At 37.0% G+C, this 72,089-nt stretch overlaps 1 protein-coding gene and 2 long non-coding RNA genes across 3 annotated transcripts; 1 reads left to right on the forward strand and 2 right to left on the reverse strand.

The window, feature by feature from the left end:
- Positions 1–9,785: 9,785 nt before the first annotated feature.
- Positions 9,786–44,141, reverse strand: LOC140145081 (uncharacterized). Its single transcript, XM_072166864.1, has 7 exons — positions 43,898–44,141; positions 27,107–27,189; positions 23,621–23,792; positions 20,143–20,205; positions 18,405–18,608; positions 11,996–13,522; positions 9,786–10,250 (listed from the first exon to the last, which is right to left on the reverse strand). The coding sequence occupies exons 2-6, from the start codon at positions 27,115–27,117 to the stop codon at positions 13,097–13,099; spliced, it is 876 nt and encodes a 291-aa protein (XP_072022965.1). The 5' UTR covers positions 27,118–27,189; positions 43,898–44,141; the 3' UTR covers positions 9,786–10,250; positions 11,996–13,096.
- Positions 28,282–33,681, forward strand: LOC140145083 (uncharacterized). Its single transcript, XR_011857982.1, has 3 exons — positions 28,282–28,549; positions 32,237–32,305; positions 33,189–33,681. It is a non-coding gene; the product is annotated as an uncharacterized lncRNA (long non-coding RNA).
- Positions 36,814–41,370, reverse strand: LOC140145082 (uncharacterized). Its single transcript, XR_011857981.1, has 3 exons — positions 40,757–41,370; positions 39,398–39,576; positions 36,814–37,855 (listed from the first exon to the last, which is right to left on the reverse strand). It is a non-coding gene; the product is annotated as an uncharacterized lncRNA (long non-coding RNA).
- Positions 44,142–72,089: the final 27,948 nt, after the last annotated feature.

The raw sequence follows: 72,089 nt of genomic DNA on the forward strand, positions 1-72,089 counted from the left end.
CGTTTTGCAATTTGGGAGGGGGGTGGGGTTCAAAATGACCCCATAGGATTATAAAATCAAAATTTCGAATTGCTCAAATACCTCTTTCAAATATATCAAATTATTTACATAAATAAACATAAATAAATAAATAAATAAATAAATAAATAAATAAATAAATAAATAAATAAATAAATAAATAAATAAATAAATAAATAAATAAATAAATAAATAAATAAATAAATAAATAAACAAACAAACAAACGAAAAAAAATGAACAAATTTTAGCGTAGCATTAAAATCATAAATATAACCATTGCTGGCAGGAGGACTCGAACCAACGATATTGATATCAGCAGTCTGATGCTCTACCATTGAGCTATGACAGCATCTAGTGATGAGGGTCGAGTTTTAGCTTATACAGTGTTTGTCTGTGATAATGCCGCTTCGTGAAAGAAAGAAATATAAAATCTCAATTTTTAATTTAAATTTATTTCATAATTTTCTAACCTATATTTTCTTTAGAGCAGGGATAAATATTTCCCCTTTTATCCAATTTGACCGCTATATAAGAATATACTTCTTTTATTACTGATTTAATTCCGCGATTTGTTCCATTAAGCAATATCAAAGATTAATGTCACACATCTCACAACAGATATTTAGTTGGCTTAGTGGTCTTGCACAGTGCTGTTTAACCGGGAGGTACCGAGATCGATTCCCATATCTGCCTGAATTTTTTTTTTAAAGACTGGGAAATAATAACCTGACATTCGCCGCTGACATTCGTACTGCAGAAGCGGAGTTATAACTTGTTAAACTTTGCTCCTTCCGTAAAAGGGTACATTATTTTGGCACTACAATTTCACATTGCTGGTATTAAATATCAAATGGTCATAATTGGCGGTCACTTCAAATCACCCCCAACTGAACGAGGTTCAGGAATGTCCTCTCATTGTTAATTGTTGGTTAACCCACCACTTGAGAATAAAGGACTATGAATAGGTGCAACAAGATTACCTACGGGATTATCTCAAGGATATAATTCTGTTCTCCCTCCTTTTCTTACATCTTCTCTGATATGTGCTAGTGTCAATGGTTATTGTTAAAAGGCAATAAGGTGTGTAATTGCAATATTTCCTCTGAATAGGAAAGACTCTCTACATCGAGTTATGTATGCTGGTGGTTCGCAATACTGTTATTTAAGAGAAGGTATCTTCCAAATCCAAATCGAAATGTAAGCAGGCTATGTTACGACAATGACAAAGGTACCAAAATCTGAATTTGGATGAGTTTTACAATATAGTTCGGATGAGCAAATCACTGAATGGGCCTTTAATTTATTTGTTATTTGCTGGTTGTTGGTATGTATGTTTGTTTGATTGTTTTGACGAGGCTTCATTGATAACTGTGCGCTTTAGCTTAGCAAAAGATATGGCAAAACAGAGGCTCCGGAAGATTTTTAATATGGGGGATCAATATGAGGTTTGCTCCGAAACGCGAAACGCTGAAGGGGTGGGTGCGGGAAGGGGTAAGCACGGAAGCTCTTAAAATGCTATTAAACATGAGTAAGATTTGATCTTTCCCTAGAGAAGTCCTTTTGAGAGGGCTGAGCTTTCGGAACTCAGCTCTGAAGATGGCACTCGCTAGAGTTCCGAAAGCTCAGCCCTCTGAAAAGGACTTCTCTAGGGAAAGATCAAATCTTACTCATTATGAATTTTACCCTAAAATTATGAATTTTGCCTTATTAGTGGGGGGGGGGGGCTACTTGGGCCCCACCAAAATTATTGGGGGGGGGGGATTCCAGAGCCACTGTAAAAGTACATGTATGTGCAACATTTGTTCTTAGGATCAATTTATCAAGTGACATTATGTACTTGGCCCAAAAGGACAGTGTTTTACATAGCAAATAAGTAGGGATATTGTTAGTAGCATAATCCGCAAACGCGAGTCATACTGGATAGCTAAACTACACACCTTAAAACCCCACGGTATCAACGCGAAATCTTAAATATAGGCCTATTAATTTTGTTCTTCATAACGCGTCGGTACTCCAGTGCCCCACTTTTTTCAGATTCGGACTTTTTACGTAATTCCGCCCTCACTTTTGGTTTCGGCCGTTTACGCCCTCATTTCTTTTTCGCGCTGTTTTTGTCTTTGTTCTTGTTCCATATTGATCATTGTCTTTCCGTAACCAGCACACATACTTTGCATCTCCTCTCTCGGTAAGTTAAGGTTTTGCTTAGGTTTTTATAATATTCCCATACTCATTGTGGTTTTTTTATTGTTGGCTCTATACACCATAGCATCATAATTTTGCAATTTTTTCCTATCATCAATTTGTAATATAATCCCTTTTCTGTATAATCTTTGTACATGAACATTGTTTCTGGTCTGCTCAGGTTTTTGATTGTATAATATTTTCTTGTAATGTAGGGATTTATTGCCTGGCATTTATGTATCCTCTCTCTGTTTATTCATTTAACAGTTTGCCTATGCCTTGATGAAGCCCTGAGGGCGAAAGCTCGGAATAAAAGTTAATGTTACACAGCTACGTTGTCGTCTGTTCAAATTTCTTACGCCTATATAATATTTCACGAATGGATGAACCAAGTCGTAAAAAAGCCAAGACCAAATCTCTCACACTATATACAGTACTTTGCTTAGTACTCTACGGTCTGACTTTGTATCGGTATCACTCCTTGGAGACGATCCGACTTCGGGAAAACGGCACCGGTAACATGACTGGGCAAAACTCCGACACCTACATCAAGTTGGAGAGAGAGAAGATGAAACTTGCCAGATATGAATTACACCATGGACATGCACTCATAAGAAACTCATACAGTATTGTACATAACTATATAGCTAGGCAGAGTGGTGGCAAACTATGCACACAGTTCTGCGATCTGCAGTGTATCGCCGGGAGCTAATTTGTATAACTTGCGCGGTGTCCCTGCGGAATTCGACCTTCAGCAAACTGCAAACCAGTTCGGATTTACTTTATATACTAGTAGTAGGCCATACATACTGTAGTTACTGTCCGTTTTCCTATACACAATACTCAGTGCGCTCACCATTGACGCGTGACCTCTACAAATAGTGTATGTTAGAAGTATAGGCCATTGCCTAGTTGACGTCACTGTGTAAAAAATAACCTGCCAATATTTAAAGTATTCTCTGAAATTCTAGAAAATATAGTTTTGTAACATGTCCTAAATTTTTAGCTAATTTAGGTGTTTGGAAATATTGGTACTTTAGTGTTTTAGGAAGGATATGTAAACGACAGATAACACCAAAAAATATGAAGAAATTATTTCTAAACCGTATTAAGTCATTAAGCTTCTCATTTTCAAGAACGCTGGTTAACAATAAGCAGACTATTGTCTCATTTCGTAAACAAAAGCCCCCAGTATTGTTACCTTGCGTTCGCTTTATAATCGTTCACCCAACTGAAACTATAATACCAGCTCATTGCTCATTGCACAGGTAAAACAGACACAAGTGCAGTGTGTATTTAACCAGAGAAGATCTGATGTAACATAGTTGAGCTGTTTTCATTGAGTGTTATCTTGGTTTAATAGCTTTTAATGGGGTTTAAGTCCTTCAAAGGTCGTGGTGAATTCTACTGTAGACATGACTGCATCATGATTATTTTAAAGTCAACACCATTCAACAATATGATCACCGTGATAGTATGACAGTATCAGTACCGTGGGTGTCAGTGATCCTGGCCTGACACAGTAGACAAACAAACAAACAAACAAACACGCCACACACATGACACATGCATGCAAGGTAACATTGACTATGGTATTGATCCTGTACAACTGGTCGTGGTTTATTTACAATCGATTCATTTAAAATCCCCATAGTAAACATTAATTTTGGCAAGAGTTTTCTCTCTCTGGAACGAGGATGCATCCACTGGCTCCGCGTAATGAAAAGATCTAACATGATTGGTCAATTTAGCTCCGCGAAGCGAAAAGTAAGCTACGCGTACCAGCTCCACGTTGTGACGGTTACGGCCAGCCATATACTGATCATGCGAAAATCGTAAAAACATAGAATAGAAACAGTGTGGCAGGCTCTCAAAATCTCAAATTGTATGCTTAGCTTAAGTCGCTCGGCCTATTTCGAATAAAATCACCATGCGTAGCTATTGAAAAACGTGAGGATTCATCGTACTATCACGGCAATTTTAACACGAAGATATAGGGACGATGACGGTGTGTGGGGGGGGGGCAGGGGCCGGGAGAAAGAGAAACAGATGGGAGAGAGCATTGGAAATGAAAGAGAAGGGGAGGAGAGCTCGAGATGAAGATATCGAATGTAGGGGAGGAGGGGAGAGTCACTTAGGGAAGAGGTGGTTACATAGGAGGGGAGCCCCTCTTAAAGAGGTATGGGTTGTGCTTCCCGGGATAATAAACTAATTCATAATCAAATCATCTCCATGCATCGTTTATGTTTCAAACAAACAAACAAAGCCCACCCCATCCTTCAATATACGCGCATGTATATGATTTCTAGGCCTAGAACTCGTGAGTGTAATATGCCACAGCATCAACTGTCGTCCGCGGGATAGATTTCCGATATCAATCATGATAATAATTATGTTAGCACAATAGGCTATTGTATACTTCTAGTTATATACCCTATACTGTGTCCTCCCAGCATATTAGTGTTATGAGTGCAGACCAGATCTGCTCTACTTTTTAATCCCTTGATTTTTGGTTTCTGAACAAAAGAGAAACCAAAACTAAAGATTTGAAATGAGGGAATGAAGCATTAAAATACAAAACATGAACTTCGACTGAAGTTCGTTCAATTGTTGCGTTAACCTTGAAAATATGAAACAGACATAGTATTCCGACGAAATGTCTTTCCACAGTAACAATTGTTGAATTTTTAGTAAATAATACTAACTTGAAACCTATTTATTTACTTTAACATCATCTATAATACCTTTAATCAGTTTTAATCAACTTTTTAACATCAAAACATTGCTGGAAAATAACGAAACAAACTTTCTTATGATTTCATGAAAAACCTGTACAAAATCCCCATAGGAAAAGTGGCGGCGCTGTGCTTAATTAGCTAATTATGACGTCAGTCCTTGACGACCACCATAACAACAGATGATGCCCGGGGTATTTTTTAAAACATGTGATGCATAACAAATGATCAAGATTATGAATTGTGATAACAGAGGAATAAAGGTATCCCCGATTACAACGGATTGTTATGCGATTATGTTATTTGCCATGATCCAAAAGAGATAACTTCCATTCAGTTAATATCATGCAGCCTCACTACAGGGATTTCCTATCTAGCAGCGCATTTTTGTTCAAAGGGCAGGTCTATAGCAAAAACAACATCATATAATTGGCAAGCTAATATTATGAGGACAATGAGAAAATAAGACGTTTAAAATTGATATTCCCCAAAAACCAACTTAAGCGGTGAGTTCCTTCGAACGAGACAGATTTGGCCTAGAAAACCGGTGACGTCATGAAATGAGATGTGCCCGCTGTGAGAAAAGGGACTATAAACGCTCTCAATGGACAGAACGTATACTGTTGCTGTTCACAGAAAAAAAATCCAAATTAAGTATTACAAATTTCATGGTTTTTAAACATATGGATAAAATCAGCCGCTTCTTTTTTATATATTAGACAATTGTGATATTACAATTCATATGTATATCAATATCATGAGAAATATTAGGCCTAAAAATAAATACATAATTTGAGCTTAGAATTTCATCTGAGACTAGCATATAAACCGTGTTAAGTCCACAAACTCATGTATCTGATTTCCCTGTATATTGCAATGCTGTAGTTTCAGTTGGATGAAATATTACAAAGCAAACGAATAGTAACAATTACTGTGTGGGCTTTGTTCCCGAAAGAGAACAATAGCGTGCATATTGTTATGCAGCATTGTTATGGTATTAGTGATAGTACAACTCATTGTTGCTAATGTCAAACTTGTCAAAGTGATTGTGATTGTATGATGAGAGCACGATAAAGTGCCCGCTTCATTTACCTACGTCATCAGTCAAACGGGGGGAGAACACGTACGCTTCAAACGGGGAAGAACACGTACGAGGCTGAACTTTACCCACACAATTTCTCCTTTTTCAGGAGAAATAAGCACAAAAAAATTGCAACAAGTGTCAACTTGTAATGTAATAATTATTCTCTTCGAATAGAGATAAACTTGTTTTTGCTATAGACCTGCCCTTTAATTTCGACTTCAGTTTAAACATCATTCTTATAGTACCAAATAAAATCAATCAATCAATCAATCAATCGATGAGGCTCAAAATGCCAAAAGTTACCGATCACCAGAAGGGAATGATAGAAGCATATCATAGTGAAGGAAAATCTAACCGTGAAATAATGTAAGATTATTGAATATTGACGAGGGATCTGTTCGATAAAAAAAAAAAAAAAGGAGATTCATGGCTCAATGGACAATCGCCCGAAATCTGGACGGCCGAAAAAAACCACCAAGCTAATAATAACCAGGGCACTGAAAGGGACAACATTTTATGTTATACATCAATTTTAAAGAATTCCATTTTCCAAATATATCAAGTCACCTTCCTTTAAAAGGGATGTCTGTATATTTTTGAAAATCGGTCAAAATTGACTCATTGACCAAGAAAATCTGTAAGTTGTAATTGAAATTAACACGACCTAAACAATATATTTTGAACAAAACTAATTTATGTAAAGAAGTGTTCTGAACCGTGGAAATGTGACCTTTATAGATTTGCAGGCTAAGTTTGATACTTTTGGTTATGAATTGGGTCAGTGAGCATTTAATATAGTCCAGGGCCTTACGTAGCGAAATGGACATCTACAATGACAAAGGTACCAAAATATGAATTTTGATGATTTTTACGATAGTCTGGAATAGCAAATCATAACAAAAGCACAACGTTTATGTTATGACGAAATTTTCAGAGGGGGACTTATTTCTATCTTGTGATGTGTTTAGTAGTCATAGTAGTGTACACACAATATTTTCATTTTTCATTTTTTTTTTATATCAAACGAAAGCTAACACTTCCCCCTAAAAAGGTCAACAAATAACACAATTCAATGTTATAACAAGACGAATGTGGAAAATCTGTTGAAAACTATCTGCCCAAGCACATTTTTTTTACCAAAATGTAGGTTTTAAAAGTCAAAACCTCAACTGTTCCTTACAATATTTTTCAAATTTTATGTCATTAAATGAAAAAGCACACTTATATTGTCCATATACTAGAGTCACTAGAATGAGCAATGGTCAGTTCTCTTTATATTGCAAATCTTGTGCAACAAGTTACAATTTTCGCCTGTTTTGTCATACGGTATGTAAATTCAATGAACTATGACTTTTAAAAAAGAGTAAAACAGAGGCTCCGGAAGATTTTTAATAGGGTGGGGGCGGCAATATGAGGCCTGCACCGAAACTCAAAACGCTGTCACCCGAAGACCCGTATAATTGAACAGCAACGAGTCATTTATCACTTTTGTAGCCTCTCACCCAAAGGCCCCATTAAAAAATGTCATATTCTTACCCAATGCCCCACTAATGTAAATCCAAATGTAGATCCAAACGGTCCATCTGCCACCCAATAACCCCATATTTTGTACATATTTCTCACCGAATGCCAAAATTATACAATCACCCAATGACCCCATATTTTGGTCTCACCAAATCCCCAGCTTACTGTGAAAGTGCCAGTCCTACACCCTGATTATATCCATTCCATATTGAAGTGCCTCCCCGGGGACTACATCAGCCTCATGGATATGGGGCTGATCTGGCAGCTAGCACCCCCACCTCATCCCATACCCGAGGACCGCCAGGGTAGGAAGCGGGACAGCTCCGAGTACAACTGGAGTGACTCACTGGATAAGATGTACGCTATCATTCTCTCTCATTACACTGATGCACGCCTCATCATCCTCGTCAATGACAAGTATAACTTTCCCTTCAGCATCAAGGATGATGAGCATGATCGACGGGTAGCAAAACAACCACACATCCCATATGTTTTCCTCAAGCCCGGAGACACGTTTCCAGGTGCTGTTGAGTATGGTCAACTCAGGAAATAAGGTCAGACTGCAGAAGCTTGTGACGGAACAGATTAAACACAAGTCGGTCGGGTGCGGGGTGGCAATTACATACTGCGAGAGGGAGACTTCAATTAACCTGACCACTGCCGTGGCGAACATGATTTATGTCTTCAAGGGATTCCAGAGGTAGATACAATGCTGCTTTCTGCCTATGACAAGCTGTTATTGTACTAGACAGCGACACGGACATGTATGTCCAAGTGGCTTATGTCTCGTAACAGCTCCAAGGCGATCTGCTGATAAACACAAGCATGCGTTATGATAATCAACTGACATACTATGCTCGCATAAAGTAGAGGTTGTAGATATCGATGGTGGTCATCATCCTTAATGATGAAGGGCATGTCATTGTGGCGATGCAGGATGATAGCGTGGATCTTATGCAGGTAGTCACTCCACTCTGAGCCGCTACAATTCCTAGCCTCGTTGTCCTCGGGTAGGGGTGGCTAGCTGCCAGATCACCCCCATATGGAGGGGGGGGGGGCACTTCAATATGAAATGGATATAGGTGTACGGCTGGCACTTTCGCACCAAGGGGCATTCGGTGAGAGCAAAATGTAAAAAATATGGAATCTTTGGGTGAGAGCCGAAACTGCGCCACAGAAACCTCGAAAATCGAATTTCTAGTTCTAAATGGCTTCTAATTTCTTTGTTTTTTCAAAATATGTAACAAAATCAGTGATAAATGAAAGTTGCTGTTCAAATTAAACTTGTAAGGGGACGTGTTCATAAAAAATATGGGGTCTTTGGGTTACATCGACGCTGAAAAGGGGGGTCTTAACAGCCCTACATACGCGTAACCTCCAAAGTGAGAGTGCCCGGGCCCCATATCCACGAGGCTGACGTGGTCTTGTGGTTTCTTAACAACTGGGTTAAACACCTCTAACAACTTGCTCTTCACAGTCTTGCGCATTGACCCATATACATTGTATATTGAGAGGCATTCTTCAGTCACTCTACCCTCACCTGTCTAAAGAACAAATTCCTCGCCTCTTTGAGACACGTATTCTGAATCATCGTATTCATTCATTCATTCATTCATTCATTTACTCATTCATATTTTATTTTCATCAATCATCAACATCAATATACAAGTGATACTAACAGCTCAACAAAGTAATAAAATTAAATGTAAACAAGAGTCATTGGTATAAATAAATATCAATACATTTAGGCAATAACAATTAAATCAATATAATTAAATTAGAATAGCATTATTATGTATGATTGACCAAAATACACTTTAAGTACTTTGTAGTAGTTTATCACGGAAATACTACAATGCAATGGCAATTGATATTGAAGTACTTATACGATGATAAGCGCATAACAACGGATAATCTGGCTCACTACAAACACGCTCAGTGAATAATACATACTATCAAAATATAACATAGTAATACATAGACTATGCCATAGTCTTGTATCATATGTTGTTGCCAAAAGCTTGTTAAGGCATATATCACCACGAATAATCAGCCAAGCAACAAGAACAAAGGCAGCGATGAAACAATGTCATAACTGGGTGCAAATTGAACATTTCATGATTATATTATTGTATCGTGTAGAGTTTTCGTCTATGCCTAAAATATTTGTCTGAATTGCACATCGTATTCTAATGACCATTTTGTAAAGGATCTAGTTGGTAAAACGCATTAAGAAAAATATTCTCTGATACTTTATTATCGTTGTTTGTTGATGTGATGTAGCAGAAGATACAATATTTAATGTGTTAAGAATAAGAAGCACTATCTCGTATGCTCCATTTGGCTGGTCACAAGATGCTTCTAGAATGACCCCATAGGGTGATCGTCTTTCGTAAATAAATACATGTTGATTCAGACTAACTACTGTAGTTATTGTACCAAACACTACTGGAGGCTGTAGATGCCATTGCCTAGTGGTAGTAGACCTATTGGATGGCGAACAAATACATAATCTACCCTCGACGCCCTCATCACAACATTCATCATACACGCCATATATAGATGTCCGTTCGTAGTGGGCGAGTACCAGTGACGGACCATCTTGTGAATTTGAAGTTACTTGTACAGATACGAAGAAAATCTCGTCTTTTTCTGGAGTAGGTAACTTTCCTGGTAAATGCAGATTCATTTCTATTACCATAATATTCTGTAAAGAAAGCATTATATTTTATAGTAATTATTAGCTAAAATACGCTGCATTTATGCATTAAAAATAACTTTTTTGTAAAATATCGTCTGTCTATATGATAATAAGTGAAGAATGACTGACCACTTCCAGAAATAACATGAATAATTGTGTATTATTCATTTCTGCCCGGTGAGCATGTCGCAGTTGCTTTCAGATCGAGACGGGTCCCCGATAGGCGGGGTTTTGGTGATGTTTTTCTTAAGGCCAATGCTGAATGCAATACATTGTGGCAGAACATTATATTTTTCAAATTTTACAGATTATAGGTCAAATGATAATATATATGAGTCCTAAAACTGGATATCCATAGCGGAATTTGTGTCTACAGACTAAAACAAGTTTGGAAAACCCTATATTGTTTTGGATTACGGAGTCAACATGGACTCTTTGAAAGCTCGCAGGAACCTTTCCTGAAAAACGCAAAAGCTGCTTAAAATAATTAATCTCCCAGGATTTTAATATGAGGTGGCAAAGCCAAATTTTCGTCCCCATTTGTCATTTTTTGAGCCATTTTCAGTCATTTTAAGGATTGCCGTCCCCATTTTATCCAGGGTGGGGGTGGGAGAGGGAATTTGCCCCTTGTTTCCGCTCTGGCTACGCCCCTGTATTAAGCCCAAGTTATGACGAAACCTTCCACGTACTCGCAGCTTGAATAACCAACATTGATCATAATCAATTAAGAGGACTGTATTCAGCTCTAGCGGGCACCCTTGGAAATATACTTCTAATCCACGTTTCTAGATCAGAAACACATACGTAGAAAAAGATAACCTTTGTTAAAAAACTCAAAAAGTGTCCCTAGGGGTCAACAGGGGTCAAATGTCATACGACAGGTAAAACAATTGCTCAGATGTTGTCAAAACCACGGCAAAGTATTCCTCGAGTCATAACGATTCAGAAAAAGTATAGTTTGACCTATCTATGACATAAAATTCTTGAATTATAAGCAGAAAGGTCAACACGGGGGTGGGAGGGGGTGATCAGTTTTTTGGCCACACAGGGTCAAAAACTAAAAGAGCGCCGATTTCAATGAAAATGGTCTCAAATTGTTGGTCATCGCCAAAATCCAACAATAAAGGTAAACCCAAATTGTACTCTATAGGGCAGTTTTTTGACCATGACATATTTTATTATGTTTCCTAGGTGACGAAGCATTCTAGAAGGTGAGAACTATTCCTTATTTGAAACCATTTTCATTGAAATCTGAGCACTTTTAGTTTTTGACCCCTGTGGGGCCAAAAAACTGACCACCCCCAATTTTGACCTTTCAGCTTATAACTCAAGAACAGTAAGTCGCAGATAGGTTAAACTATACTTTTTTCTGATTCGTTATGACCAGATAAATACTTCAGCGTGATCATTGACAAAATCTGAGCAAATTTCAAACCGGTTGTATGAAATTTGGACACTTAAAAATATTTAACATAGCTTATCTTTTTCTACGCATGTTTTCTGATCTAGAAATTATTATTGATTAGAAGTTTCCGAGGATGCACGCTACGCCCTCCTTCCAACTAAACTATCTATCATACCATTCGACCTTTGAGATTTTTGGTAAACGTGCTTATACAGTCATACGCTACAGCATTAGTAATTGAAGTCCTACATGCCGAAAGGTTTCCCAATATTTTTTTTCTTTTTGTTTTCCTTAGATTGGTAATGTTTCTTTAAATGCACAGTAACTATGGTAACGGTTTACTTACATGGTTATAAGATTCCATCACGTTATCAATCCATTTCCCGACTAGTCGTTCACATGAACCAAATCCAGATCCACTTTCTTTGTTCACAGAAACAAATTGGTCTTGGAGGATGTTGTTGATCTCTCCCAAAGCAAAATCTGCCAGTACTTTCACTCTGGTGTCATTTGACATTATATGACTCGTGCGACCTTCTGATGAGCAGATACATTTGCTGCCTTCTAAACGTATTCCCAAACTACTGCAAGATCTCTTAGGATCAATTGGATGAAACAGGCCGTTGGGATGCGTGTCATATTGCTTGTCAATTTCAAAAATAGAATTATCATCATCAGGTGAAAAAGTGAACAGAGTTTGTCTCAAATCTACAATATCAATCAGTCTATCCTGGTTTAATCGCAAAGATTCCATTTTATCTTTTCCCAGTTTTTCTTCTAAGTTCTTTGAGGCATGAATGAAACAAACCGGATGACCCATTTCAACTTTGCCTTCAGCCGTCTCTAAAAACTTTCCGTATCTCAATCCATGATCTCCAAACATGAAAGTAAATGTATTGTTTTGGTTGTTAAGGAAGTTAATAAATTTGGCCAATCTTTCATCTAAAGTTTGAATTCTGAGTCCACTAAAATCGTGGCCTACGTTGAAATCCAAGTAGTTAAAAAACGGTCTTTTACATGTCGTTAATTGTTTCTGTAACGATTCGAGATAGGAGAGTATATAGTCAGCATGATATTTCCCGTTATAGCATATCGGTTTCCCTGCTACTTCGTTTTGAAAAGGAGTTAAAAGTCCGTTGCTTTTCAAAATCTCACAATTTGCTGTAGATAACGCTATTTGGTTAACACCTTTCAATTTCAACTTTTCAAGAAGGTTTTTCCAAGCCTTAGAAGTGTTTTTCTTCCTTGTTTATACCAAAAAATCTGCCCAGTCCTGATCTTCGAGATTCTTTCATCATCGATGTCCAACAAAGATCATCTATCCATGTCACGTAGTATCCGCCATTGTGGAACAAGTTAAATATTTTGCCGATACCTGTCTTAGCCTTGAGATTTCCCAATGTAAACATAATAGTATTATTTAAAGTTGCTCCCTTCATAGATTGCATCAGGTCATAATTAAACACGTGAGCAAGTTTTTTTTTTCCTTGGTATTTCTTAATGTTTTGACAGATTTTGGCAATGATCTAAAGAAATGACTATGCGATGTTGAATCTAGCCAGATGACGTTAATATTTATTGCATCATCACAAGTTGAACCGTCACATGTATTCTGGGTAAAGTACTGTGGTATAAGAAGCAACTGACTGCCATCTTTTTTGTCTTTTGTTTGTTTACACTTCAGATAGCAGAATCCATAGTTGCCGTTGCTCGCATTCTTGTTAAGAAGGTCAAAGACAGCATTTTCTAAGTCATTGATGTCGGGGTATATACTCCATGCCAGAGTTCCATCAAGTGGGTTAATTAAACCTAGCGATATGTCTGATGCACACATGTTATTGGTACAACTGACTCCATGGCTAGTGTTGTTATTCTGTATACAATCAAATAAAATTAACAAATGAAAATAAGACAATAAATAAATAAAATACAGATATGAAACATACAAAAAATAGTAACATGGTTTAAGAAGGGAAATTAAGCACTAATTCAATGATGGATCTCATTGAATGACATCACTGAATTGTTGAAATATCGAATTTATTTTCATTACATGGCATAGTAGAGGCATAAAAGAAGCCATTTGGGAGCGCATTGAGCAACATCACTCAACTAGAAAGGGGACTCCCGCGACTCCGCTCTAACTTATCTCATGCATGGGACAGGGCCAGTGGCGTAGTTTTAACATTGAGGTGGGGGTGGGGTGTTTAATTAAGCACCTTTTTGGCGACAGCATAAGTTCATTGGTACTTTGTCCGAAATATTTTGCCATATTGAAGCTGAACTGATGAAATGTGGTGCAAATGAGGAATAAATGAGCCAAAATTTGCTCTTTTCGGTCTACAATGGCCAAATATGAGGTTAATTTGGGCAGAAATCCACATAGAGGCGTCAACATTCCGATGAAATCTGGTTGTTCCAGACGCAACGTAGCAAAGATGTAAAAGTAAGTTCCAGTATCAGAATTAATTCCAAAATTCATTTGAAAACTACTGGCTGACTAAGAAGAGGGGTTAGAGTATGAAATGTGTCTCACAGCACATGAGAGAGAGGGGATAAAAACTACAATAAGTTGGTAATTATTGGACCGGTATATTGTGGGCATAAAATGATGTTGGCCAGGCATGTTGAGGTGATGTGGACAAAGAAATAATGATTTTGCAAGATCGACAAAATATGTCCGCATCCCATGATTACCCCTCCGCACCGCGCCATTCATGAGCACCAATGAAGATTGGCCATGGGGCCAGGGCCGGATTTGCTATTGGGCCCGATGGGCCCGGCACAGCTCCAAAATTGCCCTGTGGATGTTACTTTTTAGCCCCAAAACACCATGTTTTGGACCAAAATATGGTAAAATTGCAAAATTTTGCACGCATCGCGCGCACTGACTCTGTACATAGCAAAACTCACATTTATTTTGGGCTAAAATTGTCTGCAAATATAACATTTTTCTCGCGCTTCGCGCGCGAATGTCTCATATCAGAACAAAATATGCTCGTCTCCACCACTGTCGATCTTAATATAGTATGCCCTATTGGTCTATTTGTTAATCAAAACTTGGCTACTTGAGTACACTTATGTCTCCATCACGGTAAGGTTGGGGGACGCCGAATTTTTGCCTGGACAAGGGCTTCCAAAAGGCAAGTCCGGCACTGCATGGGGCAGGGTGGCAAGTCAGTCCCATGCTCAGTGGACAGAAATGTTCTGTTTTGGTCTATTTTAGATCCAATTTTGTCCCATTTAGTATTAAAATGCCAAATTTCCAAACGCCAAACTTCGCGCGCATTTATCTCAGTGAAGTCATTCTGTGAGTAGATCTGTGAGACGTCTCCTTGTATATTCCTTTTTTTTTCATCTCGAAATCATAAATATGAGTGCTAGGGCAGCTCCTCTGATGCCTGGAAAAAGCATAAAACTCGTAATAGCTGGATCAAAATACCGGGACTAAATTATCCAAAAGCTGTAAAAGGCTTACGCATCTTCCTTTGGCACGATTTTAGGAAACAATTGTCCTCAATCTTGTTCATTTAAGCATGAAAATTATATACAATTGTTTGCGCCCTTCGCGCGCATTTGTCCCGGTAATGTTCTTTTAGTAGCAGATCAGTAGCAGGTCAGTGGACTCGGTGAAGCGCTTTTCCTGGCAAAGGAATGTTGGGGACAGCTTGGAACAAACTTCCAGTTATGGGAGAGGGTGTCTTCAATCCGATGAGCCAGGGGTGGCAATGATGTTGCCATGCCCAGGTGTCAGCTAAAGGTAAAAGAGGCCATACCATCAAAAATTTGTTACTCGCCCCCCCTGAGAAAATGGTCTAGCGACGGCCCTGTGAAAGTGCCGTTAAAAAGCTGTTAGGTGGCAAAGCCTCGGGATATGACAATATCACGGCTGAGGAAGCAGGATAGAGCGCAGGAGTTAAAATCCTACATATACCGTGCACCAAAATATGGGACAGCAAAACTTTCCCAGATGAATGGGGATGGCTATTTTACCAATTTATAAGAAAAAAGATAAGCTTGGTTGCTTGAGTCCCAAGTAGGATTTAGACCAGGACGTTCAACTAAATAGACCAACTCTTCCCCCTCAGGCAAATAGTAGAGAACCATTTTGAAAAGAGGAAGGGTCTTTTCTGTTGCTACATCGATTTCGAAAAAGCCTTCGACTCAGTGTGGCAGGAAGGAGTTTGGAAGGCACTTGGATCTTTAGTTTCCAACATAAAATCATCTGTCTCCTGACATCCCTCTACAAGAAACCTGCAAGCACTGTAAGATAAATGTGGAACTATCAGAGTGGTTTACATCCTACTGGAGATGGCTATGGTGTACGCCCTGCACGGTACCAACATAAAACAAGTGGTGAATAACCTACGATTTGCAGATGGCATTGCACTCAATTCTAACAGGGAAGACCTCCAAACACTAGTTAAAACCTCATCCATCAAAACATATCAGCAAAATAAATAAAGAAGTCCAGGTCGTAGGCAAAGAGGACATCCACCTGAACATCACAATTGCCAATACTAAGCTTCTACTGTACAGGTGGAGGAGTTTACCTACCTGGGAGGAAAGATCACCGAAAATGGATCATGATCAGAAAATATTAAACCACGTATAGGCAAAGCCCTAGGAGCTGTGCAGAAACTACAGAGTATCTGCGGCGCTAAGGACATCCAAACCAACACCAAGATGCAAGATTAAGCTATACAATATCGTTGGTTTATCATATTACTCGACCATGTCTACGGAGCGGAAACCTGGATATCACGTTTGAGATGGTGATTTAGATAATGGGAGTAACACGCAGAGACAGAATCTAAAACACCACCATCCGCAAACCTCCGGGTGTTGAGTTTGCCATCTTGAACAGAATATACCGGAATAGGCTTCATTATTTTGGTCACATCCAGATAATGCCGCCCTCAGGCCTTCCCATGGCCTCATGACCTTCGATTGTCTCATCCAGGGGATCAGACCCAGAAGCAGGGAGGCAAATAAGGATAATTTACTGGGTGGGCAATTTAATTTATGTTGGCCCTCAAATCAGGGAAAATAATTTACTGGGTAGGCAGCTTGTAATTATTGGCATCCAGATATTTGGATTTTCGAAAGTGTGCGAAGAATTTGGCTTCGATGTAAAAGGTGGACTTAAATACCTTCCCTTAAATGCTGAATATGCTAAATAGACATTACATTGATGGTTCTTTTTGCTATTATCTCCTCAAGGGATTGGACCTTAATTTTGTGACTTTTCCCTAATTTGGAATTTTACATGAAGTGTTTTCTTTTTCTTAATAATTATAACATGTGTGATTTGCATAAAGAATAGATTCCTATTTCAATGTTATTTTTCACTGATCACATTGCCCCCTTTTAACGACGAAAATTGAAATTTCATTCCAGTGCCTACAATACGTGTATTAGCCCGCCTATAGTATCTCTATCATGTTTTATTACACGAAGCATCGCGCAGCTGTGATATACAAACAAGACGTAAGACGAATATACCGATATGCACACAGTTTATACGTCAAGACGTAATACGAACAGCGATTTGCATACAATTTATACGTCACCGATTCGATAATAATGTGTTAAACACACGAGCTGACATTCACGGGACGTGTTAGCAAGCATTAGATCGGTGATGAATTTTAAAATTTAAATTTTACTGTAATTAAAGCACTTCATCTAATTAAATACTTCATCTAATTAAAAAATATGAACAAAACCACATTTCCAAAATATAAAATATTGCCAAACCAGTATTTGTCGAGGTATTTACTTTAAGTATTTCCCAGTATTTCCCGTTATCAGAGATGTCATTTTTCTGGGTGGGTAAAATAATTTACTGGCAAATGCCCCCAGTTTCCTGTTATTTACCTCCCTGCCCAGAGGAAGACCACCAAAGAACTGGATAGACTGCCTGCTAGCTTACTGCAAAAGAACCAAACAAAACTCTGCCAGCCATATAGCAGACGACAGACCAGTTTGGCGGGACATTGGTTCACCTCACCTTACAAACCACATCACTCAAATGTTCAATCAACCTTGATTAATCCCATTAGGCAACGAAAACAAAAACACCTTGTTCTAAGTGCGTACGGATCTCTTTTCTTTCGTTTGGTTTGCAAACGACCCAAAAATAAATTAAGATTTAATTTAAATCTGGTCAACCAGACAAACCTATTTTGACGGACGAACCGACGTTGCGACTGAAACCTTCAGGCTTCAGCTGGGTTATGATGCAAAAGACCTTGAGTACCGGAGACTTCCGGTATTGATGACAATCGACGAGGAATGTCCTTTATGATTCGGTCCCAGCCGTGTGACGGCTTGGCACGGACTCCTCCACGGTTAAGAGATGGTTGCTCCGCTCTCACCCAGATAGCCTATGAAGACAGAAGGTTTCAGTCGCAACGTCGATTCGTCCGTCAAAATAGGTATGTCTGGTTGACCAGATTTAAATTAAATCTTAATTTCAACACAGAGAGTCTACACAGTTTGACCCAAAAATAAACATTTGAAATCTTAAAAATCTACAAAATTAGCTTTTTATTTGCTTGCATTTTCTATAATCCAAATCTATGAATTTTACAAAAAAAAAAAAAAACACACACAAAAAAACACAAACAAATCAGAAAAAAAAAAAAAAAACGGCTGACTTTACATGCATCACCAAAACGTAAATTCTAGGTCGGTTGGGCAAGTAGATCAGGGTGTTTTTTTTCGTCACCCTTTACTAACGTAATTTTTACCTGTATTTGGCAAATACGTAACTCCCGCTGATCAGGGCACAGCAGCTTCGGCTTTGATAAGAATAGCTTACGAGCCGTGTCACATGAACCTGGTACCGGTTGCACTCGTTCACAGGAGACATAAGGAGGATGTTTCGTCTTGGGGTCGAATCTAGGCACCTTGCATCGATCATCGGATGTGTCCTTTGCAGCGTCCGGAGAATGCTTTACATGATAGAAAGATAATCATAATTATTACGATTTAAAAAAAATTAGTTTCGCAAGTTGTGCTAGGATCTGAAACATGCTAATCTGTCAAGAGGACAGAATTTTATTTTCAAAGAATATAGAGTCCGCCATGTTTGCGTGTCGCTCAAGGAGGCAATATAAACCCTTAGAGAATAAAATATAGGAATTTTTCTTTTTACTATCCTCTACCGTGTGATAGACGACAGGCAGGTCCAATATTTTAGTAGTGGACCCTTTCTAAAACTGCACCACTCGTGTATTTAATAATAACATATTAACTCTAACGCCCGAAGTGCTTTTTGGCGACTGGAAGGGAAAAAAGGGAAAAATAAAGAAAGAAAACAAAAAAGAAGTTGTTTGCTCTGGGTGGGATTCGGACACGAGACCCCTCACATGCCAAGCCCCGGGCATGTGCCAAGCCCCGGCCAAGCCCCGGGCATGCTTAGCCACGGGTCTTAAGTTGTTTGTGTGTTTTGTAGTACTCAGGGCGGTTAGGAGGGAGGTCCCAAATATACGGTGGGGGGGGGGGGGGTATACATTTTGGAAAGAAAAATAGGGGGGGTCATAACATTTTGATGACCATAATGTAGGGAGTAACAAGATGGCCACAGAAAGTGTGTTTGTTCTATTCAAAAAGACTGATTTCAATACAATCTCAATACTCACAACTGCTTGGTTACTGACATGTGTTTAGAGTAGAGTATTGAAGTAATCATGTGTGTCATTAAAATTGTTCATTTCTATCGACATAGTTTTAAGATAAGACCTTGTGAACAATTATAAGTTTCTTTTTATGGCCAGTTCAGTTCGATTTGACGCTCTTGGGCTTGCTGTTTTGATTAAAAGCCCACCGCACTTAGATTAGAGAGAGCTTGTGTTATCTTTTTCCACTAAACGGCGGGGGAGGCTCCATAGACAAGATCAATCAGCACTGTAAGTACTATTACTCTGCCAAATATGACAACTTTAACATGATTTGCATTTTAGTGCATGTGAACTGAAAACGAGAAGAATCACTGAACAGGCGACATCAGATTGATAGATGGCGATTGATACCACACCGAGTTACTATTTTATCATCGTATACCCCCACATGCACGCATCCCAACATTATAACATGTAGCTTGAACAGCAACCACAAACTTGTGATTTTTGTCATCTTTGTACCCCCTTGCGATTTTTTCTTTGTGATCCTTTAATCCCATTCGGTACCATTAACCATAACCCCTGTACCCGTAACACGTCAATACATTTTTCTTCCTACTAATCACTGAACCTGTCACATACAGTACAGACTATCGCAGTTGATACCACGTCGAGTTTTATCAGCTTGCATCCTCCTTCCACCCCTACACACTCAATCACATTATAATAATGGATCTTGACCACCTACCCCACCAAATGTTCTACGTTTGTTGCTTTCATACTCGTAACTCACTATTTATATCCTGTACCAGCACGAAGGAGACATGAGTAAGATACAATATATTAATTAGCTGCAGAGACTTACCATTTGCTTAGCGTCTTTGATCTGTTTATCTCCAGTTGCATGAAATATCAGATGAGAACAAGACTGAAATATTAAAGGTGAAGTATCAAAAATACAGGATTGAAATACTTCGAATCAGTGGTGTGTGTACTTGTTTTGGGGGTGGGGCACTGGCCCGGGGCACGGGTCTCGATTCCCCCGACTGAACAATATTTTCGGCTCGCTTTTTGACCCGTTTTTTAAAAACGTTGACTAAATTTCACAGAACTTGTACAGCATTACAACATCGCATCCGAACAGCAACGCATACAGCGGTTTCAACAATTATATGGCGTGTGGTACCACCATAATATTTGACCGACTACAGGTGGTGTATGACGTGCAGTTCCTATATTCAGTAAATTTTCATCGTCAACCGTGTAATTGAATGGGATTATTTTGACATTTTAAAACGCTTGAAATATCACAAACAAATAGGCCTATGTTGATAAATAATATAAATACAAGGTAAAACCGTTGGGGTTCGATAATGAACCCCACAAAACTAACCGAGTATATGGAAAATGCCATACGGCCGGGCGGTTTCACGAGTTGCCGGCTCGATCATGTCATCCGCCGCCTGACCGACTAGGCGTTTTCCCCAAATGACTGACAAAAGCGGGGTCCGTGGCTCACTGCCACCCCGAACACACATCCAACCCACCATTTGCGTACGCCACTGTCTTAAATACAATGGGAAACTAAAATTTCATTCATATTCGTTTGCTTGCGAGAAATCATGCGAAAATAGTTTTGTGACCTTATAAGAAACTCACGTGAACAGCTACATCAAATAACTATATCCCCTTTCAACAACTCTTCGTACCTTTATACAGCTAAACATTACCGGTTTATTGTTTGTTTGTTTGTTTACCCAGGTTGGTCCGTGAGGGACACATGCTAATCCATTGGAAATCCATGGACCGTTCCAAGCTCATACTAAAAATAAAAATTCCTTTAAAAAGGAATGGGGCGCCCAATGGGAGCTTTGACGTGATGTGCTGAAACCCGGGGGGGGGGGGTAAGATTTCTCCGTAGTCCACTTGCCCATTTTGCATGCTCTGGCTATTACATTTAAGCATAAAACTCTGATTTATATTGATTTGTGTGCAACTGATAGATTTTCACATCTGTATCTGATATTTTCAGTCACCGCACTCCCTCTGTTTGTTAGCTTCCCAATTGGACTACTTACTTTGCCTTGCCGTTAAGATTTTTAACACGGGACTCTATGGAGAGTTAGGCCAATTTCTGGCCTAACTAAAATTGGCCATGATGTAATGCATCTTTAAATGGATCTGCCTTGTGATTCGTCGCCCATATCTCGCTATGGTTTAAAGCTTCCGGGCCCGCGCCGTTACCATTAACTACACCGTACATAACTATCTGTGGTATTTGCGGCGCTTTTGTGTTGACGCGAAAGTTAATCTCTCGTCAAACATCTTGTGCGTCTTGTACTATACCATGCTTAGTACTTGTGGTTAATGGACTGATAAACAAGTATGCTTGACAGTGTGTTTTTAGAGAGCAAAGTCGCGGGGTAAAATTCTGCTTAAAATTCAAAGTCCATAGTCGAATTTTCGGGGTTCGCTATCAATAAACTGGTAGATTCCAAAATCAGAATTGTTCAGTATTAAAATGAGCCATTATAATTATGCAAGATAATGTTGCATTCAATTACTTTTATTGTCACTAATCATCTGATATTTTTAAGACCATTTTACTATTGAATACTTTAATTTTAATAAACATCAGTATAATTTTGAGTTCAACGAAATGGGTTCATCATGACTAATAATAACAACATATTTTTAATAAAATTCGACTGTGGCATAGTCTAGGGGGGCACTCCCACTTTGGGGGTGACGCGTATGTAGGGCTATTAAAGGTGGGTAACCTGACTGACAATCCCATCCCCCACTTTACCCCCATCAAAATGCTGATTTTGGTATCAGATGAAAGCTCGTATTTTTTCATAAACATATTGAAATTTGGCGTTCAAAATCGGTATATTTACGAACAAAAACATTAAAAAACTGCCGAATTAGTCTCAAATATGGTATACAACGTTTTTTAATGATATCTTCGGAAATACACTGAATTGGAACTTCTAATTTCAATATGTTTATGAAAAAATAGGGCCTTTCACTTGAAATCAATATATTAAATGATCATGATGATTATCATTAATAAAAACACTGTAGACTACCAATATCACGCTGTACAAATGTCGGTAATTCCATTAGGAATTAGTCACATTTACAAAAAACATTTACATGTTCTTTTTGCATGAGTGCTTGAAAGGGATGACATATTATGTTATACGTGAGTTTTAAAGAATTTGATTTTCCAAATATATCAGGTCACCTTCCTTTAAGAACCCCTTTTAAAAAAGCCTGGATAGCCAGTGTATGCTAATAAAATGCATGCTGGCCTAGATAGCTTTGATAAACAAAGCAAGAAATGGAAGAAAATATCAAGGAAAAGGAGAAATGAGAGAAGGCCACTCCCAAACACAATTGTACAATTTTACCCTTAGCCCTTACTTCGTGAGAAACTAAACTGGAATTCCAATCTCAAGCCCCAGTGCAAATGCTTGAAGATTCCTGATATTAACAGAGAAATCACCGATCTTCTTGTAAGGTTGAGCGGTAATGACAAACGGACATTCCGAATGAAAGATTTATGTGAATTAGACGATATTTAGTTTGTTTTCGTTGTTGAAAGGGATTCAACCATGTTTCATCGTTATTCATCGCCGATTAACAACTCGCGTCCGACGCGGACGCATCGTTGTTAATCGGTGATGAACAACGGTGAAACATGATTGAATCCCTAAATATATTGTAACAAAAATTGTTTATTTATTAAAAAAATATTTATTTGTGCCACGAACACTAATCGACTGGAACGCTCTGCCACAGTCGATATCAACCATCGAAGGCAAGAAAGCCTTCAAAGCAGCCGTACAACACACACGATCCTATCCGGCTGACTCGCTTCACAGTGGGTGTTGGACAGTACCAAGACAAGACAAGACAAGACAAAGGAAACGCTTACTCGCTAGAATAAAAGGATTTATCACACATCGCAGACTAACAATTCAAAATAATAATGAGATGATACACAATCATGACAAGTCTCATAATATATTATATGCAATTTATAATGATAAATAGGGAAATATGTGATGCGATCAAGCAAAATCAGTCGGAACTCGGAAATATTGATTGTGAGATATAGCCATACAAAGGAAATATTTCCTTTTGTTTCCTATTGTTTTGGAAGCGCTTTAATTGCTCATATCTTTGGAACTGGTTGTTCAATTTCAATGGGGATTTCTGCAAAATCCAGCTTTGTAAATCCTTTTTACTATCATATAAGAAACTGAAAATTTATTATTGCCGAGTTCCGACTGATTTTGCTTGATCGCATCACATATTATAATTCATATTCGTACTTCTTTTACTTGTTGAGGAGCGATATGAAGTCCGGCAATATATTCGTCAACTATCCAGAATTGGAATATTACTAACATGACACATACAAAGCCGATCAGGGTTAATAATCGCCATGGTCGTCTGTTCTTAGTACCGATGGAGACAGCAGCTGCTGCTTGTGTATTGTATGTCCTGAAGGTAGATATGTAATATATAAAGATGTAAAAAGTTGTTTACTGTATTTGGGCAAACGAAACGATACGAAAGGAAACGCATTCTTTAAAGTAGTGCTGGGCCCTAAGAAAGTACACATAAATAGAAGACACTTTTTATGGCAATGGCCATTTACACAATTTGTTTTGTCAATTTCATACTGGAGAAATTTGCTTAAAATGAGCACAAATGGCCATTACCATGTAAACTACCTTCTATTTGAATTCTCTTAATAGCTTAAAATTAAAGACCTGTTTAATAATAATATAAAGTGTAATTCAAACTTTTGCAATGCAAGAAATTGCTAAAAATGGTGAAAAAGTGTCCATTTTGGCCAATATAACCAAAATTACTAAAAACGTGCATTTGATGCCTACTTATGAATTTCAAGAGGTCAAAGATCAAAAACCATAGGTCACAGAAAAAATTTGTGATTGACTTTTTTGATCAAGCTAATTTGCATAAATGCTAATTAATTATGCAAATATGCAAATTAGGGGGCGGATTCACTATATAATACATTAGAACATATTAGAAACACTTTGACCAAGTTTCAAGGCAAAAGTATGCAAAATAAAAGTACCCTGAACATTTATGCATGGATTTTTAGCAAAATATTGGCAAAAATTATATGTTATTGAGCTTCTCCAGTCATTTTAACTGTATTGATTATTGATAAAAACAATAAGATACAAAGAAAATATAAATTGATATATTTTGAAAACCGTATGTCCGATTTGCTTCAAACAAAAGGCATATTGATAAGTGTGCTTTGCTCTACTCAATTAAAACATGCTTAGAGCACTTTCATAATGCCTCCAATACCACCTTAAGAATTATACCACTTTTTGACCCCTACACAGACCTTCGCTATGTTCAAGCCAAATCTGATTATAATCCTATATGCCCCTAATGCTAGAGCATTTTGGCATCATTCTGATCGAAATTGCATTTTTGGTATTAAACGCGTTAAAATACATTTTTTGGTCTTTTTTGACATTCATATCTTTGTCCGTTGCTGAGATATTCAAACTATTCATTTCCGAAATCCCTTGTTATTTTCCGTAAAATGGGCGAAAAATTCAACAAAAACAGCTATATAAGAGACAAATAAACTCACAATTTAATGTTTTTTGTTGAATAATGTCACAGAACACTGTTCGTTTGAATTTAAACCCAAAAATTATCATTAATAAAAAGTGTTCTGTCAACATTTAGCAAAAACTGAATTTCGATAAATTATCGGAAAATCCCAAATAATTGAGAATTTTAGTCATTTTGGCTAAATGTAAAAAAAAAAAAAAATTTTTAAAGTGCATGGAATTCATTTTGATATGAAAAGCAGTTGGCAACTCTTAATACTGTCACACTAAATTAAGATTATAAACGGTCAAAGGGGGGGTCCATAAAGGGGGTCAATCTGTCCACTACTTTTAAAATAAAAGGCGTAATAAAAAATCAAAATTAAAATATTTCAACTAAACCCATTGCTTTGGTTGCTTATGATGATGATACCTTAACCCACAAGCAATATTAAGAAAATCAAACAAAGTTAAAATTGCCATATCAGAAAAACGTGTTTTTCTCAGAATTGTACTTTGTGGACTTTTTTGCAACACGTTTAAGCAACTAAGCTCTTCAAAAAGTAAACTGTAAGGTTATTTTCAGTAATCAACCCTGTTTACCCCATAGACACTAGCTAATGTCAATGTGTATGTGTCAGTCGCATGTCAATATGTAGGAAAAGAAGCACTTTGAAGGTATTTGGTTATGTACCGGAAATATCCCCTTAATGACCATTGACTCCAAGTCTATGTTTACCTTATAGACCACAACTATAGCAGATGCCGATGACCAACTCATTTCTGTACTACGTAATATCTAGAAGAAGTATCATTTTGGGTAACAAATACATTTTAGCCAAAAGTACTCATGGATGACATCTGACCCCAAATGGGTCATGTTAAATGTAAAAGCGGGGTAGTGAAGCTTATGTTTAAGGGTGGTCTTAACCCTGGAATTATGAAAACTTGTGGGCCTCATAACTACTAAATGTTTGGTCTATAGTATATAAAAGTTTACATTTTTAGAATGACAAAGACTTGATGAATTCATCTGTGAGGTCAAATGTGGGCAAATAAATGCTCATTTTTGGACAAAATCCCCCCAAAACCGGGTTTTTTACTCAATTTTTTTCGGACCACATAAAAACAAATAAATATTAATTTTCAAAAAATAGATAAAATATCTAGGACCCGATTTTTTATTTTTTTTAATTTTGACCAACCAAAGAAATTTGCACCAATTCGTCCAAATTCAAATATGCTGAATTCGGCAATCATGAGCTCACGTAAGGGCTTAGACCACAAAATCAACTCTCCATTGAAAAGCACGGCGAAATGACCATTTCCCAGGGCCTACTTTTTTCATGTAAAACCGTTGTTAATTTTAATTTCGGGTCCTAAATGCCGACCTCATTGAAAACTAAGTCCCAAAGGTCACCAAATTGTAGTCGTATAGTTTTTAGTGTAATATGCCTGTAAGCTAAGTAAAGATTTGTTCTAAGTATACCACAAATACTAATAATGATTAAAAACCTTTGTTTTATTAATCAACACTTATTAATTTAAGATAAATTTCGATTTTTAGATATTTGACATTTGACCTTATTTACTCTATAACTCCTGAACTAAGCATCCTAGTGCAATATGACAATTGACTTTTTATTCCTAGCAATGAGAGGAACAATTTGAGATATGTGACAGCATGATAGAAAAGATATTAACTTTTGGCCCCATTATGACCTTTGACCCCTCGTGGGAAGCATAGGAGCATAGAAAAAATGGAACCAATTCTAGTTTTATTCATTGAGGTGTAAGGGTGCCAGAAAACATTAAATCCACTAATATAGGAAAACAAGATCCCAAACCAAAAGTCACCCCCTTAGCGCCCTGTACTATATGTTCTACGCGCAAATATGTTACATTTTTGTGACATTATATAGGCCCAGACGAATAACTTGACATGTTTTTTAGTGAATTTGGGGCATGTTTAATTTTTGTCCCCCGTATGATCATGCAGGGTTTGGGGGTCATTTTAGGGCCACGGGGTTTGAATACAGCTTGGAAGACAAAATAGTTGAATTCAGCATACCCGAATTAACTAGTTGCCAGCTTTTACGTGAAATTGCCGCTAGATCCTTAATAAGCACGTATTTCCAAAATAGAACCAGTCCATTTTATAAAGATGCGTGCCCGGGATGCAGCCATTCACGTATTTACTCTAGTTCCTACCTTTTATCCATTGTGCTAGTATGTAAGTCCTTGATCTGGTTAGGCAGTGGTTGTAAGGAGCTCGATTCGAGACTGGTCTAAATCTGTACCAATGACAATAACATTATAGAATAATGTAAATAATTATGTGATGAAGAACAAAATCGACCCAGTATAAATATTGCATTAACATACCAAAGATCGACGACGTCCTATAAACTACAATCTTGGAAAAGCGTACTTGCAACAATAATTGGTACACTTTGTTGAAATTCCGTGCAGAATTTGCACTGATAATGAAAATGTGTGGTTTGCTTATTAACAAATATGGCATCTACAGCAATGATTTACCTTTCCCCTCTCCCCATCAATCAATTTTGGAACATGTTAGAAAACCACTGAACACATTGACATTTCCCAACATTCACGGGGGAGAGGAGGTGTCAGTTTCCGTTCTTGGCGTGAAAGAGTTCCAAGATTTTTTTCCAAGATTGTAGGAGGGAGCGAAGTCATGTAGCCACAAAAGTACATTTTGGGGTACGATGCTTCAAAATGAAATATTTTCTCTCATTATGACATTTTTGTTGTAATATTACCAAAATTTATCCGCACGGCATCGGTTCATTACGTTAAAACAAGAAAAGTCTCAGGTCAACCTATGTTGAGGTTTTGATCATTGTTTGCCTGTCCGGGCGGAAGCGAATTCATTAATCCACTCTGCAGCTTGAACGCAATCACCGATCAACTTCAAACTTGGTATAGTGATATGATATGCCAGTGTGGTGTGCTGTATAGTTTTGTGTCATTTTTTTGCATGTTTATGAATATTAATGCGCTCATTTGCATATTTACCTACATTTTTCATTAATCCACTATGCAGCTTATACGCAATCACTGATCAACTTCATAAATATGCAAATAACAAGACACAAAAGTATACAGCACATGAGGCCTCCATATCAGGCCCTTGCAACTCCTATACCAGCGCAATACAGAAGAATTTGTTGCGCAAACAGCCCTGTGCTAAAAAAATGCCATTTTTACACAGGGGTCCCCGCGCATTTGAAGCAGAAAAATTTTGCTGCCACCTAGAGAAGCCTACGTACGCATTGTTAGTGATTACGCGTACTATTATAAAGACTTTACCCGCCTGCGACACTCAAATGTGACTCTCGTGCGTAGTCTCCTACACAACCAGTTAATTACGTGGTCCTGACACTCGTCCTGATACAGTCTGGCCCGCGCTCGAGACTAGGTATATGTGCCTCTTGCACCGTCCTCACATCGGTATAGGCCGTTTGCACGTTAATTGTTACAGGGAAGTGATTGTACGAGGTGTCTTATCTCATAATTATAATATCCAGTCTGGACTTACTTGAAAATGACTAAATTCGGGCGAGATTCAGGTTTCTGCAAAACAAGATGGCCGGTTTTTCACAGAAGAGCCGGAAGTGAGTGAAATTGGTGAGTAAATTGCCTCAAATCATGCTTCAAATGTATGGTTTGTGTATTTTGTTTATTTTTTCTAAAAGTAAATGACATTATTTTGCCTACTTGCTTTTGTCTGCCCATGAAAATGTCAGAAAACATGAAATTTTAAGGCAGTAAATCGGCGTCTGTGGAGGCACCGTACAATACATACCGGTGTATGCAATGTAGGCCTATAATGGCAATAATACTAGGGTTTCTGTGCATGCACAAGAATCCCTTGTAAAGCTTATGAATATCATGTCTTTTTTAGTGTCTTCACAGCCGAGTATTAAATGAATAAGCCTATATTTTGGCCTACAGTTTACCGTACGTTTTTGTTTTATTTGTTCAGGTAATGACAACCCAGCACCAGGTCCGGGCCTGACCTGGGCCTAGCTCGTTCACGTAGCGGTTTCGTTGTCCCACTGGCCTAGTTACAAACGTAGATTGCCTGGCGATCGGAGTGTTATCGTCAGAGCACCTCGGACTAGCCTGGGCCTGGCTGAATAACCGTCCTGGCCAAGAAAGCCTATATTACTACATGTACAGTACTACTATACTAGACTGCGGAACTCAGTCCTCAATGATAGTCAGTCATTTATCTTTTGGTCGTTATATGACTATCATTTGAGGGACTGAGTTGTTATAATATATCTTCCGAGGTGCAATTTCAGACAATAGCTGGGGATTAGTGGGGCAGAGGTTATCTATTGAATCCTTTCATGACCACTGAAGCATAGTCAAGTTTGCCAAGGACACTCGGCACAAATTGAAAGACCATCACAAAAGAATGCATGCATGTCAGGTCATCGACACCAATTTGGTGTTTGTTATGACACAAATTTGGTGTCTGTTATGCACCTCGAAATATGTACCTTAAAGTCTGTATCTACTACTATACTGGGTTTCAAAGAAGAACGCATGAATAGCACTCCCTTGCTCAGATTGACATGGCGTCCTGTTAATGAGTGACATACGCGGAGCTTTGCGTGTCCTTCCAAGCCAAGGACGCTGGTCTGCACCTACCAGCGTGACACGTCTTCTTCTTTTTTGATGTTACTCCGCGACCGCAATGATGCACCATGCAGATTTGGAATCACGCGCAGAGGAAATAGGTAGTGCACAATTAGATTATCTTAGTCGCTTGAGTTCCTTTCCTGCATGTAGTGCGTTGACATAATATGCTTGTTTTAGAGTTTCTGTGTCTCCCGCTGTGTTTCATTTCAAACTGTGCTTGCGTTTATGTTTTTTGAACGCGTATAGCCATAGGTCAATACTTTCAATGTGAACCACAGAAATTTTAGAGAAGGAGAATCGGGACTCGATCGCCATCTTTATACAGACAGAGCAAAAATTGGGGGTATTCGGTTTCCCTCGTAATGCGCTCGAGGCATTCGTTGTCATGCAAGCGCGATATGGATGATAGGTGCATTTGAGAAACGCACTTGATGCGACCGGCACGTGAGTACCAAGACGCTTTAGATGAGATGCAAAATTGTTTTCATTCATCTCCGCGCATGGTCTGCAAGGACCCGAATACCCATAGACATACCACCTAGACCTATGACTGCCCATCCCTAATGGCAGTAGGTGAAGCCACGTAACCAAGGTGGTCGGATGCGGAGAAATAAGCGTTCATATCTGGAGAGAAAGACGCGCTCGTTTGCGTGATTGTTGCATATTATCACTCGCGTCAAATGCAACATGTTCCGTTGCCGCGAACATATCTGCTTGCTTGCAACCAGGTATGCGTACTTGTCAAAGTCGTTGCTAAGCAGTGTCGGCTTCACTACGTGAACCAAAGTCACAGGTCTAGGTACCGTACTTGTTTGTCTGGGCGAATACCCCCAATTTTTCTCCCCATAGCTGACGACGCGATTATATGTGGCGGTATAATAGGGGTCCTGGTTCTCCTTCTCTAATTCTGTGATGGCCAATTCCATGCCAAAAGTGCCTTTTGTAACGTCCGTAACAAATTTTGGAACATTATTGCTCAAAACAGGAGCATTTATTTCAAACTTGCTAATCATGCCTCCATAGATTGATGTCAGACCTACTTCAAGATAGTAAAGAAAAAAAAATCTGAGGAAGCACCTTGACAGTTTTTTTTTCATAATGTAAAACGTTACGGACGTTACATTTGAGATAAAATGTAACGTCCGTAACACTCTATCAACAGTGTAGGACGATACAGGAGTATTAATTTCAAACTTGCTTTTCATGTTTATACATAGAATGGAATAAAAAATAAATAAAACACAGAACTGAATGGAGATTTAAGGATATGTACCATCTGTCAAAAAGGCAGGCACTTTCGCGTAACGTCCGTAACGCTCGTTTCTAATTTCTGTAGCTAATTAACTAAGAAAGCCAAAACAAAATTGCTTCATTATATTGAACATTAGAGTGTGTACTAGTAGCATACTAAGAATTAAAGTGTTTATCCTAACAGCAAACATGTGTGCTATTCACTTAAAAGTTGCCAGTTGCATGTATCTGTAACGTCCGTAACGGTGGAATTGGCCTGATGTGAACTTAGTTTGCTTGAGACGACTAGCTTCGGCCTTCGCATCATTTGAGTTTGAATTTGCTCATCAAAATATTAAACACCGACCGGTATATGCATGGCGAGTTTAGAGTCCCAAGCTGTCAAAATGCAGAATAAATAGCATGTGGCCAATTCCATGCCAAAAGTGCCTTTTGTAACGTCCGTAACAAAATTTTGGAACATTATTATTAGTTTCAAACTTGCTAATCATGCCTCCATAGATTGATGTCAGACCTACTGTACTTCAAGATATTAAAGAAAAAAATCTGAGGAAGCACCTTGACAGTTTTTTTTTTCATTTTTTTAAACATTACGGACGTTACATTTGAGATAAAATGTAACGTCCGTAACACTAAATCAACAGTGTAGGACGATACAGGAGTATTAATTTCAAACTTGCTTTTCATGTTTACATAGAATGGAGTCAGGGCTTGCTCAATATAGTAATCAGAAAAAAATAAAATACAGAACTGAATGGAGATTTAAGGATATGTACCATCTGTCAAAAAAGCAGGCACTTTCACGTAACGTCCGTAACGCTCGTTTCTAATTCATGTAGCTAATTAACTAAGAAAGTCAAAACAAAACTGCTTCATTGTATTGAACATTAGAGTGTAGCATACTAAGAAATAAAGTGTTACCCTAACAGCAAACATGTGTGCTATTTACTAAAAGTTGCATGTATCTGTAACGTCCGTAACGGAGGAATTGGCCTTAAGGCCGTATAAAATTGGTTCTCGTCCCCTACCCCAATTTCTGGGATTTGTCCGATTTTTAAAATAGAATTTTCAAATTATTTTAGACTTCGGAATGATTTATGAAATCTTCTTACATATAAATAAGTTTATTATTAGCGAACAAGGATTTTTGTGGTACTCTAGGGGGTTTATCCCTCAGAATTTCACATAAATTGAAAAAAAAGGCCTCATCGTTTCCTCGAGACTGAAAACTACTGACAATGCTAATTTTACATTGAAAGAAAACCCCTCCCTCCCTCCTGTGCGATTGCATCAAAATTCAAATTTATAGATGAACTGATGTCATTGACATGTCAGGGTGAAATGGTACGGTACTTTCAGTTCGCTAAATGATTTCGTAATTATTAACTGATCATATGCTTGTATTGTTTGCAGATGATGGAATATCAATGTGTTTTGGATTGATTTGATTTCTATGAAGAATCTGTGAAGACACAGTGGATGGTAAGTAGATCCATGAATGCCAACAGCAACTTACCCATGGAGACAACAATCGAGAATTCAGAACATTATTATTATTATTATTATTATTATTATATGTGTACAAATGGTGAAATCAAGAATATGAATAATGTTAGAAAATTGGGATTAAAATCTCTTGTAAAATTATAATTTCTTTTCAGTATTAGATTCATTTAATAAATCCTAGAACAAACTTTCTTCTTGTAAGTGGTGTAGCTAGTTTTGTAGTGTGAGGGGGCAAAACCAAATATTCCCCCATTTGTCTATTTTGTGTCCCATTGTGCGGGGGGAGGGCAAGACAAATTTCATCCCCATTTGTCAATTTGTGTCACATTTTACACTTTACTCTTCGCTGTCCCCATTTTATACCTGAAAAGGTTTGGGAGGGGCACTCTGTCTCTCCTGGCTATGCCAATACTTAATTAAAATAAATTGGGATCTTTTAAAGGTAAGAGACTTCAGTGAACTGATCGGTTATATTTTAAAGTTTTAGGGGCCTGAGCTTTCGATCCTAGCAGGATCTTTATCTCTGCCTTTGATAAAGATCCTGCTAGGATCAAAGCTCAGCCCCTAAAACTTTGAAATTTTACTTAACAGGCTATTTTTGTGGATAAGCAGTTTACAACAGCTCACTTTTTAACGGTTATATTTTAAGAAGTCTCACAGCAAAGTTAAGTGAAGGGTGAGAAAAACTTCACATGGTAATTTCATGAAGTTAATTCATCGCATGAAATTTGTGTTGTTACATTTCATCCATGCAAATTGCATGCAATAGCTTAGCTGAGACCTATTTTTAAAAATATCAAAATGTTTTCTGTTTAATTCACTTTTTAATATATTCTTATTATTTCTTTCTGTTTTACAGGGAAATGTACAGCCACCATGGTTTCAGGAAAAGCAACACAATTTGTGACTCAAGAGACTGAGCATATTCTTTCTTGTTGATAAATGCAATCTACTAGTACTACATGTTTGCTACAAAATTCTTTAATGACACTATAAATTGGTTTTGGTTAAAGCACAATCTTTCAACAAAAATCAGTAAGGATTTGATGAATCTCTAAATTAGGAAGTAAATGGCATTTTATCTGACTTAAGATGGACTAATAACCTACAAATGTTATAAATTTTACAATATTGTAATGTATGAATACACCAGGTAAGTGCAATAATAACAATAGTCCATGGTTACATTCAAAAAGCTGGGTGGAATATTTTATAATAATTATAATATTCTTGCAGATGTTTAAACCTGGTCATGGTACCTCCTCAACCATCCTGCCTGGCTTCATCTGTTTTCCTTTAAATTTTTTTGTTTGTATATGAATATAAAATTGGAAAAGCAGATCACCCATAGAGGCTACAAATGACCCCCTTGCCCCCTGCAGTGCCGCCACTGCCACCAAGACAAAATATTGGACATGCCTATCCTCATATTACACCAGACTTTAGATGGTAGCTTTAGCTAAATTCCTCAAGTACAGCTGCTAAGCTCCCAAACAGGGAGCCATTGAAACATGGCAAATCCACAATCATGAAGTACAAGGTCCAATGTTGATTTTAAGATGTGGAACCATTTTGGATTTGACCCCTGGTGACCACAAAAAGGTAATACAGGGGTTAAAAATTGACAATGCTCCGAAAAGAGACATACCAAATTACTCCTGATCACAAGGATTGAAACAAGATAAAGTTTGTGATATCTATGACCTATCGTTATGGAGTTATCGTACAAAAAACACATATACAGGTAAAATGTCACTTTTTTTATATTAGGTCGTGCAGGGGTAAAATTTCAACTTGCTCCAATTTTGAAAAACATGGTGGCAAAGTGTTTGTGTAGATGACCCAAATCAGAAAAAGAATAGTTTTGCCTATAAATGTGTTCACATACTGAAATAGAGGTCAAATGCCATTGGATGGCCTTAAGGAGGCTGTGTACTCTCAGATACGCATGTAGTAAGACATATAAAAGTATACATTTTTATGAAGGCAAGACATCAATAATCTTAATATAAATACAGATTTGGGGTAAGGTAAAAACACCAATTATGAAGAAAATAACAAAAACGTTTGTTAGGTACATCATAACAAAAAAACACTCTTTCCAAAATATGCTGTTTTATGTTGTTTTTAGCTCAATCTTGAGGCTCCATTCCAAAAACGTTTTTTTTAATTTTTTTGATATTGGCCTTATTTTTTGAGATATTGACCATATGAGGCATCAAATTGAACTTTTAAAAATTCACAAACGCCTATTTGCACAAAATGATGCCTAAAATTGGAAATAAACCAAAATATAAAAAAAATGAGAAAACCGTTTCTTAAGTCGATCATGCTTTTTATGAGGAGCATAATTGCTTACCTGTAGATGCTGTATTTATTGAGTTATCGTGTACCTAAATCGTCATTTTACCGAGAAAATGAACATCGAAATAAAGGCTGTTGAAGTTTAAATTGGTCACATTTTGCACTTGGATCAAGCTTACAGAAGAATGCGGCAGTTCTCGTTTTTCTACCTTACATTACGTTAATATCGGGTAAATCCACAGCCCCTTGAGAAGTTTGGCCGAAAGCTATTCATATCTTGATGTTTAAATCACGGGAAAGAACTTGAAAAATTCTCATTTTATCAGCTAAAAAGGAGCCATTTGACCGCTAGGGTTTTGTGAAATCAGTGCTTCCGTGGTGTTTCCATAAGATGCGCCGCGCATGCAGATAAGCGTCGCGTATGCGTAGCGTATTTGTGCGTTACCAAATTGTTGCGCGATACGCAACGCGATGCGTTGTTGCGCGCGTGTATCCTGCTGGTACAACAAAGATTTTCTTTCCTTTTAAATTTCAAACACGAGTGGAATAGTGAAATAAAATCCTTAAATATTGAAGTTGGAGTTTACAAATCTGGATTTTCATTCCTTGTATTTATAAAAAACATAACAAAGTACAAACATATCAAAAAAACTCAATTTCGCGAAAGAAACAATGTCCAGAGTACACAGCCGCGTTAAGCCATTGTTGATCTTTGACTTCCATTGCACATAACAAGTAAACAGTTAAGAAGGCAAGTTCTATATCATTTTTTGATATTTATGTCAAGATGAGCAATTTGACACCATTTTTGCTAAAATCAGAGTCAGTTGAAATTTTTACCACTACAACCAAAAATGTGATATTTTGCCTATAAAATGTTGTTTTTGTAGGATATGCTATGTTACGATAGGTAATTTTTTAATCCTTGTGATCAGATGAGTAATTTGGAATATCTGTCAATAAAATCAGCAATTTTTATTAATTACCACTGTATGACCTTTTGTGACCTCTGGAGGACACCAAGGGTCAAATCAAAATAGTTCCACGTCTTACATGTAAAATCAACATTGGACCTTGTACTTCGGGGTGCACCACTCAGTCCGACACGACACTAGCCCGACTACACAAATTCCCTGTACTTAAGGGTGCATATGTCTGAAAATAAAAACCGCTGCAACAGTCCGACACCATGCTAGTCCAAAACTGAAAACCATAGCACTAGTCCGCAACTGTGAACCACAGCACAAGTCTGAATCCGAAAAACACTGCGCTAGTCATAATCTTCAGATTCGGACTAGCGCAGTGTTTTTCAGTTTCACACTAGCCCAATGGTTTCAGTTTCGGACCTATAGGGAATTTGTGTAGTCGGACTAGCGCAGTGTCGGAATGAAGGAGTGTTTTCCAGACTCGGACTAGCGGTAGCGGCATGTCGGACTGAAAAAGTGTTTCAGATTCGGACTAGCAGCATGATGGACGGGTACAGTGTATTTCAAATTCAGACTAGCGGCGTGTCGTGCTAGCGCTCTGTACTCTATATTTAATGGGGAAAATTTTTCAGTGCTTTAGCTAAGCAGCTGTACTATACTGTATGTACTCCCAGATCCACACGCCAAGGCTACTAATCACTACAAGTACGACTAAGTTTATTAACATCCAAAACTCAAAATGTTGCTAGTGAAGGTTTATGGTGAAAGTTTACGCAATAAATAAAATGATTACCAAAATGTACTTATGATTTGAAACTTTGCATTACATTTAGTGTACTCTAGATTTTTTTGATAACATAGCAGTATGGGCTGTGCAATAATTATGATCTCCCTCCCGGACAATTTGATGTACCTTTCAACAAGATCGAATGATTTTTAAAGTTTGATAGTTTATTTATGATTTTATGTGCATTCTGACTATAGCAAGATAGTACTTAGAATTTTTAAAGAAAAATACCCAATTTAAAAGTTGCACTTTACAGCGATCAATGGTTATTATGCAAGCATATTGTGGCATGTCAAACCCTGTCGTTGTCTTCACAGTGATTTCAAATTGAAACAATCGACTGTAACTTGTGGCATTTTTCTTTAAAAAACACTTCTTGGCTGTTGCCAATACTGATTGACATGATTGGATGTATGTGTATCAAAATACACGTAAACAAACCATCATTCTTTATGTTAAATCATTGTGAACATGATTATTAGTTCTGAAGCTACAGGCGTTATAACAGTTGCATAGGCTTTGTATAAGTTCACTTTCTACATAAAATAACTACAAGAAACCTGTTTACTAATGCATTGACTTTCAACATTTATTCAGTTATATTGATATAGTTTAGATTAGAACATCACTTTTAAGTTGAGTGTTCCCCAGGTGCATGTGTCATTTTAACCAATCATATCCATTTTAACCAAGATTTTTAAAATCTTCCACAGTGGGAGCATGTTCTTGAAGTGGAATTGACTATATTTGAAGACCGATTTAAAAAGACTAGTTTGACATCCTGTCAACAAGACCGAGTTTGTACTGTGCAGGTCCGCAACCAATCATACCTCGCCTTTGCCCTGAAATGGGATGCAAACCAGTCTTTTTAATTCGGTCTTCAATTATAGTGTTAATTATTTTGAAATCCATACTCTCCCTGTATATGACTTATAAATCTGTAATGTTCCACAACTGGAGTGGGTATTAAAAGTAATTCATACACTCCTATATCAAAGCAGCCAATCAGAAAAGCTGTTAGAAAAGTACGAAACATGCATTGATTGTGTATATTGTGCACTCCGCGTACTACGCGCAGTGTTTCGCTCGCGTTCGCGTCGCGTATGATTGATTCATTTTTCGGGCGGGTTGATGCATTTATATTTGGTTCTTTTTCCAAAATTTTTAGTGATAATTTGTTATATAAAAAAAGGAAAAATCATGTGGTTTTTTTCTTCTCATGTATTAAATAGATTAATAAACTTGTATACTGCCAAAGGTCCATGGTTCAGCTATGGTGCAGTAACCACTCTAGTTTAGTTTGTTGCTGGTATACATGCATCAAAAGTCTCCTGCACATAGTAAAAGTCCATCTGATGTTGAAAACGATGCCGCACAGTGCAACAATAATACCTCTAGGGCATATGATGGTGCTTTCACTTGAGGGGCTGGTACCACCCGGGGGTACCACATACAAATAGAAGAACTTGCGCTGACCATTCAATCAGAATCTGGGTGGATCTGTGAGCTCTGAAAAACAAAGAGAGAGAGAGAGAAAATTTTAATATGTTTTACATAACACATACAAAGAATTTAGGGGCATTTTAAGGGGGTACTACACCCCTGTAGTAAATTTGTGACTAGTTTTGCATTTTTCTCAAAAAATAATAACACACCTTTACAAGGAATCCAATTACTACACTGAAATTTCAGTGACACAAGACAAGCGGTTCAGTATATATGATAGGAAATGAGGTACATCCTAGCGGTACCTTACTTCTTATCATAAATAACAAACCGCTTGTCTTGGGTCACTGAAATTCCAGTGTATTAATTGGATTCCTTGCCCTATAATAAATTTTTTTATTAGTTTTTGAGAAAAATGCAAAAATTGACACAAATTTACCACCTAGTACCCCTTTAAGTGTTTTCAATATTTAATAATTGGCACACACACCCTCATTAAGGTCATTGGTCATGTACAAACATATCATGTAGACAATATGGACTATAAACATGATAAAAAACTGCTTAAAATCACAACTAGCTTACAAAACTTTATACTCTATATAATGTACACCAATATTTTACTTTTTTATGCATAATTGACATCCGGAGGATGGGTTGGTACCAGTTGTGGTTGCAGTGTGGTAAATAAGCAAATGGCCCGGGCAAATGGGCCCTTGTTCTTGAATCTTTGGGCCCTCATAAATCAGGCGGGCCCGCAAGGCAAATTTTCATCGGGCCCGCATTGATTTTAATGGTCTACGGGCTTTACCACGCTGTGTGGTTGTAGCACTAACCTCTCGATCACCACCATGGCCTGGGTTTATTCCTGCACTGAGTGCTGAAAGTGAGCATGGTAAATTGGTAATCGATCCATGACCATTCCTCCAAGGTTCTTCCCAAGGTACTCCAGTATTCTTTGTAGTTTGTGCATTCTAAAAACTTCCTCAGTGGTGGTACAAAATTTGCATGGGCTTCCCCAGTCACACCCAAAAATCACAGAAATTTGAGAAAAAATTGGCAATTTTGCAAATCCCCCCAATTTTGGAAATGATTTTAGGCTAATGAAATGAAATGATTAATTTCCCATCACATTTTTTTTTTTTTTTTAAAATATGAGGTCATGATTTCATTATTCATTATTTTGGAAAATTTCATTATTGTCAAAACTTTCATTTCAAAACAGTTAACGCTGAGATTATCATTACAAACATTTTGCAACAGATTGAGAAAAGATTTGAATTTGTTTTTATTAAAATGAAAAGAAATTTCCAATCACTAGAAACATGATGAGGTAATCCTTAAATTTCCATTTTCTAAAAAAAAATGCTGATTATGATCAGCAGGGGATGTCAAACATTTTGTCTTTTTTTTTTGAGAGTATCAATTTTGATTATTTCCATCTCAATTTTCAGATAATTGACTTTTTTATGAAAATAATGAAAGTTTTGGTCAAATTGAAAAGGTGACGAGGGCGAGTGACGGAAAACTAATAATTTCACTACATAAGCCTTGTGATCATGCACTCCAAAGACCAAGACCTGGGAAAAATTAAGTTTACGATACCTTTCATTCTTGCTCTGCTTCTGTGAGTGGGTTTTGAAAAGGAGTCATCAGCCATGGTTTCAAAGCATAGCCAGAATCTTTGTATACATCCATTCTCAAATGCTAAGAGAGTGTGCTGCTTGTCCATTGTGCCATGTCACATTGAGGATTGCAGACAAGTTGAACATTGAGACATTTTCCTGTATTTGTAAAAATTAGCGAAGATTGAAAATTAATTTATCTTTGAAATGTAATGAACATGTGTACTAGCCTACCAGGTATTTTATAAGGCTGGGAGTAATACCCGGGAAAGGGAAATTGAGTTCTGCTCGAGATATGTAATGCCCAGGTACAAAAATGAGCTGCTTGACCCACTGCTCAATACCTGAAGGCCATTATTTAACAATTCATAACCTCATGAATAAACGCGACACATGTGATCCAATCATTTTTGTTTATTCGTAAAAAGCAGAGCACGGTTACTAATATTCAACAGTGGACCTCCACACCATCAGCGTAAATACTGTAAATACCTCTCCATGTGACGTCAAATATTCTCTCTGCTTGCGCGTGCTGGCCACTATATTTGTATTTTGCGCTACCATATTTGCACAGATTGTGATTCACAAAATCTGTTATTGGTTGTCCTGTTTTAGCCTGTTCAAATTTTGTAAAGGCAAAATGTAACAAGCGCGACAGAATCTTGGAAGGTGCAGATTGAACATGTTGAAGGGCCCATATTGTATTCAAATTTGACATTTTTAAAAGTACTTCTTGGCCAAGATTGCACACTATATGAACGCTAGTGGCTCTGTGATACAAAATGTATACACACGCACATATAAATGTAGTAGAAAGCATATCAAGGCATTTTAATAGCCAGATGAGTGTCTTTAAGGCGTCCAAAATGGTCAAAAATACCTCGGTTAAAAAAAGGCAAAATGTTTGGATTTTTCACAATGGCAATGTCCTCCAAATAACCGATGCAGTTTATTATTAAAGTAAGTGTGCAGAGCATGTTAAAATTTTGATCATAAGTGTAAAGAAGGTGCGCGAAGTGCTCAAAAATTTAGAATCGTATAACTAATGATTGTGCGTACATTTTGATCGTAAGTTATCAAGAATGCGTGCACAGCGCTCGAAAATTTTGGGTCACCAGCCCTTAATAATTTTATAACCCCTAATTTTGGTGTAAAAAATTATAACCCTCCCCGCCCCTATTTTTGGTCTATGGCCTCACCAAGTATATTCATGACCCACCCTCTTCTGAAGAAAATGACAGTCCCTGCGTAATAACAGATTTAAGCTTACTTGGGCTTGGCAATGGCCAATGGCAATGCCACTTAAATTTTACTAAAATCTACTGGTTAAATTTAGTACCTTTCATGTTGGTGACGGATGTAGATTTGCATGAGCGACACCAACTCCAAGCCAAGTCTGCTGTATACTGTTAGCATCTGCAGTCAATGTGATGATGAGCATTGATTCCTCCGGACCCAGTCATGCCAGTTATTAATGATGGATTACATTTAGATCAATGCATTGCTGCACCGTTGACGTTGTCATATATCGGACGTGTCGAACATGATAATTGATAATCTCTTTTTGCAACTAATTTTATCACCTTTTTGGCCTTATCTCATCCGCAGATGTACCTCAGTTTATGCAGTAGTTAATTCAGGATAATACATATTACAAAAACTTAGTCAAGATCATTTTTGGGCGAAGATTTCGGATGAAATAACCGTATTTACTCCTCACAATTCAGCAAACATGCATGACATGACAACCTTTCGCGGGAAATTCCTTGTTTACATTGGTTCAAATGAATATTAATTAGATTGGCTGGATACGTCACACGAATTCATGGCCAATCTCATGAATAAGTAATAGCAGAAAAATGACGCTGCCATCAACGGCGACAATAACTAGTATGACGTCACTGTCCTCAAATTGTACATGAGAGTTGCCATTCCACGCACTTCGTGCGTAACCGTCGATCTTCCTTGTCCATATACTATCACCATACCAAGTTTGAAGTTAATCTGTGATTGCGTTTAAGTTGCAGAGTGGATTAATAATAATGTAGGAATGTGGATAGCTTCTCTAAAAGAAGTGATGGTATGTGCCTATCAATAGACCCCCTTTTGAAGTAGACTATACCCGATGACCCACTTAAAAAAAAGTCATACCCGATGACCTCCCTCCCTTTTTAGATGCGGCTACCCAAAGACCTCCCTTTTTTCTAGAAATCAAAATGCCACAAAATATTATGCGGAACTTTCAAATACTCTTATACGGCTGGAAGATGCTGTGGGAAGACGTGTATTATACATCACGTTCACGCGTTATATGGCAGTTTGACGCACGTGATGCATGGTTTATTCGGCCAGTGTTTCAAGTAGATCGTCATACGCATTATTGTCGTGGCATTATATATTGTAATTGTATACGTCAGTTTGGATGAATTTGGTTCAAACGGCTTATAAAGTTTGATTTTACACGGAAGGGGGGACTGTGCAAATAAATATTTAGTTATGAGCATAAAAAGGGGGGGGGATTTAGCCAAGCTGAAAGGGGAACAAATAATATTCATAAAATAATAAGTAAGTATCAAATAAATAAACAAAATGAATGGTTTATGTATATAGATAATTTCAATTAGTTTTATGCAGGGGAGTACAAGTAGTTATGAGCTCTGGGGAAAGTAAAACGGGGGGAGGGGGTTTTGGGGGCAGCTGAAGGGGGAACATAATTATAATATTAAAAAAATAAGTAGTAAATAAAATATATAATAACATTTGCCTGACCATCAATCCCCCCTCACATTTCCCCCTCCCCATGGATCATAATGTTTGCACAACCCCTACATAAATAAATATACAGGGGGCATAAATGATTAAATATATAAATAAAAAATTAGTCTTCTCTGCATATCATAATTATTGCACAGCCTCTATCTAAATAAATAAATGAATAAATATAAATAAATAAATTAGTCTCCTCCGCAGCCAGGGGGTTTTTTTTGGCGGGGGGGGGGGGTCGGCTGCGGAAGAGACTATTTTTTTTTCAGCGCGAGTTTTTTTCTTTCTCAATGTGCTTTTTTTTCCTCGGTGGAGTTTTGCTCAATTGTTTTGTCCACTCTGGCGTGCCATAGTGCCATAATAGGGCACGGCGTGCCATAATCAGGGATATTAATATCTGCTGAACCATATTTCAAATACCAAAGGTTTGCTTTTCCAACTTGATGTTTACCAACTGTTAAAAATTGACCTCAAAAACGCTTCAAACTTGTGTACGTGTACGTGTTCATTTTTCTCGTTTCTATTCGTTTCTGTTTCTGTTTCTGTCACGGTCATTGGTTTTAAAAACAAGATCACGAAATATCCATGCAATGACAATGACTGCAATGATCCAGTGACACGTGAAATTATAGCTGACGTTCACGACCTTATCCTGTAATCTATTGTGTACAAATGAATATCATGCATGGAGTGTTTTAGATTTGGTAGGATTTTTCAAAATACTCCGATATAATAAAGAAACCAAAATCTCAAAAAATCGAGAATTTAAAACTACAGAAAAATTTGCACCATATTAGCCCAATCAAATTTTGAAACGACCCACCACCACTAATTGCAACCGAATCAAATTCACACGCATCCATGTCCCAAAAGCTCACAAAAATGTGGAACAGTGCCTTATTATAGTGGAACATAGATACAGACTTTAAGGTACATATTTCGAGGTGCATAACAGACACAAAATTTGTGTCATAACAAACACCAAATTGGTGTCGATGACCTGACATGCATGCATTCTTTTGTGATGGTCTTTCAATTTGTGTCGGTGTCCTTGGCAGACTTGACTATGCTTCAGTGGTCATGAAAGGATTCAATAGATAACCTCTGCCCCACTAATCCCCAGCTATTGTCTGAAATTGCACCTCGGAAGATATATTATAACAACTCAGTCCCTCAAATGATAGTCATATAACGACCAAAAGATAAATGACTGACTATCATTGAGGACTGAGTTCCGCAGTCTAAGTGGAACAGTGCCTTATTATTTGCAACAATCCAAAATGGCCGCTTATGCAGGAGATGAAATTTTAGTGGACGGGTTTGGAGGGTTTCTATAGCTGATTACTGCAAAATTAGCCATTTTTGTGGTTTATGCGAAAGTCACAAAATATGTATGGGCTACTTGCGGGGAGGATATAAGTTAAGTGACCACTTATAGGTTCTAATTGCAACCAGCCTAATGACGAAGCTCCCGTTGCACAGGTCTTGTAAACCTGAGGTCCTGGGTTCGATTCCCAGGCGGGATCAGTTTTTCTACTTGTCTCCTTTATTATTTGCGGCGGCGAACCTGGTGAAAAAATATATGTTTATTATATGTCTAGATATTCGCCTAGCTTTTGGAAGACATGGCTGTTTCTATTTGCGCACATAATTTTAGTCCAGTATCAGAATATTATTGTACGGATATAATTTCTACCCTATGATGTCCAAAACGTACCTTTAAATCAAAGTGTCCGTAAACACTGGTCATCGCCAGTAAAGTAATCAAATTCTTGTCCAGTAAGAAGCACTCACGTTGCTCTCTCGGCTACGACAATGGAGATTGTTATGTGACCTGACTGACATTGACTTCGCAATTAACCGAGTCTATCAAATCGCGCGACACTACGAACTTACACACTATACCGCTGTATCTAAATACTCGAGAGCTTTGTAAGGTCAAACTTTTCACTGTGAGGTTACCACGCTTGCGGAAGCTGTTTTGTGTGACCTTTATGCTAATTCAGTGACCCGCGTTCACTCACGCTGCACTGCACTTCCCGCCGTGAATCAAATCATCCTCCAGACACGCTCTATAAGATATGCTAATGCATGGAGTACACAGAATTATTTGATCAATACCAGTTAAACAGGTGATTGGTATTGTACTCCATGCATTTGCATGTCTTCTGGAGCGTGTCTGGAGGATGATTTGGCCAAGTAAAAATAAAAACATGTTTCTCGTCCGGGTTTGAAAAAAGGAGAAAGAGGGGCTTGAGGCCCTTTTTATTTTATTGTTCTGGTAGGCACGCCCCCGCTAGTGATCACAGAACCATCCAGAAGTGTTTATTGCATATTAGCAAGGCTATAGAAAACATCTCAACTTCCAAGACACCTTTCTTCAAAAGTTTTGACTGAATTTAAAAAAATAAAAATACATTTGAAGCGGCCTCAAAAAAGGAAGCGGGAGGGGACGAGAAACATGTTTATTTTTATTCGGCCTTATGATCTTCCGTGCACTCTATACACGTAGAAACGGGAAAATCCGAAATAATACTCAAATTTGGTCTAACTTTGGCGTAAATGTAACACAAAACTAAAAAATGTAACACGTTAAAATTTGCACAGTGTTATACTGTGTAGTTTTCCGATGATGAAAAAAATCAAAGTATTCATCGGAAAAATCCACGAAATTGTGAATTTTGCGATGAAATTTATACCCCAAAATGTTCCAGAATTGTCAACTTGCCTAAAACGTCCGATGATCAAAAAGATGTGCGCTGAAAAATGTCATTATTTTCCTTATTTCTTCATCGATTTTTAAGGTTTAAAACACTTTGTGTAGATTGCCATTTTGTCTAAATGTGAGTAGAAAGTTGTCAGATTCAAAACATCATTCAACCCTCAAAGACCTTTCTAAAATCCCCGTACCGAACACACGAAGAGTACAATTTCGGCTGGTCATTCGGCAAACATCGGCAGGATCTCGCTGAGTCGACTGTGATTGGTCCAGCGGCTGGAGCATGCGCGAGTAATTTAACAAGCATTTGGATACAGTAATATTTGTAGTGCGCGAGTGTCCTAACTATCATACCGGGGGATCAGTCGCAAGGATTTTCTGGGTACCTATGCTAGATCTGGGGTTCCTGGAGGTAACCCTACCGTGACCAGTTTTAAGTAAAATTTTACCCCTAGAGGGACTAGATTTCTATAAAAAACATACCACCAGCCGGGACCACCAGCGGGACCAGATTTCTCTAAAACATGTATACCCGAACGAGACTAGTTTTCGCCAGGAGTTTCGGTGAAAGTCCTCGCTATAAGACCAAGTGCAAAATAAGACAATTATTATACCAGAAATTAATACTTTTGAAAGTCAAAAAGTCACGTTTTGTTTTATTTCAAAAAGTGGTATATAATAAAACTTTTGTATAATCTTGCTTCCTACAGCAACCACGTCGACAATATGCTGTGATTGGCGGGGTATACCATTATTTATAATAGGGTGGTTTTAAAATCAGGCAGTAAATATAATCTGTGTAATTGTCATTAATCTGTTACCTGAAATTTATCTGCCATCGCATGGGTGATAATTCTGTCATGAGAGTGTGATCTGTATACTTGTTCTCAATCATTAAAACAAGAAATGTCTTTAAAAAAGACAATGCCTCCAAGATACCAGTGGGCACCTTTTGTTATTAGTTAAGGAGACACTTATAATGCTAGCTTTAAGGTAACGCTATTGGATTGAAATATGTGAGCCCATTCTCTCCTGATTACAAGACTGAAAATTTTATTTTAATCGGATATTCGGTTACCAAAATATGGCCTGTCAAAATGGCACGTAACTAAGAAGTTGGCAACAACTTTCTTTTATTTTTGTTATGCAATGTTGTCAGGTAGGCCTTATTTTCTAATTATATATGCAAGAATTATACACAGTGAAATGTTCAGATCGGCTACAAAATAAGATATAAAACCCATGGATGCCTTTGGCAAATTTCCATTTGCATAATTAATTAGGGCCCTAATCAACTTTTCTAATAAGTGGCCCTAATTAATTATGCAAATTGAAATTTGCCAAAACGCAACCGTAATTTTGTAGTATAGTGTGTGTTCTACCCATGTACCATGCCTTAGTGCCATAGCTCTTTTAATTGTATGTGGTTATCTGAAATCTTTACTTTGCATTCGTGCATGTAGGCCCTAATTAGAAAATCATCTGGCAACTGGACTTGTCAAAAATATAGAAAATAAAAAGAAAGTTGTTGCCAATTTTTTGTTTTGGTTTCGCGCCATTTTGACAGGCCATATCTCAAGAACCGAATGTAATCTACAGGGCATAAGCTTTAACATACTATAGTATTATTTATATAGAAAGAAAATCTAAATTTGTGCATTAGCCAATAGGGCCACGGTCACCTAAAGCCATCTTGCAATCTTGGAAATAATTCTGATGTATGAAATAAGACCTTCAAACTTTCAGATATGAAGAGTTCCAGATGCAGGCAGCCGTTTCTGTTTTTTTAAATATAGGCCTAAGTTGTATCAAGAGTCATTTCTTGTGGATTTTTTGACTGAAAATTACGATTGTAACGTTTCAGAGTAACAAATTTTCGTATCAGATTATTTTATGCTTGTTTATTATATTTTGTATTCAGGACTAAAATAATATTAATATTATTATATTTAGGGGGGTCTTTTCATAGGCCATTACTTTGTTGTAGGCCTATGTGTAATTGAATAAAAAATCAAAAACATTATTGTTTTGTTTTCTTTCCTTCATTTGTGCTTTGTTTTGCATCGAAAGGGCCAATATCAACACCTTGTTATTATGCATTTTATTTTTATTTTTATCTTAACAAACAAAAAGCAAATTTCTCAGTCATAGTCTTGAAACAGTCATGGACAACCGGTATGCATGCAAAAATATTGCAACAGTACTCAGTAGAATGTAAAAAACTGACATAGGCCTACATACCACCAACATGACCAACCAAGCATGGGAATTGGGGAAGCAAATACTTTAAAACGAATTATTCCGAATTATATCAACGCAATAAAATTGCAATACTTTAGTACATGTAGTTGAACAGCAATGAAGCCGGCCATAGGCGCGGCTAGGCGTATCATACCATACATTGCAGTTCAAATGAAACATCATCATGATCATGACATGCCGTTTGTACGTTGAACACGGCACAGCACATACATCTCATATGCAGAGAAATCAAATAGCTAGCCGGTCTTTTCAATCCCATCATTTCAACCTATTATTATGATGTAGACACGCATGCACGATGATTGCGGCCTAGTCGAGCCTAGCCTGCATGCCAGTCGGCCTGCTGACTCACCGCCGCGTAAAAAATGGCAAAAAATACCTCAAATTTTGCACAAAACAATCCATGATGTCAAATTGTCACATCCAAAGTGTCGCCATGAACGTCAGCTTCAACTTCTCCAGCCAAAGTTTTTCCATTGATAATCAGATTTCATGTAATCATGAAATTAAACCTTGTTTGATGTGTATTCCCATTGTCACAGCATAACGGTTTTCCAACTTGTCTTCAACGATAAAGCTGCTAATGAGCGCTGAGGCTACAACCTAATAATTAAAGACCGAATTAAAAAGACTAGTTTGCGTATGACGTCATGACAAAGGCGCGCCGTGATTGGTTGCTGACCTGCGCAGTATGGCATTTTGGTCTGGTTTACAGGACGGCATACGCAAGCTAATCTTTTTAATTCGGTCTTCAATTATACAACATATGAGTTTGAAAAAATTCTAATGCATAATTCATGAACTTGATATACCCACACCATTGTCGCCACGTGCTAGGTGTTTCTAGAATCCTTATAGAATAAGATTAATTTTAATGCTAATTTATTGCACATGCTGAGGAAGCGTGATTACCTTTTTGAACATTCGGAAATGGCGATAGGCGAATTTATGTATGGCGCAGAGAGGTGGGGGATATATATTGGGCTCTCGATATTGGGCGGAAATTAGAGTACTTGTCGGAATATAAATTTGTACAATCGGCCTACATGCCGCGCAATGTGCGGCATTTTAGGTGTCAATTTCAAAGCATACTACCTCCTGCGGAGGCAGGACAGAATAACATTTGCAAAATAGGATATAGTGTTTTATTTTTTGTTGTTGGTGTATATGACCCCTGTTGATTCAATGGTTATACCCCAAATTACTTTCAAGCAATCGACAAGCATCGCCCACTGCAGGTGATCAATTAAGTACACCCCGGACTACCAAGACTAGACTGATCATCGTGGCGTATTTTTGAGATAAGCTGGAGCAGCTAAGGTGTCAAGGGAAATATCTCTTTCAAATGATGAACTCGGTGGTCGTATACTACACGTAGTTTAAAAATGACAAACATCGAGCTGTACTTGTTTTCATTTGTAATGAATATCACAGATTCAGATAATTTACACTTACTGTAGAACCGGTGTTTTACATGTATACTACACAGTATCAATGTATTATAAATATTTTTTCCATAAAGCTCCATACTCCGTTGAAATCAATATTCTATTATTGACACAGATAAAGAAAGTTTACATATGCATTGTGTTATAGGACTTGCACCTGGAACTTAACTGAATGGGCTAAACGTGTTCCTTTATACCTATAAAGTATAATTGTAATTCTCAAAATTAAATATATCACAATTTTTACGGGCGATTTAAAAATCTTTACGGACAAAATGAAGTAAAACATATACACAACAAACAGCAGTCACCGCTAATTAGTGTATTGCATTTCAAGTTAGTGTACTGGAAACAAAACCCTGGTTTTACTTGAAAACAAATCGATTTTTCTTGTAATAGCAACATCATATGGGGTACTAGAGCATGCACAAATCGTAATAATGTGTAGAATATAGAAACTCTGTCGTATCTCATATGATAGTCATGGTATGCTTAGCCTGAGTCGCTCGGCCTATCTCGAACAAAATCGCCATGCGTTGCTGTTGAAAAACGAGATGATTCGCTGTACTATCACGGCAATTTTTGACACGAAGATATAGGGATGATGTCGATGTGTTCTAGTTATTACTATAATATCACTCACGGTAGCGCTTACGTTGACAGAGACCTTTTAAAAGCTACAGTCGAATACGTTAATACTATACAAGCCAAATATAGCATAACCAACTTGACACTGAAAATATACACTTGACCAGTACAAGAATATGCAGTTTAACCTGTGTACATGGTGCACAGACTAGTTCAAAAAGTTTAATAGATTTATATACAATAAACATGTATGTACATGATCCACCAGTGGAGCTTCTGCGACCCCTACGCAGAACTTCCGATAGTGGATTAACTGCGCACGGTGGACGCAAAGAATCCACTGACGGATTTTCGGCGCACGTGCGCTGAAACAACCCTCCGCGGTATATAGGCGCCGGTGGAGTATTTCTGCGCAGGGTTGCAGGGAATCCACAGTCGGACTTTCGGCGCACGTGCGCAGAAACTCCCCTCCGTATATAGCTCCGGTGGAGTATTTCTGCGCACGGTCGCAGGGAATCCACAGTCGGACTTTCGGCGCACGTGCGCAGAAACTCCCCTCCGTATATAGCTCCGGTGGAGTATTTCTGCGCACGGTCGCAGGGAATCCACAGTCGGACTTTCGGCGCACGTGCGCAGAAACTCCCCTCCGTATATAGCTCCGGTGGAGTATTTCTGCGCACGGTCGCAGGGAATCCACTGACGGATTTTCTGCGCACGTTTAAGAAAAAGGGCAGAAAATATGAAATATTATTTATATTTTTATAAACTTCTGACTCTAAAAATATAGGCCTAAATAATATTTCTTACTTTCTACCTTTTTATTATCTCTTATGAAACATTCTAGAGTAGGCCAATATTAAATCATAACGATTTAAGAAAAACGTGCGCCGAAAATCCGACTGTGGATTCCCTGCGACCGTGCGCAGAAATACTCCACCGGAGCTATTACGGATGGGAGTTTCTGCGCACGTGCGCCGAAAGTCCGATGTGGATTTCCTGCGACCGTGCGCAGAATTACTCCACCGTTCTAACTTCTGACTCTGTATATACATGTCATACTTTCTAAGTTATTCTTTTTTAAAACCTGCGCCGAAAATCCGTCAGTGGATTCCCTGCGACCGTGCGCAGAAATACTCCACCGGCGCCTATATACGGAGGTTTGTTTCAGCGCACGTGCGCCGAAAATCCGTCAGTGGATTCCCTGCGACCGTGCGCAGAAATACTCCACCGGCGCCTATATACGAAGGTTTGTTTCAGCGCACGTGCGCCGAAAATCCGTCAGTGGATTCCCTGCGACCGTGCGCAGAATTACTCCACCGGAGCTATATACGGAGGGGAGTTTCTGCGCACGTGCGCCGAAAATCCGTCAGTGGATTCCCTGCGCCTATATACGGAGGGTTGTTTCAGCGCACGTGCGCCGAAAATCCGACTGTGGATTCCCTGCGTCCACCGTGCGCAGTTAATCCACTAACGGAAGTTCTGCGTAGGGGTCGCAGAAGATCCACTGGTGGATAGCTTACATAACTCCAATAAATGAAGGCAAATACGGGGGTGGGGGCAATCATTCCAGTTTTGATGCTGCTATATGTTTTGGAGTTGATAATATCTATAATATTATAAATTAGCTTTTACAGCACAATTTTACAAAGATGTCACGGTTGTTTGATGTATATAGAATTGGCTTCATTATTAAGTAAATACAAACTATAGGTGGCGCTATTTATCCTAAATCATATTTCGTAATTTGCATGGGGTAGGTGATCATTACTGCCATTAAAACAGATAGAATAGGTGAAACAAGCAACAAAGAAATTTTATAAACATATTTCATCAAAAAATAAAAGGATTTTTTGGTATTGAAAGCTTGAAAGAGTAATTTCCAGTAACTAAATAGCGCCACCAATTTTGTCATAAATAGATACATTTTTTATCCAAAAAAGCTTTAAAAATGCTCTAAAAGTGAATAATTTTGTAAAAGAGGTGAAATTAAAGTGGAAAATGACTCAAAAGCATCTGTAATCATAATAGCATGATATAGTTTGTAGCTGGTTAACCCTAAAATTGGGTTGTACATGATGTTTTGTTTGACTAATAAATGATCACATCAAACAACCGTGAGAACCAGATAGGACATGGTAAAAATATTATTACGTACGTACGTGATAATATTACGTACGTATACGTAATAATATTACGTACGTACGTGATAAGTATTACGTACGTACGTAATAATGTTATCACGCACGAGGCAGCTAGGCCAGCGACATTTAATAATAATAACGAACATTTATATAGCGCAATATATCTTCGATCCCAGAGCGCTTTACAATACAAATCAATATAACAAAAACTAATATCTACACCCTAAAAATACCTTAAATCTACACAACAATATAATGCAAAACATGAGTAAAATAGCTGGAAGGCGCGGCAAAATTAACATCTGATTTTAAACTTTTGGCTGTAACTTTAAAACTACTTGATAGAATTACTCCAAATTTTCAATGAATATTAGTTAATGCATAAGCTATGATGTGGATATAAAATAAAAGAACTTATTGTATTAATTTTGACTATATCGCCCTGCACTACAAGCAGGTTGCACCCATCACCTGTGTATGTCTACAATCATAGATTGAATACAATAGCGCTCTTTTCAAACATTACTAATCTTACAGATGTGAGTGATCAGCATGATATAGTTCAGTGGATATGTATCGCGTGAACGCTGCAGTGCAGGGCAATATAGACAAAAACGACCCTTTTCACCTTTTTCAGATCAACGCCCTCCCCCAAAGCAAAAAATCAAACAAAAAAAACGAACCAATAAAAAAATCGCATTAGTACGCTCATGAAGTAGGCCTACTCATGCAGAAATATCTTTAAAATTGATCATTTTATTTGCGTGAAATGGTAAAGTGCGATTGTAAATCGTCCAATTGAATCACATAGTGATTTGACGGTTTACCATAGTCTAATACTGAATATTAATACAAGGAGTTTCTTTAATTTAGAAATGGTAAACCGTTGACAAAATTCATAATTTAGGCCGATTTGGTGTCAACTTTTATTTGGAAAGTGTTTTGTTTGAAAGCTTGTTCAAAACTACATCTAATTTTACTATTTTACGTTTTGTTAGCTCTAACATTATTTACATTTTACTGATTTTAGCAAATGTAAATCGTCTGTCGAGATTTATCATTTTCATAATCACGAGAATGCAATGCGCACCCATATCACGGAATCCCGTAATTATTTCAACATGACAGCGTGGTGTAATGGACAGCACTTCAGACGGTGAAACGAAAGGCTAGTGGTTCAAGCCCCAACAGTTTCACTTTTTTTCTTCTTTTTTTTTGTGTGTGACTTATTCAAACCAGTAAACTTTTCTTCTATATTCATGACAATTGACATTGTGAAACACGAAAATAAGTTTTAAAACCCTAATTTATCTATGGCATAATAATTGTTTTTTTAAATTGTAATAAAGACACACATAGATTCGGACATCTTTCAATGTCATGAATATGGGCAAAATAGCAATTGTCAGATAACACTAGTGGAAGTTTTGGATGAGAAAACGGACATTTTGATGAGAAACGGCCAAAATGGTGAGAATTTAATTTTCTCATTCTTTTGGATGAGAAAATAATAATCGGGGATTAGCAATTGTCACCAGTTTTAATAAGACAATAATGATTGACACACACACCAGGAAGTTTCTCATCCAAGAGAATGAGAAAATTAAATTCTCACCATTTTGGCCGATTCTCATCAAAATGTCCGTTTTCTCATCCAAAACTTCCACTAGTGTAGGAGTTCGTGATCACAGTCTTTATTTAACACGCCACGCCGGTAGATGTCGTTGTTAAGCAGTGTTTGAGTTGTTGGTGGTGGTGGTGGGGGGGGTAATAGACAGTCGATAACCGACAATCAATGATCAATTAATTGTCAATATTCAATTAAATTCTAAAACCTAACACGGAAATGATGATCACAGACTGTCATGTTCAATCGCAGTCGCGAAGGATGATTAGGGGGGATATATTTGTGTGGTTGAGGGTGGTGGGGGGAAAATCGATAATCGATTATCGTGTAACCCCCCCACACACACACACCCCCACGTTCAAGTTTCATACGTTTTCATAAGTATTTACTTATAGAGTGCTTGCACATAAGGTCATTAGTTCAAATCATCTCCTCTATAGGCACGCTCCAGAAGATATGCAAATGGATGCAGTACAAAAGAATTATTTGACCACTATCTAAATAAAAGATTAGTTGTTTTATTTTGTGCCCACATCATAGCCTATCTATTAATAAATAGTCATGGAAATTTTTCACGCGGTACCTATGCATTGAACTTTATCATGCTGATCACTCACATCTGTAAGATTAGTATGTATGAAAACAGCGCTATTGTATTCAATGTATGATTGTAGACATACACAGGTGATGTGTGCAACCTGCTTGTAGTGCAGGGCGATATAGTCAAAATTGATAAATTGATATCCAATCATAGTTGTTGTATTTTTGGAGTATCCACATCATAGATTCAGATGCGATTGCCTATGTACAATCGCTAAAATTAACATCTGATGCTAATCTTTTGCCTGTAACTTTAAAACTACTTGATAGAATTACTCCAAATTTTCAATGAATATTAGTTAATGCATAAGCTATGATGTGGATATAAAATAAAAGAACTTATTGTATCAATTTTGACTATATCGCCCTGCACTACAAGCAGGTTGCACCCATCACCTGTGTATGTCTACAATCATAGATTGAATACAATAGCGCTCTTTTCAAACATTACTAATCTTACAGATGTGAGTGATCAGCATGATATAGTTCAGTGGATATGTATCGCGTGAACGCTGCAGTGCAGGGCAATATAGTCAAAAAAAACGACCCTTTTCACCTTTTTCAGATCAACGCCCTCCCCAAAGCAAAAAATCAAACAAAAAAAACGAACCAATAAAAAAATCGCATTAGTACGCTCATGAAGTAGGCCTACTCATGCAGAAATATCTTTAAAATTGATCATTTTATTTGCGTGAAATGGTAAAGTGCGATTGTAAATCGTCCAATTGAATCACATAGTGATTTGACGGTTTACCATAGTCTAATACTGAATATTAATACAAGGAGTTTCTTTAATTTAGAAATGGTAAACCGTTGACAAAATTCATAATTTAGGCCGATTTGGTGTCAACTTTTATTTGGAAAGTGTTTTGTTTGAAAGCTTGTTCAAAACTACATCTAATTTTACTATTTTACGTTTTGTTAGCTCTAACATTATTTACATTTTACTGATTTTAGCAAATGTAAATCGTCTGTCGAGATTTACCATTTTCATAATCACGAGAATGCAATGCGCACCCATATATCACGGAATCCCGTAATTATTTCAACATGACAGCGTGGTGTAATGGACAGCACTTCAGACGGTGAAACGAAAGGCTAGTGGTTCGAGCCCCAACAGTTTCACTTTTTTTCTTCTTTTTTTTTGTGTGTGACTTATTCAAACCAGTAAACTTTTCTGCTATATTCATGACAATTGACATTGTGAAACACGAAAATAAGTTTTAAAACCCTAATTTATCTATGGCATGATAATTGATTGTTTTTTTAAATTGTAATAAAGACACACATAGATTCGGACATCTTTAAATGTCATGAATATGGGCAATATAGCAATTGTCAGATAAGAGTTCGTGATCACAGTCTTTATTTAACACGCCACGCCGGTAGATGTCGTTGTTAAGCAGTGTTTGAGTTGTTGTTGGTGGTGGTGGGGGGGTAATAGACAGTCGATAACCGACAATCAATGATCAATTAATTGTCAATATTCAATTAAATTCTAAAACCTAACACGGAAATGATGATCACAGACTGTCATGTTCAATCGCAGTCGCGAAGGATGATTAGGGGGGGGTTATATTTGTGTGGTTGAGGGTGGTGGAGGAAAATCGATAATCGATTATCGTGTAACCCCCCCACACACCACCAACGTTCAAGTTTCATACGTTTTCATAAGTATTTACTTATAGAGTGCTTGCACATAAGGTCATTAGTTCAAATCATCTCCTCTATAGGCACGCTCCAGAAGATATGCAAATGGATGCAGTACAAAAGAATTATTTGACCACTATCTAAATAAAAGATTAGTTGTTTTATTTTGTGCCCACATCATAGCCTATCTATTAATAAATAGTCATGGAAATTTTTTCACGCGGTACCTATGCATTGAACTTTATCATGCTGATCACTCACATCTGTAAGATTAGTATGTATGAAAACAGCGCTATTGTATTCAATGTATGATTGTAGACATACACAGGTGATGTGTGCAACCTGCTTGTAGTGCAGGGCGATATAGTCAAAATTGATACAATTAGTTGTTGTATTTTATATCCACATCATAGCTTATGCACTAACTAATATTCATTGAAAATTTGGAGTGATTCTTTCAAGTAGTTTTAAAGTTATAGCCAAAAGATTAAAATCAGATGTTAATTTTAGCGATTGCCTCAGACAATCCCCGAAAAATGTCCTTGAAACGCTTTATGCATCTTGAATGAAATCAAGAGTGTATTTTTAATGTGGATAAAAATGTTCAATATTTGGAATTAGAAGAAAGCTGGGCCATCAATTAACACTTTTCCTTCCCCACCCCCAGCATTCAATGTTGCGACACTTTGGAGACACGCTGAACACATTTGCACGTTTCAACATTGCACGGGGGAGTGGGGAACTTATTTTCCCTAAAGACGCTTTAATGTTTCAAGACATATTTCGGGGATTGTATGAGGCAATCGCTAAAATTAACATCTGATTTTAAACTTTTGGCTGTAACTTTAAAACTACTTGATAGAATTACTCCAAATTTTCAATGAATATTAGTTATGCATAAGCTATGATGTGGATATAAAATAAAAGAACTTATTGTATCAATTTTGACTATATCGCCCTGCACTACAAGCAGGTTGCACCCATCACCTGTGTATGTCTACAATCATAGATTGAATACAATAGCGCTCTTTTCAAACATTACTAATCTTACAGATGTGAGTGATCAGCATGATATAGTTCAGTGGATATGTATCGCGTGAACGCTGTAGTGCAGGGCAATATAGTCAAAAAACGACCCTTTTCACCTTTTTCAGATCAACGCCCTCCCCCAAAGCAAAAAATCAAACAAAAAAAACGAACCAATAAAAAAATCGCATTAGTACGCTCATGAAGTAGGCCTACTCATGCAGAAATATCTTTAAAATTGATCATTTTATTTGCGTGAAATGGTAAAGTGCGATTGTAAATCGTCCAATTGAATCACATAGTGATTTGACGGTTTACCATAGTCTAATACTGAATATTAATACAAGGAGTTTCTTTAATTTAGAAATGGTAAACCGTTGACAAAATTCATAATTTAGGCCGATTTGGTGTCAACTTTTATTTGGAAAGTGTTTTGTTTGAAAGCTTGTTCAAAACTACATCTAATTTTACTATTTTACGTTTTGTTAGCTCTAACATTATTTACATTTTACTGATTTTAGCAAATGTAAATCGTCTGTCGAGATTTACCATTTTCATAATCACGAGAATGCAATGCGCACCCATATATCACGAATCCCGTAATTATTTCAACATGACAGCGTGGTGTAATGGACAGCACTTCAGACGGTGAAACGAAAGGCTAGTGGTTCGAGCCCCAACAGTTTCACTTTTTTTCTTCTTTTTTTTGTGTGTGACTTATTCAAACCAGTAAACTTTTCTGCTATATTCATGACAATTGACATTGTGAAACACGAAAATAAGTTTTAAAACCCTAATTTATCTATGGCATGATAATTGATTGTTTTTTTTTTTGTAATAAAGACACACATAGATTCGGACATCTTTAAATGTCATGAATATGGGCAATATAGCAATTGTCAGATAAGAGTTCGTGATCACAGTCTTTATTTAACACGCCACGCCGGTAGATGTCGTTGTTAAGCAGTGTTTGAGTTGTTGTTGGTGGTGGTGGGGGGGTAATAGACAGTCGATAACCGACAATCAATGATCAATTAATTGTCAATATTCAATTAAATTCTAAAACCTAACACGGAAATGATGATCACAGACTGTCATGTTCAATCGCAGTCGCGAAGGATGATTAGGGGGGTTATATTTGTGTGGTTGAGGGTGGTGGAGGAAAATCGATAATCGATTATCGTGTAACCCCCCCACACACACACACACCCCCACGTTCAAGTTTCATACGTTTTCATAAGTATTTACTTATAGAGTGCTTGCACATAAGGTCATTAATTCAAATCATCTCCTCTATAGGCACGCTCCAGAAGATATGCAAATGGATGCAGTACAAAAGAATTATTTGACCACTATCTAAATAAAAGATTAGTTGTTTTATTTTGTGCCCACATCATAGCCTATCTATTAATAAATAGTCATGGAAATTTTTTCACGCGGTACCTATGCATTGAACTTTATCATGCTGATCACTCACATCTGTAAGATTAGTATGTATGAAAACAGCGCTATTGTATTCAATGTATGATTGTAGACATACACAGGTGATGTGTGCAACCTGCTTGTAGTGCAGGGCGATATAGTCAAAATTGATACAATTAGTTGTTGTATTTTATATCCACATCATAGCTTATGCACTAACTAATATTCATTGAAAATTTGGAGTGATTCTTTCAAGTAGTTTTAAAGTTATAGCCAAAAGATTAAAATCAGATGTTAATTTTCGGGGATTGTCTGAGGCAATCGCTAAAATTAACATCTGATTTTAAACTTTTTGCAACTTTAAAACTACTTGATAAATTACTCCAAATTTTCAATGAATATTAGTTAATGCATAAGCTATGATGTGGATATAAAATAAAAGAACTTATTGTATCAATTTTGACTATATCGCCCTGCACTACAAGCAGGTTGCACCCATCACCTGTGTATGTCTACAATCATAGATTGAATACAATAGCGCTCTTTTCAAACATTACTAATCTTACAGATGTGAGTGATCAGCATGATATAGTTCAGTGGATATGTATCGCGTGAACGCTGCAGTGCAGGGCAATATAGTCAAAAACGACCCTTTTCACCTTTTTCAGATCAACGCCCTCCCCAAAGCAAAAAATCAAACAAAAAAACGAACCAATAAAAAAATCGCATTAGTACGCTCATGAAGTAGGCCTACTCATGCAGAAATATCTTTAAAATTGATCATTTTATTTGCGTGAAATGGTAAAGTGCGATTGTAAATCGTCCAATTGAATCACATAGTGATTTGACGGTTTACCATAGTCTAATACTGAATATTAATACAAGGAGTTTCTTTAATTTAGAAATGGTAAACCGTTGACAAAATTCATAATTTAGGCCGATTTGGTGTCAACTTTTATTTGGAAAGTGTTTTGTTTGAAAGCTTGTTCAAAACTACATCTAATTTTACTATTTTACGTTTTGTTAGCTCTAACATTATTTACATTTTACTGATTTTAGCAAATGTAAATCGTCTGTCGAGATTTACCATTTTCATAATCACGAGAATGCAATGCGCACCCATATATCACGGAATCCCGTAATTATTTCAACATGACAGCGTGGTGTAATGGACAGCACTTCAGACGGTGAAACGAAAGGCTAGTGGTTCGAGCCCCAACAGTTTCACTTTTTTTCTTCTTTTTTTTGTGTGTGACTTATTCAAACCAGTAAACTTTTCTGCTATATTCATGACAATTGACATTGTGAAACACGAAAATAAGTTTTAAAACCCTAATTTATCTATGGCATGATAATTGATTGTTTTTTAAATTGTAATAAAGACACACATAGATTCGGACATCTTTAAATGTCATGAATATGGGCAATATAGCAATTGTCAGATAAGAGTTCGTGATCACAGTCTTTATTTAACACGCCACGCCGGTAGATGTCGTTGTTAAGCAGTGTTTGAGTTGTTGTTGGTGGTGGTGGGGGGGTAATAGACAGTCGATAACCGACAATCAATGATCAATTAATTGTCAATATTCAATTAAATTCTAAAACCTAACACGGAAATGATGATCACAGACTGTCATGTTCAATCGCAGTCGCGAAGGATGATTAGGGGGGTTATATTTGTGTGGTTGAGGGTGGTGGAGGAAAATCGATAATCGATTATCGTGTAACCCCCCACACACCCCAACGTTCAAGTTTCATACGTTTTCATAAGTATTTACTTATAGAGTGCTTGCACATAAGGTCATTAGTTCAAATCATCTCCTCTATAGGCACGCTCCAGAAGATATGCAAATGGATGCAGTACAAAAGAATTATTTGACCACTATCTAAATAAAAGATTAGTTGTTTTATTTTGTGCCCACATCATAGCCTATCTATTAATAAATAGTCATGGACATTTTTTCACGCGATACCTATGCATTGAACTTTATCATGCTGATCACTCACATCTGTAAGATTAGTATGTATGAAAACAGCGCTATTGTATTCAATGTATGATTGTAGACATACACAGGTGATGTGTGCAACCTGCTTGTAGTGCAGGGCGATATAGTCAAAATTGATACAATTAGTTGTTGTATTTTATATCCACATCATAGCTTATGCACTAACTAATATTCATTGAAAATTTGGAGTGATTCTTTCAAGTAGTTTTAAAGTTATAGCCAAAAGATTAAAATCAGATGTTAATTTTAGCGATTGCCTCAGACATGTATGAGGCAATCGCTAAACTTAACATCTGATTTTAAACTTTTGGCTGTAACTTTAAAACTACTTGATAGAATTACTCCAAATTTTCAATGAATATTAGTTAATGCATAAGCTTATGATGTGGATATAAAATAAAAGAACTTATTGTATCAATTTTGACTATATCGCCCTGCACTACAAGCAGGTTGCACCCATCACCTGTGTATGTCTACAATCATAGATTGAATACAATAGCGCTCTTTTCAAACATTACTAATCTTACAGATGTGAGTGATCAGCATGATATAGTTCAGTGGATATGTATCACGTGCACGCTGCAGTGCAGGGCAATATAGTCAAAAAACGACCTTTTCACCTTTTTCAGATCAACGCCCTCCCCAAAGCAAAAAATCAAACAAAAAAAACGAACCAATAAAAAAATCGCATTAGTACGCTCATGAAGTAGGCCTACTCATGCAGAAATATCTTTAAAATTGATCATTTTATTTGCGTGAAATGGTAAAGTGCGATTGTAAATCGTCCAATTGAATCACATAGTGATTTGACGGTTTACCATAGTCTAATACTGAATATTAATACAAGGAGTTTCTTTAATTTAGAAATGGTAAACCGTTGACAAAATTCATAATTTAGGCCGATTTGGTGTCAACTTTTATTTGGAAAGTGTTTTGTTTGAAAGCTTGTTCAAAACTACATCTAATTTTACTATTTTACGTTTTGTTAGCTCTAACATTATTTACATTTTACTGATTTTAGCAAATGTAAATCGTCTGTCGAGATTTACCATTTTCATAATCACGAGAATGCAATGCGCACCCATATATCACGGAATCCCGTAATTATTTCAACATGACAGCGTGGTGTAATGGACAGCACTTCAGACGGTGAAACGAAAGGCTAGTGGTTCGAGCCCCAACAGTTTCACTTTTTTTCTTCTTTTTTTTTTTGTGTGACTTATTCAAACCAGTAAACTTTTCTGCTATATTCATGACAATTGACATTGTGAAACACGAAAATAAGTTTTAAAACCCTAATTTATCTATGGCATGATAATTGATTGTTTTTTAAAATTGTAATAAAGACACACATAGATTCGGACATCTTTAAATGTCATGAATATGGGCAATATAGCAATTGTCAGATAAGAGTTCGTGATCACAGTCTTTATTTAACACGCCACGCCGGTAGATGTCGTTGTTAAGCAGTGTTTGAGTTGTTGTTGGTGGTGGTGGTGGGGGGGGGGTAATAGACAGTCGATAACCGACAATCAATGATCAATTAATTGTCAATATTCAATTAAATTCTAAAACCTAACACGGAAATGATGATCACAGACTGTCATGTTCAATCGCAGTCGCGAAGGATGATTAGGGGGGGGTTATATTTGTGTGGTTGAGGGTGGTGGAGGAAAATCGATAATCGATTATCGTGTAACCCCCCCCCCCCACACACACACACCCCCCCACGTTCAAGTTTCATACGTTTTCATAAGTATTTACTTATAGAGTGCTTGCACATAAGGTCATTAGTTCAAATCATCTCCTCTATAGGCACGCTCCAGAAGATATGCAAATGGATGCAGTACAAAAGAATTATTTGACCACTATCTAAATAAAAGATTAGTTGTTTTATTTTGTGCCCACATCATAGCCTATCTATTAATAAATAGTCATGGAAATTTTTCACGCGGTACCTATGCATTGAACTTTATCATGCTGATCACTCACATCTGTAAGATTAGTATGTATGAAAACAGCGCTATTGTATTCAATGTATGATTGTAGACATACACAGGTGATGTGTGCAACCTGCTTGTAGTGCAGGGCGATATAGTCAAAATTGATACAATTAGTTGTTGTATTTTATATCCACATCATAGCTTATGCACTAACTAATATTCATTGAAAATTTGGAGTGATTCTTGATTCTTTCAAGTAGTTTTAAAAGTTATAGCCAAAAAATCATCAAGCTTTGTTAATTTTTAATGTTTCAAGAACTTTAAATGTAGCAATGCCTTGACTATATCGCCCTGCACTACAAGCATCTTGCACCCATCACCTGTGTATGTCTACAATCATAGATTGAATACAATATAGCGCTCTTTTTCAAACATTACTAATCTTACAGATGTGAGTGATCAGCATGATATAGTTCAGTGGATATGTATCGCGTGAACGCTGCAGTGCAGGGCAATATAGTCAAAAAACGACCCTTTTCACCTTTTTTCAGATCAACGCCCTCCCCCAAAGCAAATAATCAAACAAAAAAAACGAACCAATAAAAAAAAATCGCATTAGTACGCTCATGAAGTAGGCCTACTCATGCAGAAATATCTTTAAAATTGATCATTTTATTTGCGTGAAATGGTAAAGTGCGATTGTAAATCGTCCAATTGAATCACATAGTGATTTGACGGTTTACCATAGTCTAATACTGAATATTAATACAAGGAGTTTCTTTAATTTAGAAATGGTAAACCGTTGACAAAATTCATAATTTAGGCCGATTTGGTGTCAACTTTTATTTGGAAAGTGTTTTGTTTGAAAGCTTGTTCAAAACTACATCTAATTTTACTATTTTACGTTTTGTTAGCTCTAACATTATTTACATTTTACTGATTTTAGCAAATGTAAATCGTCTGTCGAGATTTACCATTTTCATAATCACGAGAATGCAATGCGCACCCATATATCACGGAATCCCGTAATTATTTCAACATGACAGCGTGGTGTAATGGACAGCACTTCAGACGGTGAAACGAAAGGCTAGTGGTTCGAGCCCCAACAGTTTCACTTTTTTCTTCTTTTTTTTTGTGTGTGACTTATTCAAACCAGTAAACTTTTCTGCTATATTCATGACAATTGACATTGTGAAACACGAAAATAAGTTTTAAAACCCTAATTTATCTATGGCATGATAATTGATTTTTTTAAATTGTAATAAAGACACACATAGATTCGGACATCTTTAAATGTCATGAATATGGGCAATATAGCAATTGTCAGATAAGAGTTCGTGATCACAGTCTTTATTTAACACGCCACGCCGGTAGATGTCGTTGTTAAGCAGTGTTTGAGTTGTTGTTGGTGGTGGTGGGGGGGGGGTAATAGACAGTCGATAACCGACAATCAATGATCAATTAATTGTCAATATTCAATTAAATTCTAAAACCTAACACGGAAATGATGATCACAGACTGTCATGTTCAATCGCAGTCGCGAAGGATGATTAGGGGGGTTATATTTGTGTGGTTGAGGGTGGTGGAGGAAAATCGATAATCGATTATCGTGTAACGCCCCTTCCCACACACACACACCCCCCACGTTCAAGTTTCATACGTTTTCATAAGTATTTACTTATAGAGTGCTTGCACATAAGGTCATTAGTTCAAATCATCTCCTCTATAGGCACGCTCCAGAAGATATGCAAATGGATGCAGTACAAAAGAATTATTTGACCACTATCTAAATAAAAGATTAGTTGTTTTATTTTGTGCCCACATCATAGCCTATCTATTAATAAATAGTCATGGAAATTTTTCACGCGGTACCTATGCATTGAACTTTATCATGCTGATCACTCACATCTGTAAGATTAGTATGTATGAAAACAGCGCTATTGTATTCAATGTATGATTGTAGACATACACAGGTGATGTGTGCAACCTGCTTGTAGTGCAGGGCGATATAGTCAAAATTGATACAATTAGTTGTTGTATTTTATATCCACATCATAGCTTATGCACTAACTAATATTCATTGAAAATTTGGAGTGATTCTTTCAAGTAGTTTTAAAGTTATAGCCAAAAGATTAAAATCAGATGTTAATTTTAGCGATTGCCTCAGACATGTATGAGGCAATCGCTAAAATCAACATCTGATTCTAAACTTTGGCTGTAACTTAAAACTACTTGATAGAATTACTCCAAATTTCAATGAATATTAGTTAATGCATAAGCTGATAATAAAAATAAAAAACTTATCAGATGTAATCACCTGTGTATGTCTACAATCATAGATTGAATACAATAGCAAACATTACTAATCTTACAGATGTGAGTTCAGTGGATATATGTATCGCGTGAACACTTACTGAGTGCAGGGCAATATAGTCAAAAACGACCCTTTTCACCTTTTTTTCAGATCAACGCCCTCCCCAAAGCAAAAAATCAAACAAAAAAACGAACCAATAAAAAATCGCATTAGTACGCTCATGAAGTAGGCCTACTCATGCAGAAATATCTTTAAAATTGATCATTTTATTTGCGTGAAATGGTAAAGTGCGATTGTAAATCGTCCAATTGAATCACATAGTGATTTGACGGTTTACCATAGTCTAATACTGAATATTAATACAAGGAGTTTCTTTAATTTAGAAATGGTAAACCGTTGACAAAATTCATAATTTAGGCCGATTTGGTGTCAACTTTTATTTGGAAAGTGTTTTGTTTGAAAGCTTGTTCAAAACTACATCTAATTTTACTATTTTACGTTTTGTTAGCTCTAACATTATTTACATTTTACTGATTTTAGCAAATGTAAATCGTCTGTCGAGATTTACCATTTTCATAATCACGAGAATGCAATGCGCACCCATATATCACGGAATCCCGTAATTATTTCAACATGACAGCGTGGTGTAATGGACAGCACTTCAGACGGTGAAACGAAAGGCTAGTGGTTCGAGCCCCAACAGTTTCACTTTTTTTCTTCTTTTTTTTTGTGTGTGACTTATTCAAACCAGTAAACTTTTCTGCTATATTCATGACAATTGACATTGTGAAACACGAAAATAAGTTTTAAAACCCTAATTTATCTATGGCATGATAATTGATTGTTTTTTAAAATTGTAATAAAGACACACATAGATTCGGACATCTTTAAATGTCATGAATATGGGCAATATAGCAATTGTCAGATAAGAGTTCGTGATCACAGTCTTTATTTAACACGCCACGCCGGTAGATGTCGTTGTTAAGCAGTGTTTGAGTTGTTGTTGGTGGTGGTGGGGGGGTAATAGACAGTCGATAACCGACAATCAATGATCAATTAATTGTCAATATTCAATTAAATTCTAAAACCTAACACGGAAATGATGATCACAGACTGTCATGTTCAATCGCAGTCGCGAAGGATGATTAGGGGGGTTATATTTGTGTGGTTGAGGGTGGTGGAGGAAAATCGATAATCGATTATCGTGTAACCCCCACACACACACACACACCCCCACGTTCAAGTTTCATACGTTTTCATAAGTATTTACTTATAGAGTGCTTGCACATAAGGTCATTAGTTCAAATCATCTCCTCTATAGGCACGCTCCAGAAGATATGCAAATGGATGCAGTACAAAAGAATTATTTGACCACTATCTAAATAAAAGATTAGTTGTTTTATTTTGTGCCCACATCATAGCCTATCTATTAATAAATAGTCATGGAAATTTTTCACGCGGTACCTATGCATTGAACTTTATCATGCTGATCACTCACATCTGTAAGATTAGTATGTATGAAAACAGCGCTATTGTATTCAATGTATGATTGTAGACATACACAGGTGATGTGTGCAACCTGCTTGTAGTGCAGGGCGATATAGTCAAAATTGATACAATTAGTTGTTGTATTTATATCCACATCATAGCTTATGCACTAACTAATATTCATTGAAAATTTGGAGTGATTCTTTCAAGTAGTTTTAAAGTTATAGCCAAAAGATTAAAATCAGATGTTAATTTTAGCGATTGCCTCAGACAATCCCCGAAAAATGTCCTTGAAACGCTTTATGCATCTTGAATGAAATCAAAAGTGTATTTTTAATGTGGATAAAAATGTTCAATATTTGGAATTAGAAGAAAGCTGGGCCATCAATTAACACTTTTCCCTTCCCCACCCCCAGCATTCAATGTTGCGACACTTTGGAGACACGCTGAACACATTTGCACGTTTCAACATTGCACGGGGGAGTGGGGGAACTTATTTTCCCCTAAAGACGCTTTAATGTTTCAAGACATATTTCGGGGATTGTATGAGGCAATCGCTAAAATTAACATCTGATTTTAAACTTTTGGCTGTAACTTTAAAACTACTTGATAGAATTACTCCAAATTTTCAATGAATATTAGTTAATGCATAAGCTATGATGTGGATATAAAATAAAAGAACTTATTGTATCAATTTTGACTATATCGCCCTGCACTACAAGCAGGTTGCACCCATCACCTGTGTATGTCTACAATCATAGATTGAATACAATAGCGCTCTTTTCAAACATTACTAATCTTACAGATGTGAGTGATCAGCATGATATAGTTCAGTGGATATGTATCGCGTGAACGCTGTAGTGCAGGGCAATATAGTCAAAAAACGACCCTTTTCACCTTTTTCAGATCAACGCCCTCCCCCAAAGCAAAAAAATCAAACAAAAAAACGAACCAATAAAAAAATCGCATTAGTACGCTCATGAAGTAGGCCTACTCATGCAGAAATATCTTTAAAATTGATCATTTTATTTGCGTGAAATGGTAAAGTGCGATTGTAAATCGTCCAATTGAATCACATAGTGATTTGACGGTTTACCATAGTCTAATACTGAATATTAATACAAGGAGTTTCTTTAATTTAGAAATGGTAAACCGTTGACAAAATTCATAATTTAGGCCGATTTGGTGTCAACTTTTATTTGGAAAGTGTTTTGTTTTTTTTTTTGTTCAAAACTACATCTAATTTTACTATTTTACGTTTTGTTAGCTCTAACATTATTTACATTTTACTGATTTTAGCAAATGTAAATCGTCTGTCGAGATTTACCATTTTCATAATCACGAGAATGCAATGCGCACCCATATATCACGGAATCCCGTAATTATTTCAACATGACAGCGTGGTGTAATGGACAGCACTTCAGACGGTGAAACGAAAGGCTAGTGGTTCGAGCCCCAACAGTTTCACTTTTTTTTCTTCTTTTTTTGTGTGTGACTTATTCAAACCAGTAAACTTTTCTGCTATATTCATGACAATTGACATTGTGAAACACGAAAATAAGTTTTAAAACCCTAATTTATCTATGGCATGATAATTGATTGTTTTTTAAATTGTAATAAAGACACACATAGATTCGGACATCTTTAAATGTCATGAATATGGGCAATATAGCAATTGTCAGATAAGAGTTCGTGATCACAGTCTTTATTTAACACGCCACGCCGGTAGATGTCGTTGTTAAGCAGTGTTTGAGTTGTTGTTGGTGGTGGTGGGGGGGTAATAGACAGTCGATAACCGACAATCAATGATCAATTAATTGTCAATATTCAATTAAATTCTAAAACCTAACACGGAAATGATGATCACAGACTGTCATGTTCAATCGCAGTCGCGAAGGATGATTAGGGGGGTTATATTTGTGTGGTTGAGGGTGGTGGAGGAAAATCGATAATCGATTATCGTGTAACCCCCCACACCCCACACAACGTTCAAGTTTCATACGTTTTCATAAGTATTTACTTATAGAGTGCTTGCACATAAGGTCATTAATTCAAATCATCTCCTCTATAGGCACGCTCCAGAAGATATGCAAATGGATGCAGTACAAAAGAATTATTTGACCACTATCTAAATAAAAGATTAGTTGTTTTATTTTGTGCCCACATCATAGCCTATCTATTAATAAATAGTCATGGAAATTTTTCACGCAGGTACCTATGCATTGAACTTTATCATGCTGATCACTCACATCTGTAAGATTAGTATGTATGAAAACAGCGCTATTGTATTCAATGTATGATTGTAGACATACACAGGTGATGTGTGCAACCTGCTTGTAGTGCAGGGCGATATAGTCAAAATTGATACAATTAGTTGTTGTATTTTATATCCACATCATAGCTTATGCACTAACTAATATTCATTGAAAATTTGGAGTGATTCTTTCAAGTAGTTTTAAAGTTATAGCCAAAAGATTAAAATCAGATGTTAATTTTAGCGATTGCCTCAGACATGTAAGGCAATCGCTAAATAACATCTGATTTAAACTTTGGCAATAAAGCAAATTCCAAATTTTCAAAATAATTAATATATGTTGAAACTATTGTATCAATTTGAATATAAATATTTGACTGTCAATAGCGCTCTTTTCAAACATTACTAATCTTACAGATGTGAGTGATCAACATGATATAGTTCAGTGGATATGTATCGCGTGAACGCTGCAGTGCAGGGCAATATAGTCAAAAAACGACCTTTTCACCTTTTTCAGATCAACGCCCTCCCCCAAGCAAAAATCAAACAAAAAAAAACGAACCAATAAAAAAATCGCATTAGTACGCTCATGAAGTAGGCCTACTCATGCAGAAATATCTTTAAAATTGATCATTTTATTTGCGTGAAATGGTAAAGTGCGATTGTAAATCGTCAATTGAATCACATAGTGATTTGACGGTTTACCATAGTCTAATACTGAATATTAATACAAGGAGTTTCTTTAATTTAGAAATGGTAAACCGTTGACAAAATTCATAATTTAGGCCGATTTGGTGTCAACTTTTATTTGGAAAGTGTTTTTGTTTGAAAGCTTGTTCAAAACTACATCTAATTTTACTATTTTACGTTTTGTTAGCTCTAACATTATTTACATTTTACTGATTTTAGCAAATGTAAATCGTCTGTCGAGATTTACCATTTTCATAATCACGAGAATGCAATGCGCACCCATATATCACGGAATCCCGTAATTATTTCAACATGACAGCGTGGTGTAATGGACAGCACTTCAGACGGTGAAACGAAAGGCTAGTGGTTCGAGCCCCAACAGTTTCACTTTTTTCTTCTTTTTTTTGTGTGACTTATTCAAACCAGTAAACTTTTCTGCTATATTCATGACAATTGACATTGTGAAACACGAAAATAAGTTTTAAAACCCTAATTTATCTATGGCATGATAATTGATTGTTTTTTTAAATTGTAATAAAGACACACATAGATTCGGACATCTTTAAATGTCATGAATATGGGCAATATAGCAATTGTCAGATAAGAGTTCGTGATCACAGTCTTTATTTAACACGCCACGCCGGTAGATGTCGTTGTTAAGCAGTGTTTGAGTTGTTGTTGGTGGTGGTGGGGGGGTAATAGACAGTCGATAACCGACAATCAATGATCAATTAATTGTCAATATTCAATTAAATTCTAAAACCTAACACGGAAATGATGATCACAGACTGTCATGTTCAATCGCAGTCGCGAAGGATGATTAGGGGGGTTATATTTGTGTGGTTGAGGGTGGTGGAGGAAAATCGATAATCGATTATCGTGTAACCCCCCACACACACACCCCCCCCACGTTCAAGTTTCATACGTTTTCATAAGTATTTACTTATAGAGTGCTTGCACATAAGGTCATTAGTTCAAATCATCTCCTCTATAGGCACGCTCCAGAAGATATGCAAATGGATGCAGTACAAAAGAATTATTTGACCACTATCTAAATAAAAGATTAGTTGTTTTATTTTGTGCCCACATCATAGCCTATCTATTAATAAATAGTCATGGAAATTTTTCACGCGGTACCTATGCATTGAACTTTATCATGCTGATCACTCACATCTGTAAGATTAGTATGTATGAAAACAGCGCTATTGTATTCAATGTATGATTGTAGACATACACAGGTGATGTGTGCAACCTGCTTGTAGTGCAGGGCGATATAGTCAAAATTGATACAATTAGTTGTTGTATTTTATATCCACATCATAGCTTATGCACTAACTAATATTCATTGAAAATTTGGAGTGATTCTTTCAAGTAGTTTTAAAGTTATAGCCAAAAGATTAAAATCAGATGTTAATTTTGGCGATTGCCTCAGACATGTATGAGGCAATCGCTAAAATAACATCTGATTCTTTAAAACTTTGTCTAACAATTTCTGAATACAATAAAAAAAGAACTTATTACAATAATTATTACTAATCTTACAGATGTGAGTGATCAGCATGATATAGTTCAGTGGATATGTATCGCGTGAACACTACAGTGCAGGGCAATATAGTCAAAAACGACCCTTTTCACCTTTTTCAGATCAACGCCCTCCCCAAAGCAAAAATCAAACAAAAAAACGAACCAATAAAAAAAATCGCATTAGTACGCTCATGAAGTAGGCCTACTCATGCAGAAATATCTTTAAAATTGATCATTTTATTTGCGTGAAATGGTAAAGTGCGATTGTAAATCGTCCAATTGAATCACATAGTGATTTGACGGTTTACCATAGTCTAATACTGAATATTAATACAAGGAGTTTCTTTAATTTAGAAATGGTAAACCGTTGACAAAATTCATAATTTAGGCCGATTTGGTGTCAACTTTTATTTGGAAAGTGTTTTGTTTGAAAGCTTGTTCAAAACTACATCTAATTTTACTATTTTACGTTTTGTTAGCTCTAACATTATTTACATTTTACTGATTTTAGCAAATGTAAATCGTCTGTCGAGATTTACCATTTTCATAATCACGAGAATGCAATGCGCACCCATATATCACGGAATCCCGTAATTATTTCAACATGACAGCGTGGTGTAATGGACAGCACTTCAGACGGTGAAACGAAAGGCTAGTGGTTCGAGCCCCAACAGTTTCACTTTTTTTCTTCTTTTTTTTTGTGTGTGACTTATTCAAACCAGTAAACTTTTCTGCTATATTCATGACAATTGACATTGTGAAACACGAAAATAAGTTTTAAAACCCTAATTTATCTATGGCATGATAATTGATTGTTTTTAAATTGTAATAAAGACACACATAGATTCGGACATCTTTAAATGTCATGAATATGGGCAATATAGCAATTGTCAGATAAGAGTTCGTGATCACAGTCTTTATTTAACACGCCACGCCGGTAGATGTCGTTGTTAAGCAGTGTTTGAGTTGTTGTTGGTGGTGGTGGGGGGGGTAATAGACAGTCGATAACCGACAATCAATGATCAATTAATTGTCAATATTCAATTAAATTCTAAAACCTAACACGGAAATGATGATCACAGACTGTCATGTTCAATCGCAGTCGCGAAGGATGATTAGGGGGGTTATATTTGTGTGGTTGGGGGTGGTGGAGGAAAATCGATAATCGATTATCGTGTAACCCCACACACACACCCCCCCACGTTCAAGTTTCATACGTTTTCATAAGTATTTACTTATAGAGTGCTTGCACATAAGGTCATTAGTTCAAATCATCTCCTCTATAGGCACGCTCCAGAAGATATGCAAATGGATGCAGTACAAAAGAATTATTTGACCACTATCTAAATAAAAGATTAGTTGTTTTATTTTGTGCCCACATCATAGCCTATCTATTAATAAATAGTCATGGAAATTTTTTCACGCGGTACCTATGCATTGAACTTTATCATGCTGATCACTCACATCTGTAAGATTAGTATGTATGAAAACAGCGCTATTGTATTCAATGTATGATTGTAGACATACACAGGTGATGTGTGCAACCTGCTTGTAGTGCAGGGCGATATAGTCAAAATTGATACAATTAGTTGTTGTATTTTATATCCACATCATAGCTTATGCACTAACTAATATTCATTGAAAATTTGGAGTGATTCTTTCAAGTAGTTTTAAAGTTATAGCCAAAAGATTAAAATCAGATGTTAATTTTAGCGATTGCCTCAGACAATCCCCGAAAAATGTCCTTGAAACGCTTTATGCATCTTGAATGAAATCAAAAGTGTATTTTTAATGTGGATAAAAATGTTCAATATTGGAATTAGAAGAAAGCTGGGCCATCAATTAACACTTTTCCCTTCCCCACCCCCCCCATCATTCAATGTTGCGACACTTTGGAGACACGCTGAACACATTTGCACGTTTCAACATTGCACGGGGGAGTGGGGGGACTTATTTTCCCCCAAAAGACGCTTTAATGTTTCAAAACATATTTCGGGGATTGTATGAGGCAATCGCTAAAATTAACATCTGATTTTAAACTTTTTGGCTGTAACTTTAAAACTACTTGATAGAATTACTCCAAATTTTCAATGAATATTAGTTAATGCATAAGCTATGATGTGGATATAAAATAAAAGAACTTATTGTATCAATTTTGACTATATCGCCCTGCACTACAAGCAGGTTGCACCCATCACCTGTGTATG

Source organism: Amphiura filiformis, unplaced genomic scaffold (assembly GCF_039555335.1).
Source record: "Amphiura filiformis unplaced genomic scaffold, Afil_fr2py scaffold_129, whole genome shotgun sequence".
Lineage (NCBI taxonomy): Eukaryota > Metazoa > Echinodermata > Ophiuroidea > Amphilepidida > Amphiuridae > Amphiura > Amphiura filiformis.

What these genes read in the sequence shown, in the direction of transcription:
- LOC140145081 (XM_072166864.1), bottom strand. An exon ending in TCAAAGACGCTAAGCAAATG is followed by an intron (nt 18,609 to 20,142) that starts GTAAGTCTCTGC and finishes TATCATGTAAAG; the next exon opens with CATTCTCCGGACGCTGCAAA. An exon ending in TACGTATTTGCCAAATACAG is followed by an intron (nt 13,523 to 18,404) that starts GTAAAAATTACG and finishes GATTGTATACAG; the next exon opens with AATAACAACACTAGCCATGG.